The sequence below is a fragment of the Thermobia domestica genome, chromosome 2 (genome assembly GCF_964235325.1).
Source record: "Thermobia domestica chromosome 2, izTheDome1.hap1.1, whole genome shotgun sequence".
Taxonomy (NCBI): domain Eukaryota; kingdom Metazoa; phylum Arthropoda; class Insecta; order Zygentoma; family Lepismatidae; genus Thermobia; species Thermobia domestica.
Genome location: NC_137455.1, coordinates 289732074 through 289804162, shown reverse-complemented (window position 1 = coordinate 289804162; position 72089 = coordinate 289732074). Strand labels below are relative to the sequence as shown.

At 35.1% G+C, this 72089-nt stretch overlaps 1 protein-coding gene across 1 annotated transcript; it reads left to right on the top strand.

Annotated features, from left to right (window-relative positions):
- Positions 1–31041: 31041 nt before the first annotated feature.
- On the top strand, positions 31042–48417 carry LOC145679454 (putative peptidoglycan muropeptide transporter SLC46). The gene is made up of 6 exons (XM_081750034.1): positions 31042–31939; positions 33095–33196; positions 35542–35679; positions 37202–37285; positions 45008–45164; positions 48333–48417. The coding sequence occupies exons 1-6, from the start codon at positions 31042–31044 to the stop codon at positions 48415–48417; spliced, it is 1464 nt and encodes a 487-aa protein (XP_081606160.1).
- The last annotated feature ends 23672 nt before the right edge of the window (positions 48418–72089 follow it).

Below are 72089 nucleotides of genomic sequence, written 5' to 3'. Positions count from 1 at the left end.
TTTGGCGTAGGAGACTCGGATTTGATTCCCGGCGGGAGCTCATGTGGTCCGGATTCCACGTTAATCAGTAGGTCCACGTCTCATATAGCCTCGCTGCTGAACGGGACGTTAAACTCAACTCCACAGTATTTTCTCGCGAACGACGCGGTCCACTCACTCCAAATCTCAATGTTATTATCAATAATAATAATAATAATAATAATAATAATAATAATAATAATAATAATAATAATACGAAACATAGTGGAAATTGTCCAGTACTCATTTTTAGAGTTTCAACTGTCTTTCTGGAAATGGGTTTGAATTTTCAAGAAAATCAAGACGCCTTGTTTATGCTTTCTGCACATATAAATAGTGGTTTCTCAATTTTTTCACTATTATTTCTGATAATAGCAATTTGTGCTTTTTTTGACTATGACAGTTCAACAGAGTGCATTCCGCAGAACTGGCAAACATAATACTTCAGATTTCTCAGTAAATCTACCGATTTCTTGAAATCCTTCCTTTAATTCCTTCCTTTAATGAGGTGAACGTAACACAGTTTAGAGTATGGAAGTTCACTTTTATAGGTGGCTCTTCTAGTCGTCTATTACTAACATTTAGAGAACACATTGGGCACAGAGTCTTTTTTCGGTTTCCGAACTTTACATTTTTTTAAAAATCTTCTTTTACAGAATGTTGACAACAAACAACAGATCTGTCTGGAAGAATTCAGTTACTACCATTCGTATCACCATGTCTTGATATTTTACTTAACCATTTTCCTGTAATTGAATACTCGATAGTATTTCGTGAAACGATACCCCAACGTATTCTAAAATGTCTATTTGTGCTTTAGAAAAGGACATACAACAGTAATACATTTTAATTTGCGAAAAGACTGAACCGCACAATGTATTTTCCTCTATGAAAGTTATACACACAAGCCTCGCTTAGTGCTGCACCCATGCGGCGGAATTAGGAAAAATATTCGTACGGTGATCTCCATGTTATTTTCGATGATTCGACAGGCAGTATAGAGAGCGAGCGAGAGAAGAGGGACTCCAGCGGGCGGTGGAACAAGCCAAGAAGCACAACCACCAATAACTGACTGGTTACTACAGGGTCGCCTTTTTGGAAAAAGAAGGTAACGGTATTCTGAATTTAGGTGGAATCTTGTAACCGTGATATGCTGTAGATATTATGACCCTGAGAAAAAGTCTTCACGGGCACAACTACCACTAGGCATGGGCGCGAGACCAAACGAGACGAGAACTGAAACAAGTCTCGTCTCGTCTCGCAAAATCAAAAGCTGTTCTCGTCTCGTCTCGCAGACCTAAGTTCTCGTCTCGCGTCTCGCAAAATTTTGGAAGTCTCGTCTCGCGATCTCGCGCGAGACTTCTCGCGTTGGTCTCGCGGTCTCGCAAATCAATACTGGAATAATGTAGTCTTCATTCGACCCTTTTAAAATAATGTATACTCAAAGTTTACATAGTTTTGTTTCATAGTTGCATTGTTACATAATGCTTATCCACTCATTCCGATTCACAATGCTTGATTTTACACCCCACATTCTCAGTATTAAAAATGCCAGTTTTCTGTAGTGTCTGTCTATGTGAAGTATGAATGAAATCGGCATGTTACATTTGAGTAATCTTACTTGCAAGATAAAAGCTTTCAAATATCTTGGTAAGAACGGTGACTCAAATAGCCGTATTTATAGTAAACATGCAGCGTTAGTAATATATATTTCACAACTTAAATGCACTTTCATCTAAACGTTTTCTTAACAATTGAGAGTTAAAGAGATTAATCTTTAATAACTACAAGAAAGACTACAATGAGCTTAAATAAAAAATTATTATTATTATTATTATTATTATTATTATTATTATTATTATTATTATTATTATTATTTAGTCTAACCTATTGTCACATGGAATTAAACAGTTACAATTTTAGATCTAACTCTATTACAAGTAACACACGTTGGAGATACAGAAAGCAACACCTTGAACAACTTGGTTTTGGTGAGAGGATCCGTCTTGCAGCCATAAATCCATTTATCCTAAATTTATGTTTACGGAAAGAAACAACTGCTTTATTTTGACTAAAAAATTTTCCTTCTTAAACAAGCCAATTGGCCCTTTTTTTTTTACCTTCATAAAACAAGTTACCGTAAGAAAACAATTTTGTGGGCAGGGGGAACAAATTTGTTCTAAACCCAGAGGCTTTACATCACATTGGAACTAAACTTGTGTCTTTTTCCCTCATATATATATATATATATATATATATATATATATATATATATATATATATATATATATATATATATATATATATATATAATGCATTGAAAATAGGAAGAAGAAAGTCAGAGTGTCAGAGACAGACAGAAACAGAGAGAGAGAGAGAAGATATGGTGTCCTCTGACCGACGCCTCGAATTTCTGCACTGAAGGAAAAATCAAAGCGAGCCGTATATTTTTTAACTAGGATATTTTTACCGAGGGTGCAATAACAGAAGACCGGAAACCGCAGCCGCGAATATGCAATGTTACCTAAGTTCATTGTTTCCGTCTACAAAATTTTCCGAAAAGACAGCTTCCAAATATGTCCTCAATAAAGAAATAAAAAAAAATGTATTGTACTGGTATTTGCTATCCTGCTTTTATGATTTGTCAAGATGTTGTCTCATCATCAGGAGGAGGGTGGATACTCAAGACAAAACGTGTCGTTTTTCCCCCTTTTTGCCTCCCCCTCTTCAAGAACTTTATGACCAAAGATCTTGGCTCACGACCCCAAAGAGAAAATAAAGAAAACAGTGTAGATAATGGAAGAATCTATTTTATTGCATTTTGGGAAAGTAGTGGGAAAGAAAAACTAACACAATCTTTATTTCTTGAATTTTTTGTCATAAGGAAATCTAAAATAACTAGATTTTGATTAACCTTGTTAACTTAAACCTATCATGAAATCAGTAATTGTGACAACCTGACCAAACCATTTCAAGAAACAAGAACAGCTAACTAAGCAACTATCAGTGTTGCCGAAAAGTCACAACACTTACCCCGTAAACTAGATACTTTGAAACTACCAAAATAACAGTAAAACATTAAAAAAATCAATACAAATTTCATAATACAAAGGAAAATTGTATTTTTTTTTTATTTCCACTAGTCGACATAATTTATAGTAAATGTTCAAATAAATGCTAGCCCAAAAGTTTAGAAATAAACTATTAGTTACTGACTTGCCTTCGTCTGCGATTGTCTCTACGATTTCAGGTGATGATGATGTGCGGAAGGGATGTTTCGATGAGAACCATGCACTTCTAAGGTATCAATTTTGTAGAACATTAACATCTTTGGGGAGTTCATAATTATGACAGCATTGCTCCTTACTGCAAAGTACAGCACGAACGCACAATATTGATTTACCTTTTCTGGACCCATTCTGTTCGAGGGTTGGAGACGAGCAAGTTCAAACAAATTTTCTTTAAATTTGGCTTCACTCGAAATAAAAATATTCCACTCGAGAACTCGGTTCAAAAAATCTCCAATTTGACTTGATATTTGCTCAAGTTTCGAGTAGTGTCGGGTCCAAACGAGTTTAATTCTATAGTATTAGTAGTTTTTATATTAACTAGGATGCTCACGAGATGCGACAAGAGGAAAAATTAGTCTATCTTGAGATGTCGTTAATGTATTATCTCGAAACAAATGTGAACTGTTTCTTGAATATCACCAGTCCTGGTCACGAGGCGAGACAGGTTTGATTTTGTCTCGCCCAGTCTCTATCTCTCGCCTCAAAAACAAGATTAAACAAAACAAAATACGGAAATTTAGCTGTTCGTTTAGGCAAATAGTAAATATTTTCACTTTCGTTATGACCAGGCCTGAATTCAATTCATTTTTGGTGTTTATTTAGCGTGGTAATGGCACAGGAGGAGTTATATAAAGAATAAACACGCGAAATCAGTGGACAATTTACTGAAGATATTTTCAGCGAAACAATTGTTCTTGTTCTCCTTTTGCGAAAGCTTCATCCTCAGCCATATAAGTGTCTACACGTTCAGCCGAATCTTTATCGAATTCATCATCTGAACCGTCTGAATTCTTGTCAGTTTGTCAGAATTTCTCTCGAAACTGTTTTCGTATTGAAAACATGAATGATAAGTTCCGAAGGCTTTTGGCAACAACAGATCGTTTCATTTCTTCTTTGGCCAAATCATATCATAAGAAAATGAAGAATTTGTCACCTGAAGCTGTAAACCTTTTAATTATTTCCAATACGGAAGCTGACAAAATTTTAGAGGACTCAAACGAAGGTGATGAAGGGAATAACTTTCAAGGAGATTCGGCTGAATATGTAGGCAATACCTATAGAGTTATTCCATGTGGAAACGACAAATTATGCCAAAATTTTCGTGCGGTCGCATTTGAGATTTGAGTGTTTGTCTGAACACTTATCAATATGTGATAGGAAGGAAAATGGAATGGTTTGAAATGCACGCCATTCATATTGAAGATACGGCCATAGCTGAATCTTAAGTTATGTTCATTTTCTTGGAGCTCTACCGAAAATGAAAAAATAAATAAATAAATAAATAAGTAAATTCAAAATTGCACTATAGATATGTGGACAGTCTTTTTTTTTTTTTTTTTTTTTTTAGTGACGCAAATACACATTTTGGGTTACGAAATATTTGGATCTTTTTAGTCCAAGTCGATGAATTAAACCAAAATTATATTTTCGGAAGAAATATTGAAAATTTTGTTGTGTCAAAGGGAACGTAATTTTGAGAGAATAATAAGTATCATCTGTACTTTCTATAGAAAAAAAATCATCTTTTGTGTTTCTAATTCCTATTAGTGCTAGTGGTATAAAGTATATAGTGCATAGAGAACGGATGCTGAGCTAATAAATAAGGGGGAGAAGAACAATTGTTTAACTGAAAAATTAAAATGACTTCATTAAGTTATATTTTAATTACCGGTAATAAATGACTGGTAGATTGACTCTGTCCTAGCTGTTGAAGTAGACAAAGTATCTTTCCCTCTCGAATCTCAAACTTTTTCAGACGCAGTCCGCTATATGGATCCGCCATTTTGAATTTTAAAATTTTAATGTCAAATTAGTAAGTTTGTAATCAACAAAGTCAAATGCACCAATGTACCAAGTCCAGTTCGCCAATTTTACTTTTTCCAAATTTGGTCCTCCATTTTTTTATTTGATGTCAAATTGATAATTAACAAGATCAAAAGCCTCATTATAGCAATTTTTTGTCCATTTTTAGTGATTTTGAATTATGAGCACGTTTCAAGCATTTGATCCATAGTTTATCGATCTCTGTGCGTCGCCCTTTTGGACCGTCGCTCTCCTGGCTGTCGCTTTCTTTGTGCGTCGCCTTTTGACCCGTCGATCTCTTGACTAACGCTCTCCTGGTCGTTGCTTTTTTGCCATCACTGTCTTTGCTGGCGCTCTACTGTCGTTACACCCATGTTTATTACAAAACTCGATCTTTACATTATTAACTATCTTCTCTTCAATATGTATGATGGTACTTGCAAAAGAATACCATATCAATATCACAAATGCAAACTATGCGAGACCGCGAGAAGTCTCGCGAGACTTCTCGCGCGAGACTTGCTGAAGTCTCGTCTCGCGTTCTCGTCTCGCAAAAGATATCAGGTCTCGTCTCGCGTTCTCGTCTCGCAAAATATTATAAGTCTCGTCTCGCGTTCTCGTCTCGTTTGCGAGACAAGACGAGACGAGACTTCTCGCGTTCTCGCGTCTCGCGCCCATGCCTAACTACCACTCACTGACCATTTGGCTGCTATGAGACCACTGTTTTGAAAGCAACCGAAAATAGTGATCTTGTGGATTTCGGTGAAAATGACTGAAACTGTGTTATGTTGTAGATATTGTGATCCTGAGAAAAGGTTTTAATGGACAACCACTAATCACTGACCGTTTGACCACTACGAGGACACTTTTTTGAAAGCAACCGAGCCGAAGATAGTGATGTTCTGGTTTTCGGTGAAAATGACCGAAACCGTGATATGTTGTAGATATTGTCATCCTGAGAAAAAGTGTCAATGGACACAACCACAAATCACTAATCATTTGGTCACTACAGGGCTACTTTCTTGAAAACAGCTGAGTACAACGATGTTCTGGATTAAGATTGAGTAAGACTATAAGATATGTTGAAGATCTCATCATGAGAAAAAGTCTTAATGGACACAACTATCGAATTATGACCGTTTGGCCACTACAGGCTCAGATTTTTTTTTAAACAGCCGAGTACTGGTATAATGACATTTTTTATTTCAGTGTAAATGAATGAAACTGTGATACGTTGTAAGTCGTGATCCTGAGAAAAAATGTCTAGGACATTCTAGAGTTTTCCTTTGTCTCGCAAAATGAGCATCTGAATGTTATCTACCGGTATGCTTAAATAATATTGGCAGCTACTCTTCCATCCCTTTTCATTATTTTAGACAATTCTACCAGAATTCCAGGTATCCTTACCTTCTTCTGTTTTAAAAAATGTGGCCCCGTAGTTGCTAAATGGTCACTGATTGGTGTTTGTGTCCATTAAGACTTTTTCTCAAGATCACAATATCTACAACATATCACGATTTCAAGCAATTCCACCGACATCCAGAATAACGTTACCTTCTGCTATTTTCAAAAAAGTGGTCCTGTAGTGGCCAAACGGCCAGTGATTGTTGGCTGTGCTTATTGAGACATTTTCTGTGGATCACAACATTTACAACATATCAGAGTTTCAGTCATTTTGATTAAAATCCACAATAACAGGATATTCGGCTGCTTTTAAAAACATGGCCCTGCAGTGGTCAAACGATCAGTGATTTGTGGTTATATCCGTTAAGACTTATTCTCAGGATCACAATATCTACAGCATATCACGGTTTTAGTCATTTTTACAGAAATCCAGAATGTCGTTATCATCGGCTGTTTTTAAAAAAATGGCCCTGTAGTGGCCAAACGGTCAGTGATTTGTGGTTGTGTCCATTGAGACTTCTTCTCAGAAACATGATATCTACAACATATCACGGTTTCAAGCAGTTCCACGAAAATCCGATTTCCGTAAGGATTGTGCGGGGGAAGAGATAAAAAACAATGCAAGCCGTTCTCACTGTCATGGCACTCAAGCAGGGGGTTCCTCACACCCTTTTTTATGCTAGTCACTTTGACCCAGGTGGATGAAACAAAGATCAGCAGTGTATCAGAAATATAAACATCTAAAACCGGTTTTCTTTTATCTTCATTAAAATAATAATAATAAATACAAATTTCCACTTGTAGAATGCAATAATTCCGCGTGAGTCGATGAATGCTTTAACATTGTAATTGAATCTGGAACACTATCACAAAATCATTCGTGCATCGTTACTGGTTCTTAGTGCAACAACCCCTAACGTTAGTGGTTCATTAGTGTAGGTGCTACAAGTATAATATCATTGGGGTCATGATGAACTTGCCCATACTTCAAGCACTAATGAAAAAAATTGTGCCATTCGTTAGTGCATCATTAGTACTTCTAGAAAAAAAATAACAGTTTGTATGGAATTTGATATTTCTGAAATTGTCCCCCCCACACCAAAAATCTTGAATAAATCCCAAAATATGGTAACGCTAACATTAGTGCTCAGTGCGTTTAAGAGAACTAACGATGAACTTACGATTGCCGTTAACCCATGTAACCTATCTATGTCAGTTAGTATGAAATTTGATATTTCTGAAGTCGGACCACCCACCGAAAACCTTGAATATGTCCCACAATAGGGTAATACTAACCTTAGTGCTTAGTGCGTTTTAGTGCACTAATAATGCACTAATGATGTGATAAGTTTGGTGAAAATCTGTCTGCATAAAGACGGGTAGCGAGCAAACTTCATATGAAGAAAGACCCCACCAAAAATCTTCAAAAACTCGTAAACTCTGATAGCACTAACGTTAGTTCTTAGTGCACTGCACTAATGTGCACTAACGATACACTTCCGATGGACGACGTTTGGTGTAATTTGGGAGAGATGAGGGGCCAACATCAGACACGTAAGTTGATGGTTTGTTCATGGTAGATTGCGTAAGTTTAAGGTCAATTTTCTCGAAATACTGAGAGGCCACAATTTTTTTAAAAAAGTTGTGCAAAAGTATACAAAATTCATACATTATTTTTGTTTACTTAAGGCATAGGTATGAAGATTCCGCACTCCAAGTTGATGGTTAAGTTCGAAATTTTAGAGCTAATTTTCTGGAAACAGGGTGAACAAAATTATTTGAGTTTAGTTGATTTTTAGTTTAACGTCCTTTCAGCAGCGAGGCTATATGAGGCGGGACCTACTGATTAACGTGGAATCCGAACCACATGAGCTCCCGCTTGGAATCGAACCCAGATCTCCCACACCAAAGGCGCGTACGCTACCGCTTAGCCACGGAGGAGCTCACAAAATTATTTGAATGCTGTACAAAATTCTACGGGACAGGTACAATCTTATTTGCTTAGTATATGTCTGATATTGACAATCGGCACTCCAAGTTGATGGTTTGCTTATGGCAGAAGCCACAACTTTAAGGCCATTTTTTTCGAAATACAGGGGTATACAATTTTTTTAAAAGGTGTACAAAAGTGTACAAAATTCGTACTTTATTTTTGTCTACTTAAGTCTTCGATATGAACACTCCGTACTCCAACGTGATCGTTGAGTTCGAAACTTTGACGGTAATTTTCTCGAAACACAGAAGTGTACAAAATTATTTTAAATGTGTACAAAATTGTACGAAATTCGCATATTATTATTCGCATATTTTAGCTATCTAAATCTCGAATCTGGTGATTACGCACTCGAACGTCAAGTTGGAGTCCGGAATTTTGATCGCAAATTTCTGGAAACACATGGATGTACAAATGTTTTTAAAAGATGTACAAAATGTGTACAAAATTATAAACATGTTTAATATGTGATTTGCCGATTCCGGACTCCAAGTTGACGGACCTTTATTAAACGTTTAATAGTGTTTATATATTTAATTCGATAATAAAGAAATGTATATCATCACGCATTTCTTTACTTTTAAAGATTTTGCATAAATATTATTCTTACCATGCGAAGCCCAGCATTTCAGCCAAAGGGTATTTATGTAATTGTTCCCTTTCTATTACACATTCTTGTTTCATTGTTTGAAAAGACACTTAAAATACACTTAAGTACACTTATTAGTTGTTTATTTCTAGCAGTGTTACACGTCTCTGTAATAAAGTTAATTAAACGTTCGCAATTGTTGTTCAAACCTGAATAAAAGTAGATAAAACAACTGATATAAGAAAACACCAAATCGGAGGTGTAAGGGAAGGGGCTTACGCCCCATTTTTTAACCCTTCTTTCTCTGTTAGTAAAATTCCTCAAACTTTGAAAATTGTTGATCAAATTTGATAAAACGACGATTGGCATCAAAAAATTTCAATTCTGACATGAAGTGGGGCTAACGTGTACTTAGCCCCACGTACTAAATATAGCTTATATTTATATTAGTAACGATGATGAAACGTTAAAAATTGTTGATCATACCTGATCAAACGATGACCAAACGATTGACATAGGAAAAGATCGAATCGGAGGTAAAGGGGGCTGGTCCCCTATTTTATAACCCTTATATCTCTGTTACTAAAGTTGATCAGACGTTGAAAATTGTTGATCAAACCTGATGAAACGATGATCAAACGATTGACATAAGAAAAAGTCGAATCGGAGGTGAAGGGGGGGGCTGGCCCCCCATTTTGGAACCCTTATATCTCTGTTACTAAAGTTGATCAAACGTTGAAAATTGTTGATCAAACCTGATCAAACGATGATCAAACGATTGACATCAAAAAATTTCGAATCTGACGTGAAGGGGGGGCTAGCGTGTAGTTAGCCCCCCCTACTAAATATCGCTTATATTTATGTTAGTAAAGCTGATCAAACGTTAAAAATTGTTGATCATACCTGATCAAACGATGATCAAACGATTGACATAAGAAAAAGTCGAATCGGAGGTGAAGGGGGGGCTGGCCCCCCATTTTGGAACCCTTATATCTTTGTTACTAAAGTTGATCAAACGTTGAAAATTGTTGATCAAACCTGATCAAACGATGATCAAACGATTGACATAAAAAAATTTCGAATCTGACATGAAGGGGGGGCTAGCGTGTAGTTAGCCCCTCTACTAAATATCGCTTATATTTCTGTTAGTAAAGCTGATCAAACGTTAAAAATTGTTGATCATACCTGATCAAACGATGATCAAACGATTGACATAAGAAAAAGTCGAATCGGAGGTGAAGAGGGGCTGGCCCCCCATTTTGGAACCCTTATATCTCTGTTACTAAAGTTGATCAAACGTTGAAAATTGTTGATCAAACCTGATCAAACGATGATCAAACGATTGACATCAAAAAATTTCGAATCTAACGTGAAGGGGGGGCTAGCGTGTAGTTAGCCCCCCTACTAAAAATCGCTTATATTTCTGTTAGTAAAGCTGATCAAACGTTAAAAATTGTTGATCATACCTGATCAAACGATGATCAAACGATTGACATAAGAAAAAGTCGAATCGGAGGTGAAGGGGGGGCTGGCCCCCCATTTTGGAACCCTTATATCTCTGTTACTAAAGTTGATCAAACGTTGAAAATTGTTGATCAAACCTGATCAAACGATGATCAAACGATTGACATCAAAAAATTTCGAATCTGACGTGAAGGGGGGGCTAGCGTGTAGTTAGCCCCCCCTACTAAATATCGCTTATATTTATGTTAGTAAAGCTGATCAAACGTTAAAAATTGTTGATCATACCTGATCAAACGATGATCAAACGATTGACATAAGAAAAAGTCGAATCGGAGGTGAAGGGGGGGCTGGCCCCCCATTTTGGAACCCTTATATCTCTGTTACTAAAGTTGATCAAACGTTGAAAATTGTTGATCAAACCTGATCAAACGATGATCAAACGATTGACATCAAAAAATTTCGAATCTGACGTGAAGGGGGGGCTAGCGTGTAGTTAGCCCCCCCTACTAAATATCGCTTATATTTATGTTAGTAAAGCTGATCAAACGTTAAAAATTGTTGATCATACCTGATCAAACGATGATCAAACGATTGACATAAGAAAAAGTCGAATCGGAGGTGAAGGAGGGGCTGGCCCCCCATTTTGGAACCCTTATATCTCTGTTAGTAAAGTTGATCAAACGTTGAAAATTGTTGATCAAACCTGATCAAACGATGATCAAACGATTGACATCAAAAAATTTCGAATCTGACGTGAAGGGGGGGCTAGCGTGTAGTTAGCCCCTCTACTAAATATCGCTTATATTTCTGTTAGTAAAGCTGATCAAACGTTAAAAATTGTTGATCATACCTGATCAAACGATGATCAAACGATTGACATAAGAAAAAGTCGAATCGGAGGTGAAGGGGGGGCTGGCCCCCCATTTTGGAACCCTTATATCTCTGTTACTAAAGTTGATCAAACGTTGAAAATTGTTGATCAAACCTGATCAAACGATGATCAAACGATTGACATCAAAAAATTTCGAATCTAACGTGAAGGGGGGGCTAGCGTGTAGTTAGCCCCCCTACTAAATATCGCTTATATTTATGTTAGTAAAGCTGATCAAACGTTAAAAATTGTTGATCATACCTGATCAAACGATGATCAAACGATTGACATAAGAAAAAGTCGAATCGGAGGTGAAGGGGGGGCTGGCCCCCCATTTTGGAACCCTTATATCTCTGTTACTAAAGTTGATCAAACGTTGAAAATTGTTGATCAAACCTGATCAAACGATGATCAAACGATTGACATCAAAAAATTTCGAATCTAACGTGAAGGGGGGGCTAGCGTGTAGTTAGCCCCCCTACTAAATATCGCTTATATTTCTGTTAGTAAAGCTGATCAAACGTTAAAAATTGTTGATCATACCTGATCAAACGATGATCAAACGATTGACATAAGAAAAAGTCGAATCGGAGGTGAAGGGGGGGCTGGCCCCCATTTTGGAACCCTTATATCTCTGTTACTAAAGTTGATCAAACGTTGAAAATTGTTGATCAAACCTGATCAAACGATGATCAAACGATTGACATCAAAAAATTTCGAATCTGACGTGAAGGGGGGGCTAGCGTGTAGTTAGCCCCCCTACTAAATATCGCTTATATTTCTGTTAGTAAAGCTGATCAAACGTTAAAAATTGTTGATCATACCTGATCAAACGATGATCAAACGATTGACATAAGAAAAAGTCGAATCGGAGGTGAAGGGGGGGCTGGCCCCCATTTTGGAACCCTTATATCTCTGTTACTAAAGTTGATCAAACGTTGAAAATTGTTGATCAAACCTGATCAAACGATGATCAAACGATTGACATCAAAAAATTTCGAATCTAACGTGAAGGGGGGGCTAGCGTGTAGTTAGCCCCCCTACTAAAAATCGCTTATATTTATGTTAGTAAAGCTGATCAAACGTTAAAAATTGTTGATCATACCTGATCAAACGATGATCAAACGATTGACATAAGAAAAAGTCGAATCGGAGGTGAAGGGGGGGCTGGCCCCCCATTTTGGAACCCTTATATCTCTGTTACTAAAGTTGATCAAACGTTGAAAATTGTTGATCAAACCTGATCAAACGATGATCAAACGATTGACATCAAAAAATTTCGAATCTAACGTGAAGGGGGGGCTAGCGTGTAGTTAGCCCCCCCTACTAAATATCGCTTATATTTATGTTAGTAAAGCTGATCAAACGTTAAAAATTGTTGATCATACCTGATCAAACGATGATCAAACGATTGACATAAGAAAAAGTCGAATCGGAGGTGAAGGGGGGGCTGGCCCCCCATTTTGGAACCCTTATATCTCTGCTACTAAAGTTGATCAAACGTTGAAAATTGTTGATCAAACCTGATCAAACGATGATCAAACGATTGACATCAAAAAATTTCGAATCTGACGTGAAGGGGGGGCTAGCGTGTAGTTAGCCCCCCCTACTAAATATCGCTTATATTTATGTTAGTAAAGCTGATCAAACGTTAAAAATTGGTGATCATACCTGATCAAACGATGATCAAACGATTGACATAAAAATAATTTTAAATTTAGCATGAGGGGGGGCTAACTGCACGCAGGTTTTCTTATTGACCTTCAGCTTATCAGTGTTCATTTTTCCTTTCATTAAATTGGCACGATTTCTGTTAGGTAGACCTGACTCATGCATTTGGTTTGTTTCTGTCTGTCTTGCTTGGATATTACGCTTCGAGCGTTTTGTAACAACCTGCCACTCACTATCACCCACACTTCTGTCTTCTTGTGATGTGCTGCAAGCTGATTCATTGACCTTCCTGGTTGTGTTTATATTTTCACTTTGTACACCGTTTTGTTTGTTTGGCGATGGACTATTCACTACCTCAGCAAATGTTTTAATTTTATTTCCACTCAATATTAATTCACTCAATTTTATATTTTCTTGTTTAACTGATATTATTTCAGCTTTCAATGAATCATATTTTTCATTCATGTCCTTTAATATTGATAACACTTGACAAAGTTTGTTTTTCACTGTGTCACAACACGTGGAACAATTTACATTATTTCTATTTAAGACTGTACCTGCATTTTCATCATCTTCAAAATCACTTATTTCAGAGTCTGAATTCTTGCTCTGGCTGTTAATTTGTGTCCTAATATTCTTCGTCAGTATGGGGGTGACCATTGTGCTGTCGTCCCTGTTCCTTATACAATTTTGACATTTGTACGTTGATACACCTTTTTCTGAGTACATATCGTACTCTATACGTCCAAATTTTAGACATTTTTTCACGTGAAACCTTTTTGCACATAAACTACATGCTAGTACTAATTGTTTGCCAAAAAATGGCTTGTCACACAATCCACATGCGTCTTCAGACGGCGCCATCTTGTGAATAATAATAATAATAATAATAATAATAATAATAATAATAATAATAATAATAATAATAATAACAAAAATACAAAAACACCTTTTTTATTTTATAACCATACCATGTACATGTTAAGATCAATGTACAAAAAAGATGCAAAAGCTTCATAGTTGTAACTTTTGAGCAATGGAACAATTTGTAAAAAGCACTGAAATTTGTTTTGTATGCCTATTAATGTTTGGGAGTTTAACCTTTTGGGTGGTTTCTTAAGATCTACTGAAAGAGCGAAAATTAAGCTTTCATTTGACACCTGGATGAGCCCAATAACTTGAAAAATAAGAAAGTTATGGTAATTTTAGTTTTATAATACTGTGTGACGGAAAGTGAAATTGGCGCCAAATTCACACTTTTCAAAACTTTCTTCCCGGCCCACTTCTCATCCAAAAAATCGGAAAAAATTAATTTAGCATGACTTCATTTGTATTTATGTATGAAAAAAAAATTGAAGAAAATATGAGACTGAAGCACGGCCATGCTTTTAAATTAGGTGATTTCACATGGAATGACCCAAAGATGGATGTAAGATGGGGCCAAACAGTTATTAGATGTTGTTTAATCTACCTTGCGAAGTGCTGGCAGCCATGTTGTTTCTGACGTAAATTAGACATATAATGAACAGATAAAAATTGGACCAATAAAATATTGCTGTGTTAAAAGGAATTTCTGTAGTATTAAAAGTATCAGAGTGAGGTGAGAAGGAATGATAAGATTCCGTAAAGTATAACTCTGATATCATGTAAGATAGAAGATTGAAACTACCAGCTAGACGCTTATACCATAAATTGTATTAACGTTGTAATTTACTACAATAGCACTTCGCAATAGCGCGCGAAGGCCTGCATATACATTACTATGAAATAAAAAACATCGAATGAAAAGAAGGCCCGTATTGTAAAAACATATTATGCATCCGTGATATTGTTCTCTTAAGGACATGCGTGCAATACAGGTATATTCAATAAATTATTATATATTAAATGAGTTAAAAACTATATCACCCTTGCCCCAGAACCTGATTTTTAACATTCTAATGTCGTTAAACTTGCTTAAGTAACAGCACCTTTCCGAAATCAATGTCAAATAGTCATTTACACGACGTTGACTATCAAGTCAACAAAGTCAATGAACCTTTGTAAGCCACTTGTTTTCCTTGCCCCACACTCCCATACTTATTACTGATTCGAGAATAAAAGTACATTTCCAAAATTTCCGTTGTACATAAAAGTATCAGGTTAAATCGGTTGGGAATACTTGAATAGGATGCTATGATCAACATGATAATTATTGGTGATTTATAAGATCTTTTCCACTTTTACTTTTTTTTTTTTTTTTAAGGAAGTTGCCTGTCTCGGAAGAAAAGTGGCAGGATCTGTAAGGTTTTGGAACTTCCAAAAACTTAATTAGTGCAGTAAAGGAGAATAAAAACGAGAAATAAAGAAAACAATCTATTTGTATTAATATTGTTTATAATTTGAGGGACAATTGCGTCTTTTTCCAATGTTTCCTGCAATAGACCTCCTTTTTCCCAGTACAAATCTACCTCATGTCAGTTTTTATTGTATTATTTTACTTGCAATAATTTACGTTGAGCATAAGGTTTCGCAAGCTAATTTTCAATATAATAAAGAACTTGTAAACCAAATTAGAAGCATTTTCCACAATTAGTTTAGGAAATAAAATGTTTTGAACTTTAAAAATCGTTTCCTACACAATTAGTAAAAATGGACATTCCCTCTTTTTCCACTGTACTCTTCAATTGATATCTACTTTCCTTTACGTATAAAATTTCGTACATTATGTGAAGTACGTAAAACCAATATCCTTAGCTGTGTTCTCCTTCAAATTCACTCCAATTGACCCTCCGTTACTCTATTCAAACATTTAGGCCCAAGATGCTTAAATATACATAATAAGAACTCAGAAATCCAACCACTTTTAGTGTTTCTTTAAGGAAGTGTAAATGTAATTTCTTTTACTTCAATATACAAGTTTTATAGATCAAAATGAAGATAATTTCTTCACCTTCACGAAATATAAGAATACTACTTGCGCGTGCATAGCACGCGCATTGGATCAAATTCGTTAATATTTATGTTTTTGGCGCAATTTGCACACAATACTCAATGTCTAACTACAAGTTTCGAAAATAACCGCAAATAATCCAGAAAAATTATTTTGTTGTTGTTGTACCACAAATGTCCTGACATTGGACGTAAAATCAAGGATTTGAATTTAATTTTTTCAAATATTATTCTCCTTTTTCCAGGGTAAGAAATTCCTGGGAAATCTGAGCAAATCTCCTCAACAACAGACTTATACATCTAATGCATGTTATGAAATACAAATATAGAATTTCCAAACTACAAGTATTTTGTATCTTCCACTTTTCTCGACATGAAATGTATTAAATATGCCCGATAAACATCCTTTTAAGCCAACGGTTATCTTTACAAATTTCTAAGCCGAAAATGAAATTGTTCAATTAATATATTTTGTTCACAATCTTTACAGTTGTTTTGCTTTTCTGTAGGAAACTAAACCATGATGCTTTTCTCTGTGGGAAAATACAAAATTAGTTGCTTAGAACCTTTTGTTTCCATCAAGGTCGATTTGTTTCCTCTTTGAAGCACTAAGTATATGACATGTCATTACAATCATTCTTTTACTGTATTATTATTGTTGTTATTTTGCAAATATTCTGTCAAGGTTATAAACTGATACTTATGTAACAAAACGTCATTAACATCAATTGTCACATTTTTTTTTTAAATGTGAAATCTGTATAATTATGTTAGAACATAATAACCGAGAATTCAATTATAAAAGGACTTATCCTTAAGAGGCTGAAAATACGATTCCCAAAACTTATTAAAAGTTTCAGAAACAAATTAATAGCACAAAATCACGAACGGAACTTTCCCTTATGTTCAGTAATGAAGTACAAATAATTAATTGTGGTTTCAAATTAATTTGATTTTCCACAGAAAAAACAAGTCTGTTTCGTTTCGTATTGCAAAATTGCCGTGGACTTCCAAACTATGCGAATTCAATGTGGAAACCGGAAGTTGTAAATCTGTAACATCCGGATGAAACAGAACGATAGTGTGAGAGATAGAACCTGTTCATCAGACGATGAATCTACACTATGTTGTCATTCGTCACCGAATACCCATACCAGTAAGTTTATCTAATCTCTCAGAGCCATATCAGTATCTTGTAAGACCAAATTTCACCTCAACGACGTCCACAACCCTTCGAGGAAAAGTTTCCAGCTATTTGTGATATGCGTCGACGGAAATCTTAGCCCATTCATCCTGCAAAGGGACAAATAGCTCAGTCGTATTTTTCGGGCGGTATGGCCTCGGTCTCAAGCTGCGCTCCAACTCGTTCCAAAGGTGCTCAATGGAATTGGGATCTAGACCTTCGGCTTGCCAATCAGTTTTTCTACACCCATGTCCTCGAATCCGGTGTTTATAATGCCTGTCGTATGAAATAGAGGATTGTCGTGCTGATACAGTATCGCGGCCAATACCGAATTGTGTCCATAATGTCAGTAGAACAGAATTGTCTAGAATTATTTGGTATACCTCGATATTCGTTTCCCTTAACTAAAACAAGAGGATCAAGACTATACCACGAAAGCAGGACCACACCATGATACTACCTCCACCGAATTTCACTGTGGGTATAATACAGTCCTGTAAGCAGTGTTCTACGGGCATATGCTACACCCAACCCACACACGTCAATCGGTTCGCCACATCTTAATTGCGCAATTAGTCCCTCTATAGGACAGATTTCCATTGTTCAAGAGTCCAGTGGCAGCCTACCTTGCATCACTGTAAACGATAGGTCGCATTGCAGGCTGTGATAATATATCTAGCTTGTGAACTACTGGTCGACCATGGAAACCGAGTTGCAATCTCCCGGCGGACGGGACGATCACTTGCAAGCCGATCGAAACTCCTGTGCCACCATCTCTAATGACGCTTTCCGGTTTCGCTTCACCATATGTTTCCAGCATCAACGGTTACGGTCTGTTAATATTTTCCATTTAATGGGCCTGAGCCACCATGTCGTAACCCGTCTCGCTTCTACTCCATGATAACATCCCTCACTGTCGACGGAGTATCTGAAATGTATTGGAAATCTCACGGGTCGAATGTCCAAATCTACGGACTTCAAAAAACCCTTCTTCTGCCTCACTAAGTTAGCGTCGTCTGTCCATACTGACTGCTGTAGCTGATTTGAGTGTATTTACAACCACCAACGTCTTTTGGTTGTATGACGTGTACAGACAATCCCGGATTTTTGATGTGTGTTTGGTGACGAATGACAACATAGTGTACATTTAAAACAGTTTTTCGCTAGCTTTTAGAATTATTACTGTACAGAAAACAATAATTAAAATCGAAAGCTGTACTAGTTCTTAATACTTCTGTCTTCAATAGTAGAATAATCAACACTTTAGATGAAATCTATTCTTGAGATTTTGAATACCTACATACCTTTGAAGCCTCCTATTACTGTTTTCGCTCTATCGACATCAATATGAGAACTGGAAGTGGTAGTTGCTTTCTTATTGTTGCAATAGAGGAATAATGTCGGAAATTGAATTCATAAAAAAAAAAAAAAAACTGCTTCTCACTATCTTTTATTCTTTTTACTTTGGCGAGCACGAAAACTGTAGATTTTCACCACTTCCGGTTTGTGTAGAGGGAGAAAAGTCCAGATGTAAGTTATTAGGCCTATTATAACGCTCAATCCGTGAAAGGTATAACTGCAATGCTGCAGAGTTTTTTTTATTATTAGAGGGCTCTAATTGAGCCTGTTAGTTAAAGAGTCTGTCAGTTGGCAACAATGGAACTTGAGGGGTTATCTTCTAATGAAACACTGGTAGTGAAAGAAGAGTTGAGTAGTTTCTCATAAGTACCGGACCGGAGGTACATTTATACTCATTAAATCATACACGTATATTATAGTTGATAGAGACCTGCACGGGCCGAATTTTTCGGCCCGAGCCCAATCCAGCCCGAACTTACCTAGGCCCGGCCCAGCCCGGGTCCGAAAAGTTTTGGTGATTTTCGGCCCGAGCCCGGCCCAGCCCGATAAATTTTTCAAAATTCTTGGCCCAAGCCCGGCCCGGGCCCGAAAATTTTTAAAAGTTTTGGCCCGACCCCGGCCCGATAAATTTTTTTAAAAAATTTGACCTAACCCCCAGAAACATTTTCTAAACTTTGGTTCACCACGATGGTACAATTGCCTTCCGAATGGTACAATTGCCTCCTAGAACTTTGCCTGTCATCGAGACTTCATTGATTTTTAGCATAAAGTGAAGATGGCAATATTGTTTAGAGACAGGCAAAACATTCCCACCCCTTCTTTTCGTATTTTGAGTTCAGTGAAGGTCAAGGTCAGAGCTCAATTTACCGCATAATGCCTGCAATCCTCTATAGTGAAAGGGAGCCGCTAAGCAACACAAACTGTAAGTAGCTATTGCATTCTTTGTAACATTTTTCAAGGACATACTTCTTCAACGTTTGGCTTTATTCCAATTATCGTTTAACGAAAGTCAATAATTATTAAAGAATTGCAATTAATCGGCCCCAGCCAGGCCCAACCTGAAGAGAAATCAGTGTCGGCCAGCCCAAGCCCGGACCGGCCCAAAGAAATAAGAGTCGGCCCGGGCTGGGCTTCGGGCCTCGGGCCGGGCCCGGCCCGTGCAGGTCTCTAATAGTTGACTATTTATTGCATTAATTACATTTTTCATAGCCATTTCTGGGAATCTTTTACCGTTTCTAACCTGTAGAGATCAATACTAAAACCAGAAGTAGTAGTAAATTTATATCACTTCAGGTTTTAGTAGAGATATAAATGTGATGACAAGTACCATTTCTTGAGTTACTGTTTGAAATGGGAGCTGGCCATCGACATGTTAGCGTAAAAGACAGTAATTGCATTCACTTATGTTGATGGTCCAGGTAAATGGCAACGTTGCATTTTCATTTAATATTGGGCGCATAAGACTGTACAGTCCAAATGGCTCCAATTAAAAAAAAAATCCTTCACTTTAGATTAAAAACATCATATTTAGAGACAGTTTTTATTCTTACATTTTGCTGTAACTCCGATAATAACGGAGTTGCCCTATGTCAGGGAATTTGTGAGACACTCTGTATGTAGCTAACATAAAATTACGAGGTTATACATACTTATTAAGTTCATAATAATAATAAATTACTTCATGCCAGTGTTTCAATTTTCAAATACTCTTTCAGCTATTTTTAAAATTTACTAAAAGTTTGTAGTTCTCTGACACTTAATGGTTGGGCGTTCCAGGCCATTGGTACCTGATACTTATGATACAATAATTTAACCGTGGTCTTGGTTTTTCAAGTTCTTTATTTGTCTTAGCACGTGCACTAACTGAGTGCTTTATTTCATGGTGAATGGTGAAAATATAATTGCATCTTTCTTGAGAATTCTGTATATTAGGCAATTTATTATCTAAAAATAAAGTTTATGTAATTTTAATATGTTCAGTTCTGCACCATTATAACCAATATTAAACAATAGTGGTTCTGCACGTGCAAGAAAATGTTCACTTTTTATTATTCATATTACTTCTTCTGAAAAAGGACGAGTTTATATTTAAACTAGGCACTTAAGTTTCCATACCAGGCGTCGATACCATATGGAAAATATGGGTGGATGAATGCATAGTAATATATTCTTTCTGTCGATTCCGGAAACATTTGTGGTATCACAAACTTTTTTTCTTTAATTTCAGAACAATGTTTCTGTCATGAAGTGTTCATCAAACCACACACCTAAGTATTTTATGTTTTCAATAACTGTTACATTTTGGGAACTTGTCAGATGAAGATAGTCCCTCTTTCATATTATCCTTGTATTATAGCCGGAAATTTTAGATCTATCACAGGCTATTTCAATATTGGATTCGCACAGTTTTGAAGTCTATCGTAGTGTCATGAATATGAAACAAAACTCGCTGGTTGTTATTATTATTGTTGGTATTCAGTAGTAGTCAAATAGTTGGTGAACGTAATTAACGAGTTTGATTCCCGTATAGGGTTGTAAAATTTAACTTAACGTGGAAAGGTAATGGCAGGGCTACTTGAATTTGAAGTAAGGAACTCCTGTGCAGATAAACAGGAATAAGAGTGATACCACACGTTATTCAACTAAAACCCGTCTGACAGGCCATATCTTTTATATTTAACACTGGAAGATGTTTATTATTATTAAGGAGTAGTTGATGTAGAGTTGAGTTTTTATTTTTATTTATTTTGGAGGTTTATCATCCGACGATTATGCTTCGAGGTTAAGAAAGACGGCGATGATAATGATAATGGACGGAATAGTGAATAAGGAAAGTAGGAGAAAACAGAAGAACTCCAAGAAAACACACACGGCGTTTGTCCACCACAAAGGCCACTTGGGAGGGCTGGGATCAAAGCAATGAGTCAGGAATTCCGCGCATCAGAGGTGAAGTCTCTGCCACTGATTCACCGCGGCTCCGAGAGAGCTACATTACTGGGTCGTGGCACCTGCCCTTGCTAGTAGTAGTAGAGAAAACGAAATGAAGTATTTAGTTTAACGTCCCATGATTATAACCGTGGCAAGGGAGACAATAATGATGAGAAATGAATGAATTGGTGGAATGAAGAAAGTAGGAGGAAACGAGAGAACCCCGAGAAAACTCACGCGTATGGTGTTTGTCCATCACAAAACTCACTTAGCGCGAGATAGGATCTAACCAGGGACCCTACGTACCAGAAGTGAACGCTCTACCACTGAGCCACGGAGTAGTAGTATTATTATAGTTAGTAGTTATAGCAACATTATTATAAACATTATGTTACAGAAACATATAAAACATAACCTCAAGACATTGTTTTACGTTTAACTCAATAAATCTAGCCAGGATAGGTAGTGTGGCGTGGAGGCAAAATGGTGTGATGAATATTGGCTTATACTGTGCAGGTTGATCTCGCATGATGTGAGTGCAACTTCCAAGAACACTGAATTCAAATTCCGGTCGTTGTCAGAGGCCACGCTAATACTTACTAGGTTTTCTCCTCGTAACTTTGGTGTTACATAAGGACGTAACACACATTTTTTTAAAAGCGAAAAACTCATTGAATCTAATGTCGATTATTTTTACTTTGTTGTCCAATTTTTGCAAGATACAGTATTAGGGAGAGACACGTTTGCGAAATACTTCACATGAGTAGCCTTTATAAACGCAAACTTTGTACATACAACACAAATTCGTATTCGTCACTAATACGCAATAATACTGCCCTACAACAAACTGACAGAATTGAAAGTGATTGTAAGAGTATAACATTTTATTTTTAAAAAAATCCATAAATTGAATTCGAAGTGTGACGCATTCTGTTATCTGACCGAGAGAACGTCAACAGTCACGATTTGAAGAAAACGAATTCACGTGTGGAAGGTCTAACGTAAGTAACACTCATTGTGTAAACTTCTAAAAAAAATGTCAACCTATTATCTCAAGAATTAGCATGTAATAACTGATAACACGGCCCCGCTTATCTTCACCATAACCTAAGGCCTATCGCTTCCGTATTAAAAAGAAAGTATTGTTTTGTTGTTATATTCAAATGATAGGAAGAAAGTCCTCATTCGAAAATGTGTGATAACTAGCTGCATCACTTTTTCAAGTTCAAGGACATTTTGTGAATAAATTTAATAATTCTGTCCTGGAGATTACTGTAAGGAGAATAGTAGTGGAATAAATGAATTGGTAAATGATGTACGTCTACTTCTCTGCAAACCGAAGGTTGATGGGCAACAAGAAGCAATTAAATTTTCCATATAGGGGCTACCGTATGCCAAAGGTGTCCAAATTTCAGAGCTCGGCGTTCGGGTACGATCGTTCTCAAGCACAATGCCGTACTTACCTGACTACAACTCGAGTACTTTTTCTTCAAATTTGTCATTAGTAAAATACGAGATAACCTTAAATTCGCAGATTAAGCTATGGTATTTGAAAAAAAAATGTAATTAAATATTTCAGTTCAACGTCCTACGATTAAGCCCTTTAAAGTAAGGAAAGGATTATTAAGGTAAGTGAATGATGATGGAATAATTGGTGGAATGCGAAGGTGGGAAGAAACGAGAGCAACCCCAGAAAACATACGAACACGATGTGTCTACCATAAACTTACTTGACCAGTGAGTGAACCAAGGACTCCACGCACCAGAGGTAAGAGCTCGCTGTGCCGAAGGTCAATCCTTTTACGTTGTGATGGACAAACATTATTGTTTTAAATCTAATAGTTCCATTTTCCGTCAGTATTACCGTAAGTCACACTTTGAATTTTGCTATGATAACACTCTTAGTAAAAGTAACTGCAGTAATCAGTTTGCTTTCATTGTCAAAGTTGTAAGGACGAAGATTATAGCGATCGATAGTGGATCCAAATCATAACCATGAATTTGTTGAGATAAGTAGATATGTTGACTTTTTTTGGTGTATCTTAAGCTAATTGATATCAATTACAAGCCTCATTTCGCAGTATGAAACTATGATAGATTTCCAAATTATGAGAATCCAATACTCAAACTTGAAGTAGTTTACCTATAGCTACTGGTTGTAATAAATTAATAAGGTCAAAGATCAAGGGCGCCGATTTCTCTGTAAATTTGGGGGAGGGGGGGCATTCAGATGCAGAAGGCATATATGAGGATTTTAAGACAAAATGCATTCAAATTATGCCAAATATTGTATATTCTTAAATACAATAAGGAGAGCCCACGTGACGTTTGGGGGCCCGGGCCCCCTCGGACCCCCAGGATCGGCGCCCTTGTCAAAGATAGAACCTGTTCCTCGGACGCTAAATCAATATCAAAAAGCCATTACTCTATATACCTTGCTGTTTTTGTTTTTGTTCTATGGCAATAGATGCTGAAACTGGAGATGGTTAATTTTAATAACTTCCGGATTCAATAGAAGGTCTCCTCGACAAAACTTACGCTTGGGGACCAGAAGTAGTAGTAAAGCCACCAAGTTCAGCCACTTCCGGTTTTGGTAGAATGTCGCGGATTGTGATGATATGTTCCCTTGACACCTTAAATCGATTACAGTAAACAGCTTGTCGATATATAGAAAATATTAGCATTTTTGTACTATGGTGATAAATGTTGAAAACAGAAATGGTTAATTTGAACTACTTTCGGTTTGAATAGAAGGTTAAGGGAGAAGACGGAACCTATGCTTGAGAAGCTGAATCAATTGCAGAAAAGTGCATCTGGATATCTCTTACCGTTCTTCCTTTGAGGAAACGGACGGTATTGAAACCGAAAGTAATATTAAATTTGAACCACTTTCAGTTTTGGTGAAATTGTTGTTGTTAGTCATGGTATGTTGAGACCTGAATTGTTTGAAAAAAAAAAAAAAACGTGTCTTGATAGTATTTACCGTTTTTGCTCTATGGAAAACAGTATCGAAAACGGAAGTAACAGTAAATTTTAACCACTCCTGATTTTGGGAGAATGTTGTAGATAGTCATTATATGCTATCATGAGACACTGAATCGTTTTGGAAAAACCGCTTCTCGCTATCTTTTAAAGTTTTCGTTGTACACCAATAAATATTGAAACCGGAAATTACTAATTTGAACTATTTCGTATTTGAATAGAGAGTTAGCATAGGAGATGAAACCCATCCTTGGGACACTTAATAGATTGCAAAAAACCGCAACTCGATATCTCGAACCATTTTTGGTCTGATACCTGCCGACGGAAGGACGGGTGGACTAAGCCGTTCTATAAGACTTCGGACACTTATGCATAGGATATTTTGGAACTCTAAAACCATTTGTAATTTTGATTATTAAGATTTTTTTTTGCTAAAAATAAGAAAATTGTCAGAAAGACTTCAAAATAGGGGATTATTTTATATTCAGGGGCGTCTTATAGGCCGGTAAATATGGTTATTGCCACCCTCAAAGTGGAACAGAGGGGGCAATAGCCCATCCTTGAATTTTGGAAGGCAATTCAGTTCTTACAAGTATGAGTCAAAACAGATTAGTTTACTCGGTCCCTACATATTTAATATATTTATATTAAATAGTCTAGTACTACAGTATATTTGAATCAGTATTTGTTAAAACAATGTCAGCCATTTTTATTTTTTTAATATTTTATTTTATTTTGCTTTCTTGAGTGTGTATGTATACAGCTATTATTTACGGTTGAAACAACATTGAAAGTTGATATTTACGGATAAGAAAAAAAACACCTTGTTTTATCAGTAAATGATAACCCTATTCCATACAGAATCCTTAAAAGCAGTACAAATAATAGCTATTTAAAAAAAAAAAAAAGTGGCTGACGTTTTAACAATCTCCAACTCATTTGTGATTAATACTGTAAAATTACGCGATGCGCGGAAATGATAGTTATTTTACTTGAAGTATTAGGTGCACGCGTGTATCGAGATGTGTGAATTAGTGACTGTGCTTGGAAATCTGCAAACCCCTTTTGAAGAGGGCGTACATGAGTACATTAATTAAACATGAGTCCTCTAAGTGGATAGTAAGCCAGAATTCACATTCTAGCGAGCGGAAGCGCCAGAGATGAGTTGGGCCAGTGGGTCGTGGGTCAAGATTTCTGAGTGGGTCAGTGGGTCGTGGGTCAACAGGACGTGACCCCATCTACTCAGCGCATTGTGGACAGAATATTCTGAACACTGGAGAATTGTCTACGTTTTACTTTCAAGGCCTCAATTTTTCTTCCTTTTTCATTTGTTCCTATTTACTTATTTGAGATGAGTATATCTAAGTGTAAAAAGAAGTTGAGCCACTTTTGGATGTTTATATTTGTAATTATAACAATAGCAATGAGACTTACTATTTCGCTTTTGAGACACAGTCGAATTTTTACACTCTTTTTCCTTTACGTTGGAGCACTTTATCTTGATTTGATAGTTTCATCCTATTTTATACTGAAAAGTATTCGTAATTCATCAAGGAAATAATTATATGTGGCAATTAAATTGAAATTCATTGTAAAATAGCTAATGGCAAACACTTTACCATTTTATATCGTAAAGGTTAGATCGACCGGTATTGTAACCGAACGGTTCTTGAGTGATTGATCGTAGAAATCCAAACTCCGATTAGTGAGAATTTCACAGTCTTGTTTTATTACAAGTATAAACGCTTCAGTCAATTGAGGTGTCGGCGTGGATCATGGGTCAGAGTGGATTACGATAGGTTTGATAAGTGGTGGGTTATGGTGGATCGTGGGTCAATGGGTCATGGGTAAAATTTTCATTGACCCATGCCATCTATGGTGAACGCCAATGAGGTTCTTGAGCGTGAGCATGAGGTAGTGAGAGCTCTATTGATGATAGCGACTCCAAGTTCTTAGCGAGCACGAGCACATTACGTTATTAAGGGAAAGATCAATGTACGAGCTTCATTCAGGATGATGTACTCAAGCTGAAGAGACCTCGAGTCTGAAATCAGTGACCTCCAGCCTCATTGAGGATGGTGATCCGCAGCTCATGTGTACTCCGATTGCAAGATCACTACCTATGCTTTATACAAGCTGTTGTATTTCTTGGTATAGTTGTTCATCCTTAATATTATTCAAGAATTTCACCGATTGGTCGTCATGTTCGCTCATTTTTTCAACTCTTCCTCCCAGAAGAATATTTAATTCCTTTGTGACAAAACAACTTACATTTCAACATAAGGACAAAGTAACAATTCAAGCTAAATGTCCATCTCACGCATACTGTGTGGGTAAATTTTATGATAATGATGATAATGAGTTACGGACTATACTTAACATCAGCATATTGGCTAAATTGCTTTCATCATTTACATCCGAGCATGGTATAACATGGACAAAAAAAAAAAAAATATTGCAAAATGCTGGAAAGAAGTTGAAGGCCACAAGAGGTGAATGTCCTGCTAGAAAATAAAAAGAAAAAAGACCTGGAAGTAAAATTTGTGACCATGGTCTAATATGTGCTCTTTGTGGTATTGCCTTTCACTTTATTCTCTGGAATAATATTAAAACGCAGTAAACAGCAGAAGCATGCTACACAAAAATAAGAAAGGTTTACGAAGTGAACGAGATTTGTCATTTCCGGTGCCTACTCGAGATTCTACAAGAAGGAAGTGACATCGACATTGGCGGCGAAACCGACTTTCCAATCAGCTTTAGGGCCTTCCATTGATTTTATATTTTCAAGACATTCTTTAAACTCCGATGTGAAGCACAAATATTACATAAAATATAACAAGAAATCTGTCATATGTCTTTCATACAGAATTATTCAAGAACTTCATATTAAAACTAAGTTACTCAGCATAAAGAATTCAGATATCCAAAAACTGGAAAACAATGTTGCCAACACTACTGAAACTATTCCTTCAATTTTAACTTCTCAATTGATTCTATAAAAACAATTCGGTTACATACTTATTAAACTACTACTTGTTAGTAGTGTAATTTGAAATGGATACAAACAACAAGGTAATGATGAGAAGATTACTACTTCGTTTCTCTTATATTTATAATACAACTTTTATTAATTTCTAAAATAGGATCAGAATAATATTTTAATGATACGTTAAAATTCAACTATGCATTCAATTTTGATCGTTTCTAAAGGAAGTTAGTAATGCACTTAATTTATTTTCTGCACAAAAACGTTCACCTACTCTTTATGTTTAACGTAGAATCTGAATCACACATGCTTCTTCCGGAACCGAACTCTGGTATCCCATGCTGGAGTTATGTTTGCTAACCATTTATCAACGAGGAAGCTCAAAAATACGCATAAAATCAAGGAAATCTAGCGGGGATTAAATTTTCTGAACGCCCCGTGAGTTTTCTGCGCCTTCCAGACTTAACAGTTGATTCAAAACTATGATAATCCTGACCTTCAATAGGTAAAAACAATAAAAATTTTACCTTTATGTATTCATTTTGTATAATTTCAAATTTTATTTTTCGAAGATTAGCTATTGTAAACTTGTTTGTATTTTGTAGTTACTTATTTAAATTACAAATGTAATGTTTATATATTTATTTGTGACTTCGCATACATGTTTTCACAATCAAATTTCAGAAATAAATGAATTTAAAATGCACAAATTTCAAGAATGTTTATTCGGTCACTAAATGTTTCCACAAAAAAGTTTCGCAAACATGCAGTAGGTGATATTAAAGTCTGAAATTGTAAAATGCATTAACGAAGTTTATGTTTTTACTTAATAATAACAGTGATAAACAATTTGAAGAAATTGGCTAAAGAGGAAGTTAGACGTTTGGATGCCACATAATATGACTTAAAAACATTTATCCGATGAAATTTCTATTTGTCACTCTTTACTTATACATCACTAATTCGAAACATTTCTGAAGTGGTTGATCACGAATGATGATAAATGATTAACCTGACAACAACTTGCACAAAAGATATGGTCGAAGTAAGGAAAAACCCTCAAAGTCTGTGGCAAAGCCCATAGTGTCGTCCAGGATGGTTATGCTCTGCGTTTGGAACGGCATCGTGCATCACGAGCTGCTGCCACCAGAAAAAAAAAGATGAAATCTTATCTGTACTGTGAACAATTAGTATGAGTGCACCTAGCAATTCAAAAGAAACGACCTGAACTGATCAGAAAAAGGGTGTCTTATATCACTATGGCAACGTCAGATACCATAAATTTTTAACAAGTCAGAAATCGAGATAAATTGACTGGTGCGTTTTAAAGCGTCCACCATATAGCTAGATTCTGGCACCGTTATATTAGGTCTATAATTTGTTTCGGTCTCTTCAGAACTCCCTGAATTGTGTCAAGTTAGTTTCAAAACAAACCTGTGAAAACCACGTGTCACAATACTTTGATCAGAAACCACAGAACTTTTACACCGAAGAGACTGAAACATGGCAGAATGTCATTAAACAAAACGATGCATATGGTCGTTGCGCCTCGAAAAACCGCCATGTAACATTTTCGTCGAAAATGAGTTTTATACTACAATATAAGCAAAAAATCGTGCTACATATTCCTTTATATTCCTGAATGTGAACTCTTAAAAAAAGTTTTCTCGTAATAAGAGAACAAAAATGACATTTATGAATAATGTAAATGATGATAAAGCACGTTTTTCGCTTCTGGAAAGTTGCCAGTTTTGCATATAGGGGTGTTCCAATATGTAATTTCATTTCAATCACAATAAATGTACTCTAAAAACTCAATACATTTGTCCAGCTTGACAGATGGAATTTTTCACAACTATGTTAATTTACTTCTTTTTTCACTGCTACTCTACATCAATCACGTGCTTAGATATAATAGCAAAATAAAAATAACGTTTTATTATTTGTATGCATTATTTCCAAATTAACTTCGTGTCAGAAATAAAATAAATAAAAAAAAAACACCCAAGTAATATAGATAGGTATTACAATTTGTTTTTATGCTCATTGAAATTTACCGTTCGTTGTCAGCACTGCGGCTATATGAGACGTGGAACTACAGTGTTAAATGGAATCCGCACTACTGTAATGCGCTCAATGCTGTCCCACGGGGTATAAGTAAAGCACGGTTCTATACGCTAGTGTATTATATTAGTAAGCATGTCTATTCCTTGGTTAATCCTAAATATCAAAGACTGCATTTGGAGTTCTGGGTTTGATCCCCGGTAGGACAGCATTGAACTCGTTTCAGTGGTTGGAGTCCACCTTAAATTGTGCACCCACATCTCGTATAAGCTCGGTGCCGAAAAGGGACCTAAACTTCAATAAATAGAGACAGCACTTGTTCAGGACTGCAGATTTTTTTTCCCACAAAATAATTCGCATGTTCTCACGCAATAACTGTTTAGCTGAAACGTAAATACACTCAAATTATCGATAGTTTAATATATATGTATATTCGGATATAACAATTTGCCAAAATGTTCTCTTTAGAATTTGTAATTTACGTTTTTCACCATAATCTCCAAATCATTTTAATGTTTGTGCACTGCGTAACTACTGTATAGCTTAGGTTTTCGAACAACATATTATTCCCTCCCCTTAAAAAATAGGTCAGAGCAAGTTTGTATAGGAGCACTTGGTCGTATGTATCTGTACCATCTCCATGACTGTACTTCTAAATGACACCATGAGTGGTGGCTTTAGCGGGTAGGCCGGATAGGCACATGCCTACCCAAAAATTTTGAAAAATATATAAACGCTAAAAGATACAATAAAGAGTAAATATATTTTCCACTATTTATATTAATTGTAAATAATTACTTAACAAATACTACTATACTACTGTAACACTACTGTAAATGTAATTTTCTATTGTCATTAATCAATCAAATGTGTATATGTGTCCATAAGCGAGGTAGCGACCGTATCCATTCGGTCAAGTCATAACTCATACAAAAACCCTCATAATTTTGAAGGACCAGTCAAGCTCTTCTTCTACAATTCAATTCCGGACAACAAGCCCTTTCTCCCTTCCCCTTTCGAACAAATTTAATCCAGAATTTTATGTCCAGTACTATTTAGTGTATCAACATTAGAAACACTAAGTGTATTAAGTATTGGGATTAGTGCATGAATTGTAATCTTATATCTTCGATATATATTTATGAAATAATAAATTATCCAAAATATTAAGATAATTATCAATGCTAATTAGAATACCTAGAGGTCTATAATGTTATCTAGTGTAGTCTATTGTCTACAATAGAACCTTAACTTTTATCAAATTTTTTAATGAACAGTAGCTAAATACGTCATTATGTTAATATGAAAGTGAAGAGGCTGCAGATTTGACGCGAGAACGCTAAGAGGTTGCCCATTATCTTCAAGAGCATGCCAATCAAGTATTGTTTATAATGCATATAATAATCAATCTATCTATTAATTATATATTCATTGATATTCGCATATAAATACTCACCAGCTTCAACAACATTTTACTTTCGTTTCAAATTCAATCGGACAACAGCATGTTTCGAAATCTTTCAGAGAGTTCTACAATTAGCGACGATTCTGTGGAAGATAGTCGGTGGTACAAAAAATGGAAGTCTTTGCTGGGGAAATGTGTCGAACCTATTATGGTATCCTTCGTTATTTCCTACATGATGGAAAGTGTTACCATTCAGAATTTACTTTTACAAAAATCTTGTTATTTGAACCCGAATTTCTCGGACAAGGACTGTGACACATACGCTGCAGAAATTTACGGTAACGAAACCAACGAAATAGAAGATGCTGGTCAGAAAGAAGTGACTGGAATCAACACTTGGAGACCTATACCTGAATTTGGAGTTCCATGTTTATTAGTACTGATGTTAGGAACTTGGAGTGACATCCATGGCCGAAAGTCAGCAATGATTGTTCCAATACTAGGCTCCCTTGTGTCTTCCATTTTACTAATACTTTCCGTGTTCTTTTGGTATTGGTCACCAGTACTTACCACTCTGTTAGACATTTTACCGGTGGCAGTGACTGGTGGAAGAATTTGTTTGAACATGGCTTTATGTAGTTATCTGTCAGACATCACGCCTGAAAACAGTCGCACTGTTCGTTTAGGTGTTTACATGGCAGTTATGCGTTTGGGTCAAGCTATTGGAACCGGTTCAGCTGGTATATTGTACCAGAAAACTGGTTTTTATGGTGTGTTTGGAATAATGATCGCTGCTAATATTTTCTGCTTAGTGTACACATTTTTTACCATAGAAAGCAAAGCAAGGAACAGTACCAGTGAATCATGGAGCTACATTTTCCACTATAGAAATTTCATAGACCCTTTCAAAGCAGCTTTAAAATCAAGGAGCGGTTATGGACGTTGTCAGATAGTCCTTCTCAATATTGTATTTTTATTCCTTGAAGGGCCTTTAATTGGTAAGAGTTTATGACTTCAAGAATTCTAGATTTATCTATACTTATATTGAATATTACATAATGTTAAACTGTGGTGTCTCAAGTTATTGCAAGAAGAACTGTAGAAGTAACGAATATGTTAGTTGCAGTGTTGACAGACCATCTAACTAAAACTATCGTACTGTAAAATAATATCATGATATAATTTCTATTGTTTTCATGAAATTAGTATAATTTAATTGATTATATTGAGTACTCTTTCAATATGCATTTACATTGGCGCTTGTGTCAGTGATTTTCTTTCATGTGTGTGTTTTTTTTTTTTTTGGCCATGGTTTCTTACATTAGTGTGGAAATTTTTGTCATTTACTATTTTTGTCATTTACAATGTTAGAGTAGTTTAGCTTCGGATTATATTAGATTCAACTCAATTCGACGAGCAAGTACTAGATCTATTATCTATTTTACTTTTAGATTATTATTATTTATTTTATTTTATTTTATTTATTATTTTTTTTTTACATTTGCCAATTCATGATTGTGTGATTTGTGATGACGTACAGTATATTTGTCTACTAAGTAGGCCACAAGAAAACAATTTCTTATGAAACAATGTCCTAACCTATTTCTATTTCACTTTTCAACTCTTTCCTGTATTGATTTTGTTTTCTAAATTTTCGCGAACATTTTCCTCATTTGTTATTATTTCCAAACAACTAATTTTCTCTACTCTTCTTCAGACTCACATTTTGAAGAGCTTTTCTTCGCATTTCTTTTCTTGCTTTTACTTCTTGTTTATATTTAAGATCTTTACTAATAATTCTACCTAGCCATATATAACTATCTATCTTTTCTAGTTTTCCTTCCAATTTATAATTTTGAAACAATACCCTAGGTTCCTATAATTATATTTTCTTCTCTCAAGTGTTCCTCTTTACACTATATTCTTCAATTCTTTTCTGAAATTTTCTAATATGCTGACAATTATATCATCTGCAAATAAATACGTTTAACTTCTTTACAACCTGCTAAAACACCATTTTCTCAGTTAAAAAGTTGAGGTGTCATAATCTTTAAATTAAAACTGTCACATTGTTTTCACTCTTCCATATTCATTTAAGTAACGTTATTTACATAATCAAATGTATCTTTAGTTTACTCTGTGATTTCTTACAGGTGAGCTGGCTATCTTGTATCTCTTTGTGAGAGAAAAATTTGGTTGGAACGAAGTTGAGTATGGCTACTTCTTTGCGTACAAATCAATCGTCATGATGATAGGTAATTAATATATTTTCCTTTTAAATTAAATTAAATTAAATTAAATTATTATTATTATTATTATTATTATTATTATTATTATTATTATTATTATTATTATTATTATTATTATTATTATTATTATTATTATTATTATGCTTTGTTTGTTGAAGTTTAGTGACCCTTTTCATCACAGAGGTTACATGAGACGCGGACCTTGAGTTTAAAATGGAATCCAAGTCGCCGTAATGCGTTCAATTTTTTAAATGTTCTCTCTCTGAGTATAGAACCCGGGACACGCTAACTTCCTTTGCTTTGTGTTCCACATATCCTCTTTTAATTTTGCTGGATTCAATGAATATTAGACTACTTAATTTAAATCTTCTAACTTGTAAATATTTAAAAGGATTAGGGTCATGTCCAAAAGTGAGAAATGCATGTTTCGAGCATGCGAGCTCCAAGTATAAACGTGTAGAATCAAATTTTTGACCTACATTTTACTTTTGATCAACTTTCAAAATTGCAAATGTTCGGTAATTTGAATATTACGCTCCCTTACATAGACCAAGTGCAAGGAAATTTGGTAGCCCAGAAAGGAATTTGTTTGTTAAAAATCAAAACTAGGAAATTATGCCTTATTACGTATCTACGAATTAACATTTTCAGCTGTGGCTGTAGCTACAGAGCAATGAATAATATAGGTATTAATTATTCTATGGTATAGCTTGAATATTAATTCATATACCATTAAAGTTTGCGAATTACGCACAAATAACTGCAGTATCGATAATCTAATTATCACATTTAAGCTACCAGTTCATGAGCCATGTAATATTTCATGCACAAATATCGTTATAATGTTATTAAAGATATTATTTGGTTGCTTTTCCTACACTATTTTAAATTACATTGTATACTCAGAGATCATAACATAAATATGTTCCACTTGTTTTTGTAGCATTTTGATATTCCACTCCTGGAATCACTAATTTGCATATTTATCAAAGAAATTTTCACAAAAAATATTCACCTCAACAACAAAGAAATTTAAAAAAAAACATGCTTTTTAAAATATTATTTAAGTCATTTTGACAGTATCGTTGTTTTTACTACGAGGAATCGCCATCTGAAGTACACAAGTGTAATATCGTAGTATACATCTTCGCACACTGTGCACTATGCACTTGTAGACTTGTGAATTTGGACCTTTTGATGCATACTAGATGACGTCAGTTCCGTCAGTGACGTTAGCTAGCTTAAGTCGAATGCGCACTTGTATCTTTTGGACACGGCCTTTGTCTTCGTCCATTAGTGTACAAAGAACAATACAGTATGTAGAATAAAGATTTTGAGGTATCATTATGTGTTCCTTTTACATATTTCTGCTGAAAGATTTTGAGTTTTAAAAAATAAATTAACCTTCAGATTCTATTTATATACAACCCCAATCAATTTCAACCTTTACCTCTTATTAGGTATTAAGTTGTTTATTTGTATAGAATAGTGCACTTACGGTTTTGTACAAAATTACTCTAATCTTGAATCATTTTAGTTCCCCCTCAAATCTTCATTATATTGTAAACTCTTAAATTACAACAGGCTGGGGTTTAGGGCGAATTTTCTTGCAAGCGTTCGTTGCTTGCGATTTCTATGTGTAGTCAACAGAAAGTTGTGTTACACGTAGAACCGTGCTCAACTTTCTCAATTGGCTATTCAGTCACATCGCAAGCAAAGAACGCAACGGACTCTTGCATGAAAACCCGCCTTAATCTCAATACTAAAAGATACTGCGAAACTAAAACGTACTTGTACAAGTGCACAACATGTTATACATATTTTGGATTATATTATATTAAAGTCAAAACATAAGGTTTAAACATACTTCCAATTCTATTTTTCTTGCGAGAGCACAGTCATTATTCCACTGTGTTCGAGAACACTAAGCTCGTATCCAAATATGTAAATTATGTATCTCTTACATGTAAGTCACAGGGGGAAAATGGCCACCTATTCTTGCTGTAGTGGTTCGTAGCTGTACGTAGCTACATTAGGATAAATGGAATAAACTTGAATTTCTGTGTACATAGACGAGACACACACTAAAGGTGCCTTTAAAATCGAACATATGTGAAAATGAAACTAGCAAAATACGGCTAGTCGCAGTGAAGTTAAATAAATAAATAAATAAATAAATAAATAAATAAATAAATAAAATAAATAAACGTAGCTATAGTTCCGATTTCTATAGACCTTGGGATTTATTCTTTAACAACTATATTTACTTTAATGCTGAAGGATGAAATATTACGACATTATTACGAAAATAGAACTAAAATTAAATTTTATAAATGCATATTATTTTTCAGGAGCGATAATTTCAGTGGAGCTTTTCAGCTACAAGTTAAAAATAGGAGACGCTATGATAGGCGTGTTTGCATCTGTTAGTGTGTTGGCCGCCAGTATTTTCCAAGTTTTCGCAAACGTTGGGTGGCTTATGTATATAGGTAAGTACAATATTTTATTCACTGATTTATATTTCAGAAACTTTTATATTAGTGTGCTTACGCTCAAAAAGCTAATCTTGCCTTCAGTTTTTCAAAGCTTTTATGTCAGATACATAGGATTCCATGATGAACTAAAATTTTACAGTAAGGAACACTTCGAAAAGAATTAGACCAAAATAGTTGATTTTTCACAAGCATGACTTCACATATATGAAACAATAAAACAAAGAATGATTTTTTCCGATGTAGGTACTATATTTTCAATTTTTTTAAAAAGGGGAATTTTTAAATTAATTATTTTTGTCAAACTAAAAACAATACAGTTAGCGAGGCTATGCGATAAAAACATACAAAAACACAAACACGTAACAATTTCAACTCGCTAACTGTGTGACCATCAGATTTCCACTCCTAATCTCTATCAGGCCTTGTTTCTATATTGCCAAACTAAACACAACAACAAATTGAGCAAACCTATATGAAAAATATATGAAAACACGGACACGTAAGAGTCTCAACACACTAACTGTGTCTTAATCAGACTTCTACGTCTTCTCTTCTTCTAAAATTATTTTTATCACATAATTTTCACATATTTTTTATTTGATTTTACTGTTTTACTTTGAGATCAGTATTCTCTTCTTCAAGTCTATTAAAATGTTTCTTGATTTGAAAAATGAATCTGTATTGCAAACAAATTTAATATTAACGATCACTCAAGTGGGATTTGTAAGATTGTAATAATGTTAGTACGTCTGTTAACCCACACGATCACTCTTGAATGAAAGTGATTTTTTTTTTTTTTTAAAGAAAAATCTTTTGTTTGCAATAGATATCTCACCCATGTTCGTTAACGAAATCAATCCGTTAACATCTTCACAGGTAGCGGTGAGATTAACAGTGGTTATCCATATTCCTACTATTGAAACGAAAGTAGAAGTTACGCAATTACACCGTTAGATAGCACTAAACATCCTGTAGCGGTTAACATCTACCGAGCGAAATTGAAACTTCAAATACGTAATTCTTTCTGCTGTCTACCAGCGTATATTATTAATTTAAATTTAAATTAAGAATATTAAAACTATATACTTCAAAATTTAATTTTCACAAAATAAAAGATATTGAAATAAATTTGAAAAAGAAACCTGCGAAAGCAAAACATTTTATTTATTGAAAAGAGAGAGAATTCTAGTAGATAGTTACATAAAACATTTTACAGTTTAAATTAATCAGCAGAGCTCAACCAAGAGTTTTAGGACCGTAATTATAATAGTAATAGATAAAGTCATAAATTGGATGCAGATTCATTGTCAAGTTATTGCTTTTTATTTATTTATTAGTAGTAGTATTAATAGCAGTAGTAGTTCACACAAATTCGTTTTCTTGATTATCTGACCATTTAAAATTTTAAGGAATATGGTATATGGTTTTGTTTTTAATAGATTGGTTGATGGTATAAAGTGTAGTAAATACTAAAGATACCAACACCTGTGAATTAATAATATTGTTTGTCTTCTAGTTCCTTTCCTGGATTTCGTCGCTGGTGCTGGACTGGGAGTCATTCGAGCCATGTTATCCAAACTAGTTCCAGGTCATGAACTAGGTAAGTAAGTTATACGTTGTTATTGCTAAAGTTCCTTAGTGTCATAAGTAAGTCATATGAACTAACTAAACTAACTAACTCTATGGCCTATGGAACCCGGAGGTTCAGTGCCGCGTTCACAAATGCTCTCCACTGACTTCTATCCTTAGCTAATTGGATCCAGTTTCTACTTTGTATTCCTATCTCTGCGAGATCCATCTTAATATTATCCTCCCATCTGCGCCTAGGTCTTCCTAATGGTCGTTTTCCTATGGGTCTACCAGTCAAGACTTTGAAAGCGTTTCTACTTTCTTCCATTCTAGCTACATGACCTGCCCACCTAAGCCTCCTAGACTTGATGACCCTAACAATGTTGGGTAAACCGTATAAACTATGTAGTTCCTCGTTATGAAGCTTCCGCCATTCCCCATTCTCGTTCCTTTTGGGTCCGAATATTCTTCTCAGGATCCTGTTCTCAAATACTTTCGGTCTATGTTCTTCACTCAGAGTAAGCGACCATGTTTCGCAACCATACAGAACAACAGGCATGATTATCGTTTTATATATTTTAAGCTTCAAATTCCTCGACAGAACTCGCGACGACAAGAGATTTTGAACCGAATAGTAACACGAATTCCCTGCTTTTAGTCGACATTTAATTTCTTCGTGAATATGATTTTCGTCTGTTAATATTGATCCTAAATATTTGAAAGTATCCACTTTATCAAAAGTATTATTTAATATTTTAACGCCTCCACAATTTGCCGTATTACGGTCCCGATGCACTTCCATGTATTTAGTTTTCTCTGCATTTACTTCTAAACTAGGGATGGCCAGACGGATCCGGATCTCGGATATCCGGATCCTATAAGATCCGGATCCGGATCCTATAAGATCCGGATCCGAAATTTCGGATCTTGGATCCGGATCCGGATATCCGGTTCCTGAATCCGGATCCGAAATTTCGGATCTTGGATCCGGATCCGGAATTTCGGATCTTGGATCCGGATCCGAAGTTTCGGATCTTGGATCCGGATCCGAAGTTTCGGATCTTGGATCCGGATCCGGAATTTCGGATCTTGGATCCGGATCCGAAGTTTCGGATCTTGGATCCGGATCCGAAGTTTTGGATCTTGGATCCGGAATTTCGAAGTTCAGATTCGGACTCCTGTTTTGAATATTTTAGGCCTTAGATTGAGACCCAGAACTAAAATATCCATATGTATAAAATTTACTAGGTGAATTTTATCTAACTCAGTGGGAAGACAATTCAATTCAAATGACAAAAGATTACATCAAAATCTCATTTTCACATTTTTCGGGGTTAGACCACTGTTTCGCACACCCCATCATTTAGTCTTTAGTATATCTTTAAACGTACTACAAGTATGCCACTTTCATCTCAAGTCAGTAGTTGTATAGATCTGCCTTTTGTTATACTATATTAATCAAGTTAGGACTAAAATTCGGTTGTTTGTGATAATATTTTCAGAATGAGTTAAAACGTTGAAAAACTCCATAGTAATGCTGCATATTTTCTTTGTGCCACATTGGAAATAAATGTAGTCTATCTGATACAGTCGGCTTTTATGATTAATCCAATGATCTGAACTCCTGCAATATTACGCTAAAATCATGGATGTCTTTGAATTTTCATCATTTCTATTTTTTTTTATTACGAGCAAAATAAATATCATAAGCGGTATTTTACATAATACATATAGACGCAGATCAGTCAGTTGATTGCTTAATGTTTATAGCAAAGCTATTACATTTCTAAGACACTGGCGGCCTTAGAACAAAATCCATGGCTTTCCTATAAAATCTTAAATCTCTCTATATAAAAAGGGCAAAGTCCTGAGTGAGTGACAGACCATCGTACAGGCCAAATCGTTTAAGCTACAAATTTGAAATTTGGACAGTTTATAGGCTTTGTGACGTAGGATACCACTAAGGAAGGACTTTGGGAAATTCGACGAGGAAGGGGGAAAATGGGGTGGAAAATATTGATGATTCTTGACGTTAGATACTTCAAATTTGGTATTTGGGTTTCTCATTGAAAATAATTTGATACTTGTTTAAGTGTTTTTTGATATTTAAATTAGAAGGGACAGAGAAGATGTAGAAAGTAAAAGAAGGGGCAGAGAGGATGTAGAAAGTAAAAGAAGGGGTGGTAATTGCAATTATTGCAATTAGTATAATAATATGCTTATATCTCGGAAACTTAAAGGTTTAGAAACATGGAATTTGATATTTGGACTTTTCACTTAAAATAAATAGATACGTATTTCAACGTTTTTTTTTTTAATGTGCTCCAGAAGGGAAGAAAAAGGGCGAGAAGAAAATTAAGTGGGGACTACAATTATTTTATTAATATGTTCAATCCTTTGAGGTTAGAGACTAGAAATTTGGTATTTATATTTCTCATTGAAAATAATTTGACATGTGTTTCAGTGTTTTTTGACGTTATAGTAAAAAGGAAAAGAAAAGAGATGGAAAAGAAAGAGGGTGGGGATTGTAATTATTATAATAACATGTCGATATCTGGGAACCTCTGAAGGTTAGGAGCATAGAATTTGGTATTTGGACTTTTCATTTGGAATAATTAGGTATGTACTTCAGCGTTTTTTTTTTTTTTTTTTTTTTTTTTATGTATGTCTTAGAAGGGAAGAAAATTGACGGGGAGAAAAGACTTTTATATCTCGGAATCCTGGAATGTTAGAGAAATGAAACTTGTTATTTGAACAAAAATTCGTTATGAAATGAAATCCTTGAGTTTTAAGTCCCACGCTTATCCCGGTTAGGCTAAAGGAGACGGTGATTATAAGAAATAAATGAAATGGTGGAATGAAGAAAGTGGGAGGAAACGGGAAAACCCCGAGAAAACCCACGAGCACGGTGTTTGTCCAAAACAAAGTCCACACGGCGCGAGCTGGGATCGAACCAGGGACCCCAAGCACCGGAGGTGAACGCTCTACCACTGAGCCACCACGCCCCCTTAAAAATTCGTTATGTTTGCAGGCATATGATGTGCGAGGCCGTAGACCGAGCAAATGTGTGGGCTGGGGGGAAAGCCCCCATGTACTCGCACTGAAATTCGGTATATCTCGGGATACCGGATATTACATACAACTTGATATTTGAACTGAGATTCGGTATGGTTGTAGGTTTACGAGATTCGAGGTCATAGGCCGATCAAATGAGATATCAGAGGGTCTAAGGGCAAATCCCCAGACATTTCTTTTTAAATTGATTATGATTAGAGGCTTTTGTGGTGCGAGGCCCTAGTAACGGGGATCTAGTGGCGAAGCCCCCAACTAGCCGAGGTCTATTAAGTATATAAATGTATTTGCGTAATGACTGGAAATTGCATGTATGCCTCTGGACAAAATTGCATAAGTAGCCACGAGAAATGACAATCCTTTAAAATGAAAATTTTAAAAAAGCCACCAAAATGTACTCTTGAATGAGTTGTATATTATGTTTACGCAGGGGCGAATCCAGAACGGACTCTTGGAGGGGCCGGATGGATTCTTAGGGGGCGGTTGGGGATGCTAGTAGTGAAAAATTACTTAGATGATCTGAAATTGCCATAAATTACTACTAAAGTACACTGTTAATGGTGGCGCTGGGTAGGGGTGAACGACTTTTCGCCCTCCCCCTGGATCCGCCTATGTGTTTACATGAATGATATAGCTCCTTATACAACCTATGCAGAGTTAATAGTAGTGGATTACTAATTACAAAGATACGTGTTACTGCTCGAGGCTCCATATGGTATTTTGTATACATTAATACATTGATTTTGATACCTTAATTGCCATTTAGAACTTAATTTCTACTATAATTCTTAATTCTATCTGGAGTGGTACGGTCACAGAGAAACGTATTTTTAAAGAAAGAAAAAAAGTTTATCAAGAGCAAGAAAAAGAAGTTGCTCCTTAATTTGATTTGATCTATATTTTATGGGCTGTTCTATTAGCAATGGCCTAGCCCATCACGACTAGGAAATGGCCTCATTCAGTGACCACAATAACTCAGAAAGAATTAGGAAACTAAGCAGCCTGAGCCTAATGAAGAAGCTTGTGCTTGAGACTGTTTCATCCCAGCATTTGACTAGTGTTACAGAAAACAAAGGACAAATTTTTCCACTACAATCGAATCTGACAATGAAATTGCTCTCACCAAAGTCGACAGTTTTACTCAATCAAATTTGGAGTAATTGTGACATATTAAGGCACGAAAACCAAATATCAACAGAATGAATAGAACTCAAGGCTGTCACACGATAACATACCAAAAGTGTCTTAAAATCTTATTTTAAGCATAGGAATGAAAATCACTTTGTCAATAATTTCGAAAATTTTGCTTATTCGGAACACCCTAATTTTCTGACACAGAGTTTCGGATCCGGATCCAAGATCCGGTTTTTCGGGTCCGGATCCAAGATCAAAATTTGAGATCCGGATCCAAGATCCGAAATTTGGGATCCAGATCCAAGATTTGTTTTTTTTTCGGATCCGGATCCAAGATCCGTTTTTCGGATCCGGATCCAAGATCCGTTTTTTTCGGATCCGGATCCAAGATCCGTTTTTTCGGATCCGGATCCAAGATCCGTTTTTTCGGATCCGGATCCAAGATCCGTTTTTTCGGATCCGGATCCAAGATCCGAAATTTCGGATCCGGATCCAAGATCCGTTTTTTCGGATCCGGATCCAAGATCCGGATTTTCGGATCCGGATCCAAGATCCGAAATTTCGGATCCGGATCCAAGATCCGGATTTTCGGATCCGGATCCAAGATCCGAAATTTCGGATCCGGATCCAAGATCCGAAATTTCGGATCCGGATCCAGTGTCCGGATATCCGGATACCGGATATCCGGACCCAAGTGGATCCGGATATCCGGATCCAAAAATATCCGGATCTGGCCATCCCTATTCTAAACCCATTTCCCTGCAAGCGTTTAATAATATCTCTGCATTTATTTCTACTGTTCTCCTATCATCCCCTATTAAATTTACATCATCAGCATATGCCATAACCTGGTGAATACCGTTCAACTGTAGGCCCTGGTTGCTATCTTTGATTTTCCTTATAGCGTATTCCAGAACAAAGTTAAATAATAATGGCGACAACGCATCTCCTTGTTTCAGGCCATTTTCGACGTGGAAGCTCGCGGACAAAAATTTTCCTACCCGGACTTTACTTTGGGATTCACTTAAACATATCTTAATTAATCTAATTAGCTTTCTCGGTATTCCAAGCTCTGTAAGAACGTTGTATAATGTTTCTCTCCTAACCGAGTCGTGAGCCTTTCTAAAATCAATAAATAGTTGATGTAAGTAAGTCATATGACAATGTAAAACGTTATATAATTCCTATTTATAATTGAAAAACATGTCAGTCTTTGTGTAACGCTAATCCATAATAGTTAACAGCCCAAATAATAGTAGATGTCGCTGTTTTTTTCGTGCCAACAGATGTCGCTAACTTACAGGAAATTTGCAGATTCAAAACTATTGCGACGAACAGTGGGCCAAAGCATGGACGCAACAACTAGTATTGTTAATAGCATAATTAATTTCATTTTAAAACTATGATGAAGAGAAAGTTCAAAATTATTTACAAGCAAGCAAATAAATATTGGAACTCAGTAAGAAATCTCGTTAATAATAAATATTTTACTTTCAATTGCAAGTTCATTACAAAGAATCTCATTCTTAAAATTTTCATTTTCTCTTGTTCTGTTTTATAATCTAACAGACGTCAAAATGATCCATTTTGATTAAACTATAAAACAGAAGAAAAGAAAATGAAAATTTTAAGAATGAGATTCTTTGTAATGAACTTTTATTATGCTAAAGATAGACACTCAGATTTGGTATGTTCAGTGCACAAGAAAATCAAGTATATTTTTGCTTATTTTGGACATACAGTATTTCATATTTAGGATCTCTATCTGAAACTCCGTTCAGAGCTTTAAAATTCGTCCATATATTATAAATAACTCTTTACAATGTAAAAAAAAAAAAAAAAAAAAAAAAAAAAAAAAGTAGCCTATTAATTTTTCATGTAATTAAACGTACCGTACAAAATTCATGTTTCTTTCTCCCACAACTTGAGTAACTAGACTTAATTCCGTTGTGCTCTGAACGTTCCATTTATCATACAATGCAATAGGCTTGGAAGTGGTGAAATAGTAGAAACAATATGACAGAGTGTTCTTATACAAGAATCGCTATAAATTTCCAACTATATGCGCTATCGATAGTTCTTCATTTATGATATTACCATCAAACCTTTTTCCAGATTCTACCGTTATCAAGGTAATGAAAACACCTACGTACTGTAATATGTAATACAACTTGGCCCAAAAGTAGGTGTACACCCCTGCATTGATCAAGTATAACATTCTGGCTTATACGTTTATTTGCTTCGGCTGTTCCGAGCTTAATATATAAGTAAAAAAGACATTAAGAACAAATAATAATAATAATAAAACTAATTCTACCTGATGTATATCAATAAGAAATTATATAAAAAGCAATGAATTGATCAGTATACCAAATTTTGGGTCACCTTGTATTTCTGAGTTACTAATACCGAATTCGTGCACATCAACGGTGTTGTAATAATCCCGTGTTGGAAGATAATGAGTAGTACTCAATGCGTTCTATTACGAATTCATGTGTGCAAATAGGACATATGTTGGTGGTACAAAATGAAAAACCTCTCCGACTCCGCTGTTATAGTTGCAGCGGATGTGTCCAAGACTGCGACAGTATTAGGTTTATTGAGAGCAAAGTACCAAAGATGATGGCAGGGTGCAGAACCTTTGGCTGCACCATCAAAGAGACGGAGTACTGGACCAAATCCATGGCTAGATGAAAGAGATAATCGAACATTTTAGAGAATTGTCAGAAAAATTCGTAGACAAGTGCGACACAGAAGGGAGTCAACATCTGGAACGAACTCTTTTCTACAATCATAGTCCAACGAGATCTACTTAACTTCAAACCCGCAACCGAGTAACCGTTCTGAAATCTATTATTACCGTCGTCAAAGCGATAGGGTGAAAAATGAAACAGAGAACACAAAAGATTAGAAGTGATTAATATGGTTGGATGACTCACCTTATTCTTGTTTCAAACAACAGATCGCATTTATGGTTGGCGGATGTCCAAACAGATTTCCTACAATAAAACATATTCTACCATTAGCTCTGTGTTCATATGGGTCGTCCTTTCCTTTCCTTTCATTTGGTTATATTATTCCTTTGGTTATATTATTACTCATAAAAGACGAATTACTGTGATATTATATGAACATTTAAGATGACCAAGCGAATCCTATGGTGCAGATGTTACTCATTAACAGTGAGATAGGTCTTCCAAGATGACAATACACCAGACAAATAAAGGAATAGCTGAAATATTGTTTAAAAACATCAAGATTAGCAGCGAATCCGGACCAGATTTCTTTCTCAGTCATCAGTGACGTGATTGAGTACAGCATTTCATGAAGGATGGTCCACTATTATATTGGACAGAACTCGTGTGTTTTATATCTTAATTCTACAACAAATCTAAGCTATTTTACAGACTTAAAGATAAGCAAATAAATACCTTTAAGTTGAATTTTCTTGAAGTGTTTCAATTATTTTGATAACTGTATGTACAGTACACCTATTAGAGAGATGGTTAAAATAATTTAGTGTTATATAAAACTTCTGATATTTCAGGGAAAGTGACGTCCTTCATTGGCATCACAGAAAATCTTTCATTTGTTCTTATGAACTCCATATACAGCGCCATCTACTCAAGCGTTCTGGACGTTTTTCCGAATGCTGTCTTCTTATTCTCTGCAGCGCTTTCAGCTCCAGCTATAATAATTTTTGCGTAAGTAAAACTAATATCTGTAACTTGTTTCTTTATCTTTACTGTATAAAGAATTATACATGTACAGTAAAAAAAATTATATTAAACACTTATATCTGTTTCTTATATATGGTGTTTCGGGTGCTGAATCCAAGAAAAGTAGAGAAAATATAGCCTATAAATTCTTACGTGAATTTGAATTTAAATTTTATTTTGTTACCATTACGTAAACGATTTAGAATTTAAGATTCAGATTCCTGAGCTTTCGGCATCGATGTCCATTTAGTCCGTCACGTGTGAGAGATGATATTCCTCGGCGAGCACACTATCCGGGGAAAGGGAAGGAAGAAAGCATTGGGGAAGAAGGAAGCAGCCTGGGCTCTATAAGTTAGGCACCACCTCGGCATTTGCCTGGTGTGAATAAGGAAAACCTCATTCAGGTTGGCTGGCCTGAAAAAGCATTTTATACTTTTTCGATCGACCGGAAATCGCATTGCGTAAATAAATATATTGTATCTACTATTTCCTTTCTTAAGTTTTAGAATGTTTTGGGTAGTTCAACATTTATTAAATTTAAAACAATTAAGTTAAATGGTAAAACATGTAAAAGTTTGTTCGTATAAATCAGTATTTTCTTTTTCTAAACCTTGTTTATTGTTAGTGCGGTTCAACGTTTAGGATTGCTGTTCTCCATCTTTTATCTTGTGTCATATCCACTGTGGCAGCACACTGCACCACACAAGGATGTTATAAAATAGAGGATTTGCTCATACAACAAAATCGTGAAGCCATACGTCACAGCTTCGCCACACCTACTCTGTCCACTGCGCGCCACTAAGATCGCAATGTTTCGAGCCAACAATCATGACGGAAGCGAGAGTAGCCAATCAGACCGAGGTTTAGACAATGCTCGGTTGTTCTTTTGGCTTCATTGAGTTCATATGATGAAGATACGTATGGGCAGATCCTCTATTTTATAACATCCTTGGCTCCATACCGTTCTTAACACGATCTCCCCGCTGCTTCTTTGTTCAGTCTCGCGCTCGTCTCCTGTTCAATTCTATAGCATTCACTCGATGAGTTACGTATTCCGAAAGTCTTCCTTCTTACGTTCCCAAAGCATTAAATTCTACTTTCTTACAGTTTTTACACTACTTGTCTTACCTTTATTGTTCTTCAGATCACTTGATGCTTAATATTGTCCTTCCGCGTCGTTTCATACATCCATTGCAACATCCTCATCTCAGCAACGTGCAACTTCTATTTTTTCTTATAAAATATGTTCTATTATAAGTGGTATATATTTCCGGTTACTTCTCGTTAGCAAATTAGCAAATAACGAAGTACATAGACCACTTATATACTACATGTACTCATGAAAAAAAAAAGTTATTTTGATAAAAACTGGCTGCATTTAATAGTTGGCAACCAAATGAACACAATGATTCTTCGACTTACGAATATTCCTTCTTGCGAGTAACAAAGTTACAAGAGAAAAATATTTCCATGTCTACAAAACTAGGAGAGAAATTCAGTTTGGTTTCCTTTTTCCGGGACAGTAGACATGATGGGAATATTTACTGCCCTGGATATGTTTGTACTCGTGTCCCTGCCCACTTTTGTAAAGGTTAAAAAGCCTGTACAAGGAAACTCGGGTGCTCAAGAAACTGAGGAATGCTCGGTTGATCTTTAGAAAACCAAAAAGAAGTAGCAAAGTGCTTACCTCTGGTGCGTGGGGTCCCTGGCTCGATCCTCTGCCAAGCAAGTTTGTGGTAGACAACATTGCGTCCGTCGATTTTCTCGGGATACTCCCGTTTCCTCCCACATTCTCATTCCACCAATTATAACATCATCACTCATTTGCTTTAATCATCTTTCCCTTAGCCTAAAGGACATAATCATGGAACGATGAACTCAATGAAAGTTTTCATTTCGTTTTCGGATCGAAAGATCCAATATATTTCAATCAAAAATTTTCTTGTAGGCCTTGTCTGGAGAACTACATATAGCGTAGAGAAAACCCAAACTATCACTCAACTCAGTATGATGTGCTTATTCCGTAGAAAACTCGATTTAGGGGTCGTTCAAAAATTTTGTAGCCCCTGATCCAGAAACTAATTATTGCCCAAGATCGCAATCTTTTTGATCCATTTTTTTTTATCATTCCTAAAATTCTTGTATATGTTTACTTTTCAAGACAATTCCTTTGAAAATTCTTGAGTTGAGTTGATTTTGAGTTAAAGGTCCTTTTCAGCAGCGAGGCTATATGAGACCGGACCTACTGATTAACGTGGAATCCGAACCACATGAGCTCCTTCCGGGATTCGAAGAACCCGCTGACGGAAAATAAAGATTACTTTTGAAATCAGCATACCAAATATATACAGAAGAATCAGGAAGACAAATTATGGCATTAGAAGGTGCATCATTTGTTGGTAGACAGTTTTTACTTTACTGAAATAGATGATTTATTTATTATGTGACTGAGTGTAAAAAATAAAATAAAATAAAAAGGTCCTATGCACTGTTAAGTAGATTGGGTATATTGTTGTTAGCTTTTCCCTACAGTGACACATATACATATAACAGTGACACTATGCTTCTAAAAGTGACACGTAACTCTAACAGTGATCCATATGCTAGTTGTAATCGAACAATAATTCGAATAATATATTTTTGAATGTTGGAATAAGAAATGTAGGGAACTTCGAATATAGAATAGAATTAATCCTATTTTACAGCATTATACCCAATTGGCGAGAAAAAGATTCAAATAAACATAAGAATTTTTCAATTGGGGAGTTTGATGTAATAAGGGCGTAAATGAGTTTACGCCCCTTTTGCATCAAACGCGTTTGTGGCTTGTGCCATATTTGTTTAGCCTCCTGGTAACATTTCAATTCAATATCGGAATAAAATGCTACATATTACATTATTTATGTAAGAAAAAACACTACTTAAATTTTCAACATCGTTTTTCTCCAACTGCATGTTTCAGACTTACGCCATTATTGCATCAAACTTCTCGATTATTCCTTTTTTTTTCTTTCTTTTTTGGGTTGACAAGAGTGTAGGATTTAATAAAAAGAAGAAATGAAATTGTTCTACGCCTTGTTGTAAAACTCTATGTACTATTGTATTGTATTTTAAAGCACCAAAAATCAAAAATTTAATTTTATTTTATTTTAGTTGTGTGCATATGATCCAGAAGAGGGTAAGGAGCAAGATGGAGAAGCCACCTCTTGACAGTAACAACAATGGAAAAGGACCTTGAAGGCTTGTGTCGACTGATCGCATTGTTGTTACTTTATCGAATATCTTTATGCTCCCGTGCATTCCTATGTAATGTTTATTTGTGGATGTCAAAAACGCCTTCTTCATTTGTGACTTGGATTGTCCTTGCGTATTGGAAGACTTGTCGTGACATCTATGAGTGGATGGAGTAACTAAGAGCAGGGAAGTGCTTATCTAATGGAACGCACCGTAAGATACGTTAGAACTGAAAAAGAGAAACACCATCGTCCATTACATCAACTATCATTACTCTTAAATCAAACTTAAAGTCTGGTTAAACGTCGTTATTACTAATGATTATTACATGTTCACACATTTGAGATATGATTAAGCATAATTAATTAGTGGAAAGGGGAAATGATTGTACTTATCTGGTTGTTGCTTCTAATGTTTAGTGACCCTTCCCAGCACCGTGGCTATATCAGACGTGGACCTACTTGAAATTCGAACTGGAATGTATTCAATGCACTCCCACCAGGGATCGAACCTGGGAAAGGTATGCGCGCTAGCCACTTCACCAGCGAGAATGGACAAACTGGTCGTGTTCAAAGCATTTTCTATTGAAGTAATAGATTAATCGAGGCAGGGTGTCTAACAAAGGGTTCATGATACGAAGTGCTTTATTGAAATTTTAGGAAGTCAAGATAAATTAGGTCAAGTTTTTAAACAAGTAACTAAAATTGTCTGTAAGAAGTATATAAGTTTTACAAAAAGAATATGCTAAAGTCAAGGCTGTACCCGGAAAGATCTATTGGAGATTGGAATAACAGTGTAAGTTTAAAAGGAGGTATTGCATTTAGGGATGGGATGTGTCAAGAGAATTTAGCTCCAAAGTGTGTCATGGAGTATGAAATATACACAAAGACAAATTTTGTACATAATATTTATATTAATTTACAAGTTAAATACAGATTGAATCAATGTTTGCTTCGGATAGATCAATCATTTTCAACTGCTCGATGTATGACGTAGAATTGTGTTTTTACAATCTGAGAAAATCAGAGAGAAACGCAGTGACGAAATGAGGGAAGGGAATGACGTAGGGTAGCGAGTGTTAGTGAATGGACCCGCGAGTGATATACCTGCAAAACAATCGAGTACGTAATCAATGCTCGCTTTTCTTGTCACCACTGTCTTCTATGCAAGTCAGGACACTTGGAGGCTCTTTTCTCTCTAAAAGGAGTATGGTAGCTCATCTCTGAGGTATGGTAATGGTAGAGTACTGTGAGGTTTATTGTGGACAACATCGTGTCTGGATTTTTTCGAGGTTCTTTTCTATTCTCATCTACCAATTGTTTTATAATCATTTACTCTACTTTTCAACAATCATCCGTCTCCTTTAGCCTCCGACGCATAAACGTAAGACGTAAAACTAAAAATTGCATTCTTTCGGTCTACTAAGTGTGAACTATTAAGAAGGGCAACAAATTGTAACGCCATAGGCCATACAGTTGAAAATGACTGACCTAGATGATTTTTTTAGTACTAAATGGACTAACTGAAATATATCATTATTGTATTAAATTATTATGAATTATGTTATTGTCACATTCTTTCTAAGTGATGTAATCTTTCAAATTGTAATTACTTGTTAGTATTTCACTTTCCTTCACTGTAAGTAACTGGGGTTGTGACAGCGTATAGCATTAGTTACAATACAATTGTTTCTATTCATTAGAAGAGCGAAGGCGTAGCAAAAAATGTTTTGCTCTCTTTTCTTCTTCTGGTGTTATTAATGTGTAATATAGTAGTATTCCACAAAAACTAAAATAGTATCAGTCATTTAACATCATGTTCATGTTATAATATTATTTATCTTTGTGTTTTCAGTAACTCTCACTCTTAAATTTCTTCATTAAGTAAAGTACTCTACTTTATGGAGCATTGTATTTTGTATTTGTACTAGAAATCAGTTTGTACTATGTTTGTTTAAGTTATTAACATATGGTCTTGTTGCTTAAAAAAAATGGACGTCCTCCTCTGATTGAGAAATTCTGTAGCAAAATAATCTGTTTGACCTATTGAGATTTTTATTTAAAACGAAAGGTATTACAATTTTCCATGTAAGGCATTAGCAACTATGTTCTTTTAAAGAGAAGGGATATCCAGGATTTTGAGACAAGATCATACTTGATTTGTGTATTGTACTTTTTCCTATTTGCGAATTAACAAATAAATTATTATTTTTGTAATAGTTTGTTTATTTACCTTAAATCAAATTCTTAATTTATTTTGAAACTAAAAATGTTATCACCGCTTTAGGACAGACTGAGATGATAATATTAAGCTTTCCAGTAACAGCTGCATCCTTGTATCAAATGTTTACATCGAATCTTTGATCCCATATTACTTATTATTAGGGTCACCCAAGTGGGATTCACCCGTCCGTCCGTTACTCTATACAATAACTCTTCAACGAAAGTGAATTTTTGAAATCTTTTCCTGCAGTTGATAGGTAGGTAATCACTTTAAGGTGTTATGGAATAAATTCGTTAATTTTAATAGGTAACGGTGACTTTAACTGCAGATATTCATACCCCATTTTCTACTGTTGAAACAAAGGTAATAGAAGTTATACGTCACACCATTGGATGCACTGAGAAAAATCCGTTATCTGGACAGAGGTATATTGCATAAATATACGAATCCATATGTTTACTACGAAAATCTGTACGGAACATACATTATCCATATGCTACATACACAGTGCCTTTTTCCGCTTAGATGTTACATCACGCAGTTGCAGGATGTCTGACATTTAATAGTCTTCCGTATATTACATACGTCAGCTGTATGTTATATACGCCATCTGTATATGAGATTCTTACAACCTATATACTGTCATACGGAAAGTATGTATCGATGAAACACTTATACGGAAGTATTATAAAACATGTTTTCAGTTATACGTTTGATGCATGGTGTTACATAGAAAATATATAATCGTACTATAAGTCCACAAATTACAGAATTTACGCGTGTAACCTACGTTTTTAGTATGCCACATATGTTTTTATCTCTGTATGGGAGCAAACATCCTCCAGCAGTTGCACAAAGTGTATGATCCTTCCTACTATCTACCATAATTCATTCTTATTATCTACTTTTACCTTCTCTCCTCTCGTCCTCTTTTACCTTTTGGTATCAAGGCATTACTCACCTGGCGTTCTGACAGCTGAAATTTTCTTTACTTTATCTCGCCCTACTTGTCGCTTCTCTAAGATTTCTTTCACACTTGCATTCCATGTTTTTCTTGGTGTTCCTTTTGGTGCTTTTTCTTGGGAGACGTGTCTCTCATACGTGCTTCAATAATCTTTCATCATGTAAATGTACAAACCATCTAAATTAGTTTGTTTTGATTCTTCTCTGTAATGGATAGATGTTTAAGGATTTGTTAGAGTTTGGTTTTGCATCGTGCCCTTTTATGAATTCATAACTTTCGAACCACCAGCCTGATCTCGATCAAATATTAAATAGAGATGACGTTCGGGTCTGGGAAGCTTTTTATCATTTCATTTTGACGGTAGAACTTACGGGAGAGTAGGGAGAGATTACTACTCCTAGTACATTAATTTTACTTGTAATGGAACAGTTTTTTTTTTTTTTTTTCAAACGCGTGAAACATGTAAGTGAGAAATTTCAAATATTGCGAATATTTAAAAAGGAAGCATTCGAAAATAAAACTGTTTTAATTATTCTTGAAAATTAATAGTCTGCACTCATTTTCTTTATGTGCCTTTTAGTCGTTTATTCGTGGTTGTGCATTAATTACATAACTTTTACAGTTGCATACACATCTACCTTTATAAAGCTTTTCTGTTGCAACAAATAGGGCTGAGTTCTTAATACGGTGTATGCTCTTTGATCTTGTTATTTCTTTTTTTTAAATTTTAACCAAATTACTTCTTAAAAGAGAGAGCAGTAGGCAAATTTCATAATACACATGCACTAAAACATATTTACTATTATTTAATATTCTAATATAGACTTTTATATAAACTTTACGTACAAAACCCTGTATGTAAACAAATATCTGTTTTCTAGTGCGACAAATTATCTATATGTATCAAAATGAAAGTGACTATGTTTGTTACTGAATAACTCTTGAACCATCCGACCAACCTCGACAAAATTTTCAACATAGATGAGGTTCGGGATGGTTTTTTATCATTTCACTTTGAAGGTGCAATTTGAGGGAATAGTGCAGGAATTTTAGGTCAAAATTAGGAGTTTATATATAAAAAAATCATACAAGCAAAGAACTTTGCAGGTTGTACTATTTGACATTCTTATCAACATACTAAAAGTCCCCTAAGATTGACCTTGAGCTTCGTCTGTCATATTGGAAAATGGCCGCCGATAACTCGAAAATGAGCTGAGATAGCGTAAACTATAAAGAGTAGTGATATGTAGAGAACAAAAAAATCACACATTTTGGTGTATAATACGTATCTCTAGCTTTATTCGTTCAGGAAATACGAAGTTATAAGTTATGGGAACTTTATTTTGTGCAGATAGTACGGCTTGTCTTGTAGAATTTAATCACTACAGCTTGCACATTTACTCAAATTGTGCATTGAAATGACCTCAGTACTCTGAAGCGGAAGAACAAAGTTACCCCTCTGGCTTCAATGAATGCAAGAATAAAATTCCGAGACTAGAACGTAGTTATTACCCTTTTGAGACACTGTCAGGAAAGTGATGCACCGGAGGTGTCATTTTCTTAATTCTGTGCTCTGTGAACACTAATTAAGATATCGGGATGATTTTTTCTATGCCAAATATAGTTGGACCATAGTTTATCCTGATGGTAATTCCTGAGTGTCGAATTTCTTCTCAAACTTGAGTCCAAAATAAAAAATTCGAAAATTTTCAATCTTAGTTTTTCAGTAGAACTTCCTTCATTTTAGAGAGATCTACTTAGGACTTGTCAGGTGTATACCTCATATGGATATCTAAATTTTTAGACCAACTTGAATACCTCACAGTCAGTGTTGCCAACTAGGGAAATTAGAATTTTCCTATTTTTGTCAAAAATTTCGAAATTATCGAAGTTTATGCTTATAAATCCGTACCTATACGTACGAACGTAAGTCACTTACGTCAGTCGAACATCAGTCCTTATTAAACAAGCGCAAGTACAGATCGTCACAGTTAGATAATTCAGGGGCGCACGAAAAATTCAAATTTAGGTTCTAAATCTTGATTTTTTTTAAACTTTTCTGTTTACCATATTCTCATAAAAGGGCGTACGTGCAATAGCAAGGGAGATAAAAATTCGGAAGCTTGTACCACTCTCCACTCCCCTTGTGTATTTGTCGTCTATCTTCACGTTGTCTGGCAGCCTTATCGACGCCCCTATTTGACGCAGGGATATGAACAATGCCTCGTTGGCAAGCTTATAGAACACAGATTCCAACTAGGTAACTTTTGTGACCTCCATGCCCAACCCGTAAAAGAAGAAGAAGAAAATCATAAAATTAAGAAAAAAAGATTTTAACTTTGTGGGACTCTGGCAACACTGTTGATTATCGTAAGCAAAAGTGGCACAAAAGTTACCTCTCTTAAATCTGTCTCTTATAGGCTTTCCAACGTCCATGTCCCTGTGACCATTAGGAGCGTCGCTAGGGATGCCAACGTGCCGATAGTTCCTAGAAAAATATGTATAGAGTGACCATCGAAGGTACGAAGTTCTGAACTTTTCTCTCTCTTGCTACTGTATCCAGGGCCGTCGCGTGAGTTGTAACCGCCCGGGGCGAGAATTCCAATGCACCTCCCTAGTGTGTTATGAAAAACCACCGGAGTTTATTCTGTACTCCTAGATTTAAATATGGAATGTAAGATAAAACAAGTTGATATTATGTCGTTAAAAAAAATGAATGGCTTTTATAGTTAAAACAAAAGTTAATGGAAACATGGTTTTGAATTATTGAAATCGAGTGCTGTTCTTGTTTATTTTGAACTTGATACACATCAACATAGTAACAACATAGAATATACAAATAACGATACAAATATTAAAGCCCAATATGTAAATGATAACAAAAACTGTAATTTTCTGATCTTTGCTTAAAATAAATAAATAAATAAATAAACTTTTCTTTCCTTGCTATTAACACATACATTTTCAGTAAATTTATCATACCTTTAGAATACTAAAGTAACGTTTTCAGGTGACGTTTGTAATTATTTGGATTCTCTTCAATTCAATCCTACAATTATATATTTATGTTCAAAATCAAAATGTACGGTTTGTTAATTTGTATTCTGCAAGACGTATACGTTGTTCCAAAACATGTAGTTTAAAGATCATATAATGATAACATATAAATACTAATAAATTACAATAGAAGTGAGCAAAATTAACTGCATAATGACATACATACTTTATTCAAACACTAAATGGCATTCTCCTGACTTTTCTATGAGCAAATATGGACAATATATCTGAAATCTAATTTTCTGGCTTTATCATTTTCAATGGCCAATTAATTAAATCTTTCCTGTGCCATTATTGAGCGTAAATACATCTTTATCAGCTTTAACTTACTAAAATGTCAATGGGACAAGAATTCTTATATATATATATATATATATATATATATATATATATATATATATATATATATATATATATATATATAAATAGAAAATTACTTTAAAAAATATGTTTGTTGGACACGACAACGATTTGTGTTGTTGACATTGTAATAGTTGACAAGAACCCAGCCAGGATTTCGATTCGGAGACACCGGAAAAGGGTGTCTGGGAATACACTCCTCCTCCGAGTACACGAGATCCGGCAGTACCATTCGATTTTTTTTTTAAACTTAGGCCTTAAAATTGCATTGTAATGCCTTTTTAAAAATTGTTTTCAGTTTAAACCAATATAGGATAGCCTAAATTTGAATTTTATTAAGATTTCTTTTTTCCATATAGTGGGGTGACCCTTGGATTGGAAAGTACGTGCGAAATTTTATTAGTGATGCTAACCTATTATTATCAAGTGGTGTCAAAATAAGCAGACAATTGTAGTACTGCAGTTATTGTGGTATTACTTGAGCATTTCTGCATGGAATAGGAATAAAGAAATGTTATTGAATTCTACTGAAGTTTCTTCAATTTATACCAAACTATCATACAAATAAGAAGTAAGTAGTAGCAGATCTTGTTCAGTTTTCGAAGATAAAAACACTTCTCACAGAGGGCTGGAGAGAGTTCCAGTTGAATAATCTTAGATGATGTTTTACATTACCGGTAATTTTACTTAGCCGTAGCCTGATCATTATTAAAATATCTGAATTAACATTAAATTCTTTAAAAAAAAAAAACTCATTCACCAACATAATCTGAATTCCTTGAATTTTGTTGATTTGTCGTTCCGGCGCCCCCTTGGTTGCGGCGCCAGGGGTAACTGCCCCGATCGCCCCACCCACGCGACGGCCCTGACTGTATCTACGCCCTTCATTTTTTATATGATTGGTTCCAATGTATGGAGTACATGTGAGATTATTTTCTCCTACGTACGACAAACAACAGTGTTGTCAGCGTCCCATAAATTTTACCAAAAAAAATTTCTTCCATTTTTTATTTTCTTCTTCTTCTTTTACGTTTTGGGAACGGGGGCACAAAAGTTTCCTCGTCCGAATTTGTGTTCTATAAGCTTTCCAACGAGGCATAGTTCATGTCCATGTGATAATTAAGGAGGCTACTAGGACCATCAACGTGAAGATCTACACTTTTCTGCGCCCCACCCCTTTTCCCCTCTTCCCCAAGTTGTCAGTCACACTGGGGGGGCGACGACATCGGTTACCACTATCACTATAGTGCCCATAACAATAATCAGAAATAAAATTGCGTTAGCCTTTCCATGCATGCTCAACCCCCTCAGATCCCGGCCTAGTTGTAGAAAAACATTATCTATGATTGTAGTAAGTTGCATTTTATTATCTTCTTTCACTTATGAAAACAAACAAAAGAAAAATGGAGAATTTGTATTATTTTTAGTATGTCAGGCTCTTAAAACCCCCGATAAGTTTTGTGTCTCCCCCTCCCGAAATAAATTCCTGCGTGTGTGCCTGGAATTAAGAGCTTCGATTTAACACTTTACATTATATATCTCGGGTCTATGAAGTTTTCTGGAGAAAAAAGTCACAATAGTTCAATGCAAACAAGAGCTACGTTAATGTTCTATGCATGGAAGACCGAGACCTAGAGATGCTAGACCAAAACCAACCTGCAAGGGTCTTGCACACGCAGTACTTGATACATTCGATCCACAGCAAAGCATTACTGCATAGTCTGGAAAGTAATTTTACATTTAATCGCTTGCTTCTGCCTGCTGAACTCTCTGCAGCATCATTATCGTTAGTTGTTTGGGGTTGTGGGCACGAGTCATTCTTAATAAAAGGATCAACAAGAGTAAGTGTTAATCTTAGGCTATTTGAGGAAGCGTTACCCCTTGTAGCGAACGCGGCCAAGGTGGCTATTTAGTAATTTTACTTCCACTAGAGTTGTAAAATCATACTGTGAGCCAGTCAGGGTTTCCGGGTCTTTTTGCCAGGTCCAGGTGTGTACTAGCAGAGTTCCAATACTCTGCACAAACCATCTTCCAAGCAGCTGTTTCTTGCTACAATCCCTTTGCCTGACAACACGTCTTTCCTTTTTTCATTGCTTTTGAAATCTTTTAAACAGCAGGCGGTCTATTGTTCCGAAATGCACCAAATACGCTCGAGCTGACGTTTTCTCCGCGTTTTTATTGCTTTCGCGTTTGTGATTAGCCATCTACATAAAAATACATGGTCAGCATATTCCAAGCGTACGCATGAGCAATAAATACGCTTTGCGATCGCCTCAAATAGCCGAGTACTTAGTCAAATACAATCTTATGTTTCTTTGGTTTTCCTTTTTGGAACTTACAATGATGGCAGGGACAATGACTTGGAACGATGTATAGAAGACGATAGAGAGTGCTTTTGTTTGAATGGTGAAACAGGTAAGAACTTTAGTGCCTGATTTGATTTGGCCGTCATTTGATTCATTTTCAAAAGCCCATGATTAGATTCTGTGAAATTCTACTAAGAACAATAGTGTGCTAAGACAGTAGGTAAACCAAAGTAAACCAACAAAACATGTTAGTGAAGTTCTAAAACTAAGGGAAAATATATTATTGAACTTCGGTAATTCTGTACACTTTCATGTCATACTCACATGAAAGTGAACAATATTACATTAAATAAAAATGTCCCTTCTATTGAAGACAGGGAATGATATGCATAGCTTTAATTATCTTCATTTACTGTTTATGTTCTACGTATAACGATCAATGTGAAAACAAAAAAGTAATTTTACTACTTCCTGTTTAAATAGAAAGTGGACGGAGGAGATGGAACCTACTAATGGGACGCTGAATCAATTCCAAAATCCCGACTGTTACTATATTTTATCATTCTTCCTTTATGGAGATAACAGTGGGTCGTACGGTAGTAAATTTGTATCACTTTCGATTTTAAAGATAATATCTTTCCTTGAAATGATAAATCGAATCTAAGAAAATGATTGACACTATATATGTTACCATTTTTGTTCTGCGGCTATAAACGTTGAATTGAAAATGGTTAATATCTGCCACTACAGTTTGAATAGAGGATTTACAGACGAGATGGAACTATTCTTGGAACGCTAAATCAATTTTTTAAAAAATGCTTCTCTATATCTCATACTGCTTTTGCTTTGTTACTTGTCAATAGACGAAGAGGCGGACAGACAGACGGACATAGGCCTTGTATAATACTTTCGATATTTATGCATAGCATAGTTTGGAGCTTAAAAGTATCTGTTTTCAGAAATACGTTAAAATTCAAGGTTAAGCTTAATTAAATACTTTAGGACAGAAATATTAGGCTTTAAATCACTGTGAGCTGTTGGTGCACTTGCTTTAATAGTTTATTTCTTTTAAATGCCGAAAGTGAAATTACGTTCAAGTTGCTTTATTTATTATATTGGGACATGCATCACTTACAGAATAAAGAAACTGCTGTAAACTAACAGATTACTTATGTAAATAATTACACGTATTTGTTTGAATAAAATCGTATGTTTCATCTTACAAGTATTCTTTCCATACAGGAACGTGGTTTCAATGAAAATGTTATCTCTTGTTCTTCCATTCTACGTAAAACAACTATATTACGGATTATGAAATATTACTTTAAAAATTGATTCAGATTCTGTTACTGTAGTTCCGTAAGAGAACTAGACCTAATGGCATAGATACAAGCACTCGTATGTAGAACATATATACAGTATATATTTACAATATGTACAGTACATCTTAACATTCTACTTGCAATATTTTTTTACATTTATGTACAAATTCTATTTATATATTTACAATATACAACTTATGTACAAATTCTATTTACATATTTACAATATAATACACTATGTACATTTTTACAATTATTTACAAAAACTAATTTTTAAAATTTTATGTTGTATATATACAATTTTATCATATTTACATATTTACATAATTGTATTTGAATATACATCGGCCACTACGTATGTATTTACAAGTTCAATAAATCCTAACGCAATCTCAGAAGAAATTACTAGTTTGTATGAAATAGAATACCATTCAACGGCTTATACTGATCAATCTTTTCCATGGGATTGATTCTATATGGCCGAAATTGATTTATATATTCCAGCAACGATTCACTAGCAAACTGAATTAATTTGACAACAATCATTTATTTCTTTCAGATGTTTCAAAATGTTATCTTTCTCTTTGGCTAGTATCATGGCATTCAAGAACAAGGAGCTTGCTGTTGGAACCTTTTCGGGAAACCATTCCCTCAATCCCTCTGACTATATTGTCAAATGGTGCTTCAGTGGAAACCTCAGTACCTGGAAACTTCTTCACTTTTCTTAAGCTCATTGACTTACTTTTTAAAAATTGTACTGCATATTTTTGCTTCCTTTCAGCGACCAATTTCATCATGGTGTCATAGTGATGACGTTGGTTCTTTAGACAGGGTAATGCACTGATGAACTGTTCTGGCTTCATATGAAAACCTTGATTAGAAAAAAAAAAACTGAACAAATTAAGGAATAGCTAGTGAGATTTGGTCCACACATCTCTAATGTTGTAATATAATGATTCAGATGATGTGACCAATTAGCTGCGAACAGATGATGTGATTAACCACAAACTATTTTCGTCCATGGACAGATTGTCTGTCATTCGTTACTTCAGTTGTTGAGATATTTGATGGGAAACTATCTTCAAACGTTTTCTGCAGATTTCTAGCATTTCCTGGTTGAAGTTGGAATCGGAGATATCTTTCCCTGAAGACGAGGATTGGGACCCCTTATTATGTAGATTAACAGACGACATTTGAGAAAGCGTCACAGTTTCCTTGCTGATTGTGTGATGGTGAACGTAGATGATGTCATGATGTCGTTATCCAATCAGTAAAGAGAATATAAGGAGTAATATCCGAAGTCAATGGGAAAATTCAACACTTGTCTTGCTTCCAAACATCTTTTCTAAGATGGCCGCAGTTGAAATGTGACCAAATTGCAGATCTTCCCTCAATATAACTTCTGAAACTTAGTCGGTATTGGAATCAGAGTACAGAAAATGTTTAACAAGAGATAATTTGCTCCCTTTATAGTAGGTGTTAAACAGTTGAAGAAACTGAACTAATTGAACATTTCAAGAAAAATATATCGGATTATCTCAGTCGAAATATCTCTTTATCTTCACTTGGAGACTCATCATGCAAAGTATTCAGTAACTGAGAGATTTAAGTTAACACTCCGTCTTCAACTTCTTCAGTTAGATCGTTCTCTCTGCAACAAGCTGAAAGATACATTGCAGTTTTACGCAATAGCTCTGTGATCATCTTCCATTTTTCAGGAAGGAGTGACATTTAACCAACTACTTCATCTGGCGAAATTGTTAAAGTAGATGTTATAGCAGAGAATGAGATAGTGAAGTTTCTATTTTTGATATTCAAGTGCTAGCAGTGGGGTATCCATTCTTGACAGTCAGGTGGATCGTTGCAAGAAACTTCTATAGTAAAGAAGAATATATTGGGTCGTTAGAAGTCTTCGTTGTTCTGATGTGCTTTTGTTTGGGGCCTTGGAATATTCTGACATAACTTTTATAAGAGATTTTATCATGTTAACTGAATTATGAACAAAATAACCTGTTCTGCTTACAAAATGTCTTCAGAGAATAATTTTCATAGAAACATTATTATCGTTATATTGTTGATGAAGTTTTTTTATTGTTTAATTTCGAATTAAATTCAATTATTTTTGATAAGATTTCAATAATAACTTCACGGTTTATTTAAAATCATTTGAGAATTTCATCGCTCGAGCTCGAATTAATTTTGTTGGAATGCTGGAGTTATAAAAATCATTGGTGTACGAACGGGAGACTATTAATGAACCGAATGACATAGAGATGGGGAGGAGGCAGAATACTAAGACAGGCAGAATACTGTATATATATATATATATATATATATATATATATATATATATATATATATATATATATATATATATATATATATATATATATATATATATATATATATATATGTATATATAAAATCCACTGGTGAAATCCTCTCACCTAAGCCCATTTTGACATAGGGCGAAAACCGTGTTGTTTCAAAGTTACGCGATGCCGAAAATGAGGAAAGTGCAACTTTGAGGCTTACACTTTGAGTGTAATACCAAAATATCGAAAATATAGAGATATCAAAATATATATATATAAAAAAAATCGATTAAAAATTTCGATATTGATATTTAAACTATCATCGTTCGATCGAAATATCGCATAGCCCTAGGCTCCAACTGTTGTCAGCTGTAAAATTAATGTGAAAATTGCTAACTAATCTTCTATAAGTAGCATTTTTTCGGGGGGAGTTGACCCCATGGACCAATACCATGGCTACGTTCCTTCTCATGATTCACCACATCGGGGTGTAACCAGGGTGTGAAATCAAGACAATCAAAGTTGGGAAAGACTGACTGGAGAGTAAAAGAAGAAGAAGAAAAAGAATTATTCACTAGGTCACCCATTAATTAGATATGAAATACACGTTAATTACATATGAATCACTGTAATTCTTTTGCAAACTTCTGACATTATTTCACTTTATTCTCTCCCCCCCCCCCAAGAGATTTCTAGTGGGAGGAATTTTCTTCCAAAAATATTTAGTTAGGGAATTGCCCCCGTCCCCCCAGGATTTCGCACTCTGGGTGTAACTAGCGAGAGAGCAAGTTTCACAGTTTTAATAAAGCGGTGTATTGACAGTACAACATATAATAATTTTGTCCCCAGTTCAGTTTTATCCGACCATGACCAAATTTGCAGATTATGTTACCAGTATTTAAAAGTTATTTTTCGAGTATAAATTATTTTGCTACACAGGGTTGCTAGGCAACAAAACTATTCGTGTTTTCTTCTCTTTTCTTTCTTTTTTCTTTCTTTTTTTAAGAAAAGGGCAATTTTTTTTCAATTTTCGGTCTATAATTTTCCACCAGTACATCTGACCAAAAATATTCGTACACTTTCTAAAGGTGTTGTCTCGGACGATTAAGAAAATGAATAACTCACCCCTCTACGATAATTAGAGGCGAGACAAGACATCCCTAAGTAAAAACTTACACAAAACACGAAAACATTGACGGGTTTTTAAAGGAAATTATTAATTTGCCTGTAAACCTGACGTCATGCAGAGCAATGGAGGTCATTTTCGGTTTCAGCACGTTGAAATCAATAAGAATCAGCAAACATATGCAGGGAATCAGAAAACGTATTTCCTTTTCCAGACCTGTGTAATGATTACGTTAGCATACAATTTATGTCAGTTTGTATTGTTTTGCAACTAAAATTCTGCTTTATTGAGAACTCCTGTGTTTCATTGAAGATTCTGAAATATTTTATTGCATCTATTTAAACCACTTGTGACCTAATTTGAGGAAAGCGACATTGATGTCAATCCATTGTGTTATTTTTTTCGGGATTTCGTACCGGTGGCGACCTATTCATCGAGTTTGTGAAGCTTCGTGTTGCTTTCCTGACTCTTCAGGGTTTAGTGTGAGGTAATACCAGGGGTGTTACTATATACAATTGTGAGAATCTTTTATACCCCGACGGAAATATGTAGTCATATCGATGGACAGCCAACATCGTCGTGTGAATCTGCTGTCGCCATGATGAGATAAAGAAGGAAAGATATACGAAAATGAACCTTGAGCAGTGGTTTCTTAAGCCAGGAAAAATGTTTTGTAGAAATAACATGAAAATGACACTGAATCGTTGGTGGGAATAAGCTCCTCAACGATTGACATTATTGAGGAAGGGGAGGACTCACGAGATTTGAGTCCGCAGATTCTGACGCCTATGTCTATATATACCGTTATAACAAAAATGAAGCTGATAAGCTTTACTATAAATATTTATTAAGGTATTAAAGTGAAAATGGAATTGGCATTACTTTTAGTTCACATGTGACGATATAAAGAACTTTCAATATTTCAACGAACTGTATTCAGCATAGTATCTTTCTGTAGCAAAAGGAAAGAACTATATATTCTGATTCTTTTTGTATTTTCAGAAACAATTTTTTCAGTGGCACTTCTCAGTCGCAAGTTACAAATAGAGGATGCAATCATAGGCGTCACCGCATCAATAGGAGTATTGACTCCCAGCATTTTTCTAATTTTCGCAGACGTCGGATGGCTTATGTATACAGGTGAGCATATATTTCATTCAGTAATTCTTATTTTCATGTCTTGGAACAATTTCTTCATAGTATTGAGTATTTCAAGTGAAATATGACATACTAATAACAATTTTTACCTTTGTTGTTATTCATTATTTTCAATTTGAATCGCTTACGTTAAATTGAAGTAAGTACTCGTACAAGCTGATTTTACAATTTTATTAACGCGGGAAAATGTTCAAAGATGAGAAATATACCAATCAACAGGTCTAATCGGGCTGAAAAAGTGGTATAGTTGAGTATAAATTCTCATGATAATTTTTGAGGAAATCAGAAAAAAAAAGTTTCTTGTAAGAATTGATGCACAGCGAACCGACTATACCACGAATCGTAGACAGACAACTTGAAAAATTTCAACAAAATATTTGTAGGTGGCAACACGTTATTGAGGTGGCAGAACACCAGCTCGGAAAACGCGCTCGTGCAAGTCGAGGTAAGTTGTTAATTATAAATGTGTTTATTAATTTCTTTGGAAAGACGAAGTATTACTAATATTTATTAGATGGTTGCTAGTAGTAAGTGACATTCAGGTGAGATGCCATTCGGACCTCGGGAGGTTTCCTAGCATCAGTTTTCAGCAATGAATTCATAGCCAACGGTAGTTCCAGCTACCAAAATTCGTCTTCGGGTCTGAGGATGATAAAGTAAAATTGTATAGTATTTTTATTCTTTACGTTCCACAGTTCTGCCCTTTAGGCTAACGGAGACGATGAGAAATGTAGGCCTATGATAATAACATAATAATAATAATAATAATAATAATAATAATAATAATAATAATAATAATAATAATAATAATAATAATAATAATAATAATAATAATAATAATAATAATGAATGGGGAAAATTGAATACATGAGATCTGTGTTCTCAGAGAGATTCGAACCCGAGGAAGACATTTTATTTTGATCGTAAGCCTAATTACTTTGACTGCTCGCTATGCCAAACAGCTTGCTCAGCATTAAAATAAAAAAGTAACTAACTTAGCAGATACTCCAAATAATTTGTATCATAGTTATGAACATTGTTGATTTAGGTAAAGTTTACAAAATCCACAACTGTAAACTGCAACATAGTCTACTTTGAACATAAAAGTGATAGGTACATTTCTGTTATTTTGAACCTACTAAATAGTAATTTTGTAAAAATTGTTATTGTTTGTTATGTTTTATCATATAGGGTGTCCCAGGGTAATTATGAGACAAAAAATCAAATTGACGGAACCTCACGAAACTTGGACAGCCTAATTCTCTCAGTAATTGATGAAGATATCTAGAATGAAGTTTGTGTATGTCACAAATTTCTAGACAAAATTAGAAAAATCAATGTCTCAAAATTATTCCGGGTCGGGGCAATTATGAGACACACGGTTTCCTCAGTTTGTAAAGCACTTACGAGGATGAAACAAGGTCTAATTATGGGAAAATAGTTTCTACTTTCTGCTAGATATGGTAGAATATTAAAGCACTTTATACAAAGTCTGTGAATATTGTTTTATCACAAGCACTTGTATTAGCAGTTGTTTTTACAGAGAATAGGGTGAACATTTTATTATCTGTTTACTATGAACAAAGAAATTGTATAAATATTAAATATCATCAGTTGGATTGGTATTTTCTGATAATGCCTTGAAAAAGACCAGTTAAATAACATTAGTTTTACTCACAAAAAATTAAAATAAAACAAAACAAATTTTACTTTGTTTCCTCATGATATAGGCCGCATATTACAACCATATACATGATCAATCTTATAGATAGAAAAGAGAGTAACTTTAAAGAGTGAACACAAATATTCATGAACATCGCTCACATAACCCAAGTTCACAATAATAATAATAAGAAGAAGAAATTGTAGCCATAGCTACATTTTAACTATAAAAACAAAGTCACTTTAAAAGAGTGAAAACGAATATTCATAAACAAGTGCTAGATTATTTTTTCTTTTTCGTTTTTCTTTCTTTTTTTTTCTTTTTGTTAAATTTTCTGTTTGATAATATCAAAACTGACAATACCGAAAACCAAAAACATTAACATTGAAAGTGAACACACACACGTCGTATATATATCAAAAGAAAACAGTAAATTTGCATATTTTTGTTTTAGGCTGCAACTATATTAACATTAGGCTATAATATTGGTAGAAAAAATAATTAGGACCAAACTTTTGTAAACAATTGTAATCTAAATAGTCTACTCTAACATAAGAAACCAAATGATATGGTTGTCGGTTCAAAACCTGATTTGAATAATTTGTTTTCTTGAGTTCAGAAAGCTAGAATACTTCAGTCCTGCATTTTTTCAATGTTACAAAGATTGATTTTACCACTTCTTTACAACAAATCAATGGGCTAACAAACTCAGTGGTTACAGGTTCATAAAATATAAACGATGAAAGAACTTCCTCTATCTGCTCCTTGTATGGCCACCAAAACTTGTTTTCACCTATCCAACGTAGAAATCACAGCTGCACACTTTTTATTTTTTCCAAATTGATCATAATCTGTCTCAACATTCAAGATTTGGCCATGATAATAACGATCTTCGTAATAAACAGCAAACAATGTAAATATTAAACTCTCTCATAATTACTTCGGAATTTCAAAAATTGACCTCAAATTTCTGAGGGCACACACAACACAATATCTCTTGCCAATATTTCCATTCTTCAAAGAACTACATAAAAGTTTGCAGTGGTATGTCAAAAGCACCGAAGGTGAACGATCTACCATTGAGCCACTGCGCTTCCCTGTGAGACAAGAGTAGCCTTGAAGCTGCCTTCAATTGAAGCAGCCTTGTCTCGTAAAGTGTAAAAAGTTTCTATTGAAAGACTGTGACTCATCTTATCTCATAGGCAACCCTAAAGACTATTGTGAGGAAAAAGATGAATTACTCTTATCATGTTTGTGTCTTGTGTGTGGGAAATTCACAAATTGCACCTTTCTCCTTTTATGCCTAATGTGTATGTAATCTACTTTACTGTATAATAAATCACGTATACATGATTGAGCAATGAATAGGTCGAATCCAAACTAGTAATGCACAAGAGCTAAAATTATTACCAGCACTACGTAAATGAATAAGTGTCATTGTTTAAATCCTAACACAGACATTGACAAGTGTCGTTATTCTTAGCTTAATGTGGAGTTGTAAACGTCTTTTGTAGTTATCAGTTTGTTCTAATGACAACGTTCTGGAAAAGATTATCAGTCTTCACTGATACATATTTACAATTAATTAATTAACCAGGCTGGAGAGTTCGTTAAACCCCGAAAACGCAAACTAAGACGGTACGGAAGGTACAGATCTATAGTCGGGCTGAAATTTTACAATCTTGCAAGGTTGAAAGGGAATGATCGGGATGTACACTTTTATCATAAAATTTACAAAGTTTAGAATTTACTTCCCAAAGGAAGTTGATTGCTACATTATTAGAATAAAAAATAATGCATAAATATTGCACGATTCATTCAGAAATTAAAAAGGAAGAGTAATATTGTGAAAGGGAATACATTTTTAAAGGTGCATTGTTCAAGTTGACTATCTTGGATATAACTACCAATATGAATTCAACACGCCTCTTGACTTGCTCCTGAATACTAGCTATACTCATACTGTACATGACTTAAACTAAAAATATTTCATAATTTATCTATTAGGGAAAAAAAGCAGCTGTAGTTTACACTACGATGATAAACTTTACAATTCTAGGTATGACTTCTATCATTGGCATCACAGAATCTCTTTCCTATGCTATCATGGGATCCATATACAGCGCCATCTACTCAAAAGTTCTGGATGTTTTCCCGAATGCTGTCTTTATATTCTCCGCAGCGCTAGCAATACCATCCATAATCATTTTCGTGTAAGTAAAACTACCAGTTGTTACTAAGAATAACGTTACAATACTTAACTCATGATTTTATCTAGTGATTTTACATTATATGTAATGATCTGAAAATGATCTAGTGATTTCATGAGCTGTTATTAAAATGTTTTACTTTTGTAAAGGTATTTAAAAATCTAAATTTATTAACCCATTACTGCCCCTTGGCAACTTAAGTAGCCACGGCAATTTTTCGTTATAGCGCAGAAATTCATGGATTGACGTTGCAGGTTTTAACCATGAAGTTACTTCGGAGTCTGTTTCGTCATAGCATCGATGCATTTTCTTTGTATGATATGTTGACGTAAGGTTAGCATTGTTTTTGGCTACAATGTGTTTTGAGGAGAAAGACTCAACTGGATTGATTTCAAAGACTCCAGAAGGAAGGATTGAAGGTCTGTAAAGGGAGGATTAACTTGATTTTAATAGTTATGTTTTCGCAGTGTATTTTCTCCCTCAAAATTGTAACTTTCCAAAATTTTCCCTTTTTTGAATATATATGTGCCATTTGGCAATTAAGTTGCCGGCCTAAAAAACAAGAAAAAATAAATATTTTTCAAAAATATTCTAATTTCTATTTAAGAGTACTATTAAGACCAAAGAGGCGAAAAGAAACTTTTCAAAATACCACTGGGGAATTCTGGTCACTAATGGGTTAATCTGGAATACAATGGATCAAATGAATATACAATTTAAGTAAAATAGAAACGCTTCTACACTACATGTAGCTAACTGTTTGCACTTTTACCTATGGTGTGCGTGGCCCCGGGTTCGATCCAGGGTAGGAAATATAATTTTCGTCTTTTATCCTTTAACATGACTCTGTTAGAGAGATATTTGAATTAAGAAGAAGCGAATTCTAGTACAGAAAGACAGGAATACGGACAATAGGAAGTAGTATGCACTACTCGTCTATAGCCTATACAAAGCTAGGGGTTATATAGTTTAGTTACGGGCCCAGTAGTGGTAGCCTCACAAACCGATAAATGTAATAGAAAATGATATTTTAAAGAATATCATTACTATAATTTTTAATAATTTCGTTTAAAAATGAATAAAATTTTCGAAGCATCTTTAAATAAGAACAATTATATTTTCTTCGTCTTCTTTGTTGTGCCTTTTCCCATGTTTATATGAGGTACACGTTCCCGTCTTCAATTCTATTCGTCCATTTTTTTCTATCTTGGGTGTTCTCTCTTTTCTATCTTTCTTCCTCAGATCAGCTTACATATTGTCCTCCCATCTCATCTTTAGTCTTTTCATCTTCTTTCTTCCTCGTATTTCCAGTTTTTCAATTCTCTTTTCACATAGTTGTCCTTTCATCCATCTACATGTCCCAGCAATCTCAGACTCCAATCTTGTAACCTTTAATTCAAGGGTCGCCCTAAACTGCGCCTCGTTTCTTATATTATTCCTTCAATGTCACATCCATCTTAATATTCTCATCTCCGCTACTTCTATCTTTTCCTGGGCCTTTGTGATTGCTCAGGTTTCACTGCCGGTCTCATTACCGTGGTTCAATCCTAGCTCGCATCAAATGGACTTTGTGGTCAAGACAAACACCGTGAGCATGATGTTTCTCTGTTTTCTCTCACTTTCTTCTTTCCACTATCTCATTCATTCTAATCATCATCGTCTTCTTTACTCAAAAGGGTATAACCATATGACCACGTCCTTTTAACCCCAACTTAGTTTCTTGTTAAACAGCACTCCGCTTATCTTTCTTCAGTTCAACCAACCAGACTGTATTCTGGGTTGGGTTTCTCCATCCTGGGTAAGATACGATCCAAGATACTTAAAGGAAGCTTCTCTCCTTACAGATGTAAGAAACTCACGGTTATTTTTGAGTGCCATAACTTACCTCTCCATTCTCTATTCTTTCAGTTTCTTCTCGGTCGACGTTTCATATATAACGACATCACCTGCAAACAACATACTCCATGGTGCTCTACTTTACACCATCCTTGCCAACAAATCCATTACAAATTCACAAATATGGTTTGAGAGAGATCCTTGATGCAAATCAACTTACATAAATAATCCTTCCATTATACCCACACTTCTCTTCTCTGGCTCTCTGCTCACTCATACATTTATTCTAACTAGAGCACATATCTTTCAGAGATCTCTTTCTCTTTCATGCATAGTCATAGTTCTTGTCTGGGCTCTTTGTCGTACGCCTTTTCCAAGTCTATGAAAATGATATAGAATACCAATAGCATTTATCTATGTTGTTCTATCGGCTGTCTCAACGCAAAAATGGCATATGTTGTTTCTCTTTCTGGTATGAAATCAAACTGTTTCTCTATAGCAGACGTCTCTTGTTTTATCATTTTTTCAATTATTCTTTTATAGATCTTCAATGTATGGGACATTAATTTTATTTCCCCTGTAATTTCCAGTCTTGCACATCGCCTTTATTTATATAAATTGGTACTATTACACTTTTCCTCCATTCTTCCGATATTTTCTACCACCTTCTCCAAACCTTTACAGAGGTTTGATCAACATCAATTCCTTTTCCAATTTTCATTTTTCTAATTGCGTTTTCCACTTCTATCCTGCTTATCTCTTCCACCTCTCTTTGTGTTGCCACTCCATCCTCTTATATTTCGCTCTGGTTCTTCTTATTTAGTAGTTTAAAACAGCATCTCCATCTGTCCTTTATTATCTTCTTGCACCACTCTACCTTCGTCGTCTTTTATCTATTTGATTGGTTTGATGTCCTTGGATGCTTTATCTCCTGTTTTGATCATTCCAATTATTTGTCTATATTAGTCTTTTTCTTCCAGTTCTGCATAAGTCTCGTCTACGGTCTTAGCTTTTGCTATTGCTACATCTCTTTTGGCCTTCTTATTTGCTAGTTTATATGCTTCCTCGTCTTCCATGCATCCTATTTTTCCTTTATCTCTTACTTATACTTATTATCACTTTCATTTTCTTGTTTCACAACTAAGTCTCCTTCCCTTCTCGTGGCCCTTTTCTTGATATTTTTTCCAGCACTTCTTCTCTGACTTTTTTAGTGATAAGAGTATTCGAGTTCCACCATTGTTCCACGTCTTCTGCTAATTTTAATTATTGCAGAACCTTTTCCTTGAATTGGATCCTTGGACCTTCTGCTTTAGATCTCCAGCATTTTATCCTTTGATCTCTTCCCTGTGTGCTTCGAGTATTTGTCCACTATTATCTCACACTTGGCTATGAGGAATCTATGCTGTGAGGTCACACTTTCTCCATTTATCACTTTACTATTCTTTACTGCTTTAAGGCATTTCCTGAGGCTCATAATATAGTCTATCCGACTTCCTCTGCCTCCACTCTTGTAAGTTAAAAGCTGTCTATTTCGCATCTCGAAATAAGTGTTAACTATAATCAGGTTTAATTCGATTGCATGATTTATTATTCTTACACTTTCTGCATTCCTTTCTCCAAAGCTTCACTTTCCTCTCAGTTTTTCTCCCCCTCCTTTGCTTTTTCCTATTTATCCATTTAAGTCCTCTCCAACAATTAACCTTTCGTTCTCAGGTACTTACATTAACAGCTATTCTATCTCTATATTCAAAAAATTTCTTTTCGTATTTCCTTACAACCTACTTGAGGGGCATAGACATATAGTATAGTTAGCAGATTACTTCCTAACGCTCATAATCCTATCGCTCGTCCTCTTTACCTCACATACTCCATTCTTTAACTCCTTTGACACAATAATTCCAACTCATTCTTTCCTCTTCTATTTGCATAGGATCTTTACTCTTCTTCTCTGCATCAAGTTTACAGTTTTCCTGCTCTTCCATTAAAAGCTCCGATATTTAATGTTCCAACCCTTACACTGATCCTTTTGTTGTTCGCTTCTCTTGTCTTTTGGAGCAACTTCTTCAGCCGAACCCATTCGTAGTTTGGTATCCCTTATCTACTTATCACTGTTTTCGGGCGACATGATTGCACGCCTATCTTGGTATATGCTCTAGTCTTAATCTTTTCTTTACAATACTCCAGCATCAATAATGGTTCTGACATTTTATAAAAGTTTGGATGTCTTTAAAGATTAAATTTTAAACACGTTTTTTAAAAACACTTACATTTTGGAGTACTTAGTAAAATATGTCTGTTAATTCAACACAATGGCTTTGTGTCATCCGAATTGTTAAATTTTGACACGAGCCTGGTGGTACTTTAACTCCATCGCAGTTTGAAATAAAGCGTTAAAGTGGTTTTCACTAAATCAAGTACTCATAACTAATAATTCTAATGGCTTTGTGTTTCTGATTTTCTTTCTTCAAATCTATTTAAATATCTCTTACTTCTCGAAAATTAAATTTTAGTATTTTTTTTTAAATTATACAATGTATTATATTATTATGGAAAATATAATTATCAAATAATATACATTATTGTGATAAGCTTTGCAACAGCACTTTCAAACTTTCGCCGATATGATTACAGAAAAAAAGATCTCCTCCAGTTCCTTGCCAGAGGGTAGCGTTCCCAAAACTGATGCAACGTTCCATCTTTGTACTGCCATACTGATGCGTTGCAGTAGAAAAGAGGTTGCTCTAGCGTCTCCTGAAGATAAATAAATGCGGTGCACGACTTCTATTATAAAGTTAAGACCTTCGGAACCCCAGGAACCACCTGATTCGATAGCTATAGTGACAAAATGATATTTGTCAAGTAAATTGCTGTACTTCTTGCGTTTTTCTGTTTCACGGCGAGCAGCCACGTTGCCAGCTTGTGCTGAAGAAGAATGTAGATTTCACTGGGCGAAGGTATGGAAACAAATAAAATCCCATAGAAGTGATTTTCCTTTCTTGCACGGTATTAGGGTCATACCATCTGGCCTCTTACCGTCTGCACGACTGCATCCCAACGGTTCGCGTATAGAAGGAACGCCTGCTGAGATTAGTGCCCTCATGATAATGTCGTTGACGCTGGAGTGGCGTGAATGTCT

Bases quoted from the DNA above. Each gene is read 5' to 3' on its own strand.
- LOC145679454 (XM_081750034.1), top strand. From the start codon at position 31,042: ATGTTTCGAAATCTTTCAGAGAGTTCTACAATTAGCGACGATTCTGTG. The intron at 31,940-33,094 runs GTAAGAGTTTAT...GATTTCTTACAG, and splicing joins CCTTGAAGGGCCTTTAATTG to GTGAGCTGGCTATCTTGTAT. The intron at 37,286-45,007 runs GTAAGTAAGTTA...CTGATATTTCAG, and splicing joins AGTTCCAGGTCATGAACTAG to GGAAAGTGACGTCCTTCATT.